The sequence below is a fragment of the Ptychodera flava genome, chromosome 20 (assembly GCF_041260155.1).
Source record: "Ptychodera flava strain L36383 chromosome 20, AS_Pfla_20210202, whole genome shotgun sequence".
NCBI classification, from domain to species: Eukaryota; Metazoa; Hemichordata; class Enteropneusta; family Ptychoderidae; genus Ptychodera; species Ptychodera flava.
This window is the reverse complement of record NC_091947.1, coordinates 16,380,827-16,452,915: the sequence shown is the minus strand read 5'-3', so window position 1 is coordinate 16,452,915 and position 72,089 is coordinate 16,380,827. Positions and strand designations below refer to the sequence as shown.

Here is a 72,089-nt window from a genome sequence, read left to right as displayed (position 1 = left end):
AAGGGGTAATTGGACAGCTTTTCAAATACTGTAAGATAGTAGACGAGCCAAGTCCTTAGTGCTTTTACCCCATAGAAGTTATATCTGTCTTTGGCAAGACTAGCAAAATATCTATCTGGTCTTTTGTAGGGCTTATAGTGTTGGGGTAGACTTGGAGCATTGACTTTTTTCAGTCTGTTCTTTACTACTCTACTTATCTGTTGTTTGACAAGCAATATGGACAGATTTTCTTCAGACTGAGAAGCTGCTTTGCACAATTTGCCAATAACAAGCAATTGTTGTTTACCAGCACTATTTAGTATGTGGGTACTGAAAACCCTTTTGAGCCGATGCTTTCGAGTTGTGTGGGTAGGCATAGTGATCTTTGCATAGGACTTGTACTTGATTAAGTAAATTTTACTTTATTTTCAAACCTGTTCAGTGGTAGGAAACAGCGCCTGGAAATTGATGATGTTGTTTCTGACAACTTTATTAGAAACTTATATAAATCTGAAACAAGTCAGTACATAGTACGATTCCCTTGACCATGCAGCGCCTAAAGGAAAAATAACACAAAATACAATGTAACTACATTCTGTAATATTTCAGAAAGGGTGAATAGTCATAGTATTACAGTGTTTCGTCTACATAGGGTGATGGGGGTTCACCCTCTTTTGGCATGTTGGCACCCTCTAGGATTTGCCAAGGGGTGATAAGCACCTCTGAAATAATGTATAGTCACTCATTGGAAACTTAACATTCCCTCTAGCCAGAGTAGAATTCTCCCTTAATATTCTAGAAAATGGGGCAACCCCCCGTTTATTCCGACCTACATGAAACACTGGTATTATCAATGCAACTTCTTCAGAAAAATACGACTTATGACTTGCCCGAGAACAGCACCACTGAAATACCTAAATATTTGACGTACGGCTGCTAGCCACGGGACATAAGTTACTTCCGGATTAAAGATCGAGCAATGCTGCGATCATTGCCACCGAGTACGAAAACAAAGTAACGAAACACAAACAACTAATATTTTACAAACGGTTATTTAAAGACTTGACCCAGGCAAAGTTGTTAAAGTAAAATTTTCACTATAGTCAATAAATGCAAAACTAGGTCAATCTTCCTTGTGTAAACGCGACGATGCGACCTATGTACTTGTGAACAAATCAGTGCGACGCTATCTTGGATTTTAGCGCGATCGTGGAATCACAACCAACTTTGAAACGGCTAGAGATACGATTAAAAAGTCTTGATATGACAAAAATTATTTTGACCGAATTATAACCGTGACAAATCGTTCAAAAATGTTTTTATTCCGGCACCTTGCAGTCAGGAATGAAAATGACGCAGTGTTAAATTAACCCTAAAATCAGGTTGTACAGGTAGATCAACGACCACAATTTATTCAAGTTCTCGAAAAAGCACTCTAAATAACGCGTAAAAAGACCCAAACAGCACAGCTTTCATGGAAGGAAGATCTTTGGAGTTAATTTTGACTGACAAACTTACCGTCTTATAGCTAATTCTGTGAAGTTATGATCTCGGGAAAATCAGCGTAACGGTCTCAGTCAGTACAGTGGTAGTGACGCTTATTTGAAAGAAAATCTCATTAGCATATGCAAATATACGACCCGCATTCTCGTGTGATAGAGATTGATTTAACAAGTTGTTGTTTTGGGCATGGCTGAGACACTTTAAATGGCTTGCTCAAGGCAGTACAGGCGGTCAGTCATATTAAAAATGAAAGTGAAAGTGAAACTTGATAAGAAGGTATGATTTGTTGACTTCCAAGAATCAAGTCAAATTCATTATCCTGCATAATTGTGGACACATCATGCCAATGTGATAGAGTTTTTTGGGATTCCGGCGTGAAGCCGCAACATCATAAACCAAGTCTTGGCGAGACACTCCTATGGGACTTTGGACACTGCAGAAGTGGTTCTCAGGCTTCAAACACACCTGCCTTCTTCCTTTGAACAGCTTTTCTTGGACAAGAATTGAAACGAGTTTTTAATAATCTCTTTCAATAATTGAAATCGTTCTAATTAAATTCTGATTAATGTATGATCTGAAATGGGTCTATAAGGGATTTAATCTAGTGCCATCCAACTGGCGGTAAATTCTCTTGTTTGGATATTTATAATCAGTTGCCGTCGCTATGCTAATTTGCGCTATAATATATTTTCTTTCGAGTTTCCACCTGTCCACCTGTCGAATTCGGTATCCATTCAAATGAATGCAGAAGATGACAAATGAGGTCACTTTCTGCATTCTAATAATTGCAGACGGTGACGTCAGTTGTATGTTTTTGTACTCAACGACGTAATTGTGCCAACACATACACGGATTTCGAGTTACGTTAGGCCTAAGTGGAATGCGTATGTCTACAATCGAGCATTGTTACTTCTCCGATAATGCAAGAAAAGAGAAACTGCAAGGAAAACGTTGTAGTGTTTCATAGAGACTGTCAAATCAAGTTAAGGCCGTTCGTAGTTATTGTGTTTAATTCTGTCTATCATGTCTCAAGACTCAGAAAAAAGGCCTTCGAAAATATTCAAACTGTTATTGTGTTATGGTGTGGCGATACAGAACTCAAATTTGTCATGAAGGCGTTTACCAAGATCTTGACGATGTTCGATCGGTTATAATATCGATGACACTTGTAGATATATACGGAATGCCAACATGTTACAATAGGCTTAAACAACATTGACGACAAGCCTACCCTGCAATATTCTATAAACAAATATTACGTCATTTGTTTGCTTTGAGCTTTCAGTCACTTTCTTATCGTATTATTTCGTCGATGGAAAATCAAGTGATAGAAGGGCAAGAAATTCAATTACCCTTATTTACCCCAACAAAAATAGATTTCCAATATATTTCGTTTCGCACTGATTGAATATCTCCTGCTTTTTTTCAAATTTAACACATATCTGGTGATTGACATTCAACAGTTTAAAATGAAGTACATTGAACACTTGTTCGATCAAAGATCCGTTCCCAAATAAGATGAATTTTGTTTCATAGCTTATCTTTCTATCAAAATGTGATTGCACTAGCTGTTTTAGTCCTTGCGGTACGGGATACATGCACTGTATCAGTATACATGTTACTGCACGCTCACAGGATACTTAAGAGTTTACAAAACTTTCACTATCGCTTGTTGAAAATTGCGGTCTATTACACGTTCACAACCGGTGTCAACAGCTTTGCTGGTTTGGAAGGGGTGTCGATTCTTGTGTTCGCCGAAATGTGTTTCTGTCAGTGTCACCGCGTAGTCGCAGAGCTGACAAGTAACTCGGTAATGCATGCTATCAATGTATCAGACATCGCCGCATTTGTGCTAAAAGTTCCATCCTTATATCTACTGAAACCACAAAAACCGTGTCGTACATGTCTCTGGCCGATGATAAATACATATACGTGCGTACAAGAAAAACTTTCCACTGTCAGTCTAAATATTTTCGAGGCGATCGCAACGCGCTGATGACTGTAGCTGCATGTACTCAACTATTGTATCGTGTTTCTATGGGTGCATACGCGCAATGGGGATAACGGGCAGGCCGATCTCCGTGTGTACAAATCGCATTGCATCATGGGTACTTTCACGTACCGTGCACAATATCAATTGAAGTATGTTTATTCCTAATTGTATTCGAGTATAGCAAATAAGCGAGCAACTTATAAAGCGCTCTCACCGCTATAGTATTAAACCCACGGTCTCATGTAATTGAAAACTGATTAAGCAAATAAGTAATCGATGATTTTTTTGTGAAAATGAGTGGTGAGGTGAAAAGCGCGTTCAATAACCCTCGCTGGATTACAAGAAGAACCTGTATCTCTACATCAAAGATTTTAAATTTTGTGCTCATGAGACACAGTACGCCCATGCCTGACGTAGATTTAGAAAAAGAACATTTTTGAATCGCCATCTTACCTCAGACATGAAAAACCAACTTAAATTCTGTCCATCACACGCTCCATTCTCCAGGAATTTGCCGGTGCAGGCGGAACTACAGTGACACTGTCCTTTGTGTGATCAGCAGGAAGCCCTAGCCCAAGTGTATCCTACCTTCTGCGTTGCGATGCAGGGTAATGACAATAGGCGATCAGCGAAGAGGATTGTCGTTGAGTCCGATTGACATTTACTTTCGTTTTGTGCGGCGAATGCAGGGTTAAAGCCTGTTACCAAGGAGACAGCGACGACGTATGTAAAACGCCCTCAGTGTTGTTACCTTGATTGTACTTCCAGGTGACAATAATTTCAGAAAAATTATGCATTTCTCAGAACTATACTTTCTTGATTCAAGTAAATGTTCGTTGCTAAACGAAAAAAAATTCCAGCTTGACTTTTCCTTTTATTTGCTTTAGCCGATCTCTAACTCATACCTCTATCCGCCCAAGCAGGGCAAGCTTTGAAAATGTGAACATTTCGGTGTTACATTGTTTAGTATACAAGACACTGACTCTACGGATAAAGAAACGAGAGCGGACATGAAAAAACGTGAATAAGGGATGTTCAATTGATTGGATATCAGATTGGTCATCAGGGTAAGTGATTGGAGATTAGCAATATAATAGTTTATCGTGCCCGATAAGCTAAAATCCCCTGGGGACACCACTTACTTGTACATGTATCTCGTTCCAGGATCGAAATAAGTTGCAGTCGACTAGATATTGATGCACAACAATTTGACACAAGCTAGGTGAAATCGTCCAGGGTCGCAGGCATTAAGCATCGCTAATGTTGAATAACCCTCCGATCTCCCCACATTTCCCCAATTCATTTGACAACGTTATAAATTTTCAGATGTATCACAAGTTGTTGTATCTGCCTGAGTGGATACGAAACAAGAGAGACTGGTTGGGCGTTTATAAGGTGACTTTGTGTATCACTCGAGGAACAGATGTGTTGTTCATAGACGAACGTCAAAGGACTTTGCTCTCCCTGTCATGTTGACGGTGAGTTAGTGGTATTACATGAAATTTCAAAGCTAAATGCGTCAATTACCTACCACGGAGTTGCATGGCGGTAACACATTTTTTTACCTCCCTGGTGGTTGTAAGTTGAACTAGGCATACATGAAAAAATTACACTGAATGCTCTTGAACATTCTTATCGGAACAGAAGTCAATTAGGTAACTATGATGGACGGGGTATATTAAAAGCTCGAAAATCTCGTATATCAGTCATAATTTACTCTTCATACCTTATTTAGTTGACTTCGAGACGCGAATCTTAAAAATGACAGTGCGAGGGGATAACAATTCACCCCCAAAACGACTTTGTTATAGCAGCAACGAAACGGCCAGCGGTTAACTGTCTGTTCTCATGGTCAGCGGAGAAATGGTACTGAGTGAGGTAATTCAGTGGTATGGACATTATGTGAACAGAAGCCCTAGCACTCACAAGTATTTTCAAGAAGAGCTTTTAGAGGTGTGAAAAGCTTAGATGAACCTTCGTGTGAACTTCGGAAAGGCGACGACACGCCCACCTGCAACTTTTACTTGCTGATAACTATCTACAGCGCGCAATATGGCAACTATCAATGTGAGATATAGCACTTAACTCGAAGGCATTACTTAGAGTTGTTGTTTGGGGCGTGGCATAGACACATTAAATTGATTGCTTAAACGCCAAAGTCCCCTACAAAAGGGGGATTATAGTAAGACTATGCAGACGTGAAAAAGCCACGCTACGGGTAAGACGCACTCGATTTGCTCCGAGATTTCCAGAAATTCGACGGGTGAACGGCGTTAATTTCCGTCCAATCTCATACATGACACCTGTCAATGTATAGCGACTGCCTTTATGTCGAAAAAACGTTGAAAAACACTGTTATTTAATACAGAGAACGCATATTTTCACAAAGCGTGGGTCCAGAATGTCCATTTGACCTCTGTTCTAAATGTTAATGTATGCTGCCAATCATGATTACTCAAATTCTAATTGCGGCCTGGGCGATCTTGATCCCTGCCGAGCACAATTAACAAAGCGTACTGACTTATCACTAAAATCACCGTTATGTACCTAAACATAAGTATACACAGCCACATGCAACGTACACGATAAGACACGCAAGAAACGGCATTTTCTTTTGGAGTGATTGGTGGTCTTGAAAAAAACGTTTTGTATGTGTTCCTGTAAAAAGTTGTGAACATTGAGAGTCTTCACACGTCGTTTTGAAGGCAATCAAAATTTCATTTCTTCCTTCCTTCAGGCATCGAAACTGAATCTTTTCACTCACATTTTGAGGAAGTACCTTTGGCATTGTGACAAGTTTGGTCATTGTTTATAGATTACTAGTAGTTTCCTTTTGTTGAAGTTTCTGGATAACATATCGTGAACAGCAAGCAGCGTATATAGTATTCAAATATGCAGGCTCATATAGCATTGCGAATATAAAGAGTCACTCATTCACTCATGAGGGGGTCATTCAAAAACTTGAAAAATACAAGAGGGGGTTGCTCAAATTGTGGAGAGAAAGAAGGGGGTTTTTACTCAATTTTTGGTGCAAAATGAATTGAAACCCTCTCAGATTGCATCATTTCACATATCAGTTTTCTCAAAATTTTCAGTGCGAGAGGGGGACACCCTTTCGCGCTCTCCCCCATGGGGTACGTGTTCTCACAGTTTTACTTAGTAAAATTACAAATTGAAACACCTCTCATATTGCACCAGACTGCACCATTGCACACATCAATTTCTCAATTTTTCACACAAGAGAGAGTACAACTCCTCTGACACTTCCCCCTCAGCGGCCTACGTGTTCTCCCTCTGTACTTTCAAATTCTGCCATTTCATATATCTCAGTGAAAACCTTGTTATGATGACAATCCAAAAATAAACAATACTATATGGTTGGATACTAGTTATAGCGTGAGCTTTTATATGTACATTTGAATCTCAGTTTGCTGGTTTCACCTTTTTCAACTGTCATGAGATAACCGATGATAACCTTGCAGGGTACACCGGGATATGAAAGGTCTTTACTATTGATGTATATTTTGTAAATTTTACAAATACATGCCTTGATATTTAACTTTTCAAAGTGAGGGGTTGAGTCAAAATTTCTGTGTTAGAGGGGGATTACTCAAATTCATCAGGGTTGGCAGGGGGGGTACTCGAAATTTCAAAGTTTCCAATGAAATTCCTCAGATCCCCAGGCCGTAAATAATGGTGGCTCCCTTACAGCATAACAAGCGATGGCGAATCGAGTGTGTGCTATCAAGCGTTTTTATTTTGCAGTGTCTATCTTATCCCAACCCCCATAGTGCGGTATCGAACCCATCAAAACAGTGATGCGTACAATTTGTGTGCTGAGTCTTCAACTTTGTAGTGAAGGAAGTAGTGTCACAGAGAACAGTCATTGCCAATGTGATGCTACCTGTGAGAAAGACAGAAGTTAGCGGTTACCACAGGGACCCAGAAATATGGTTGTTGATTTTTGTATTGTTGTTTATGTTTATATTAGTCGTGTTGTTGTTGTTTACCATTAAAATTCAACGAGCATAACTACTGTGTTGTTGTTGTTTCAAACCAGTACGGTTATAGGGACCGTGTTCAAATGTAATGTAGATATCATAAGAAACAGTATAAGGACACTAACATTGTTTGACGCGAGTACACTCTCTTCAGTTTGTCAGTACTCAAATCGATCGCAACGGAGACCCGAGCATCATTATATTGTCAGGATTTAGTACAAATTTCTATTGGTTACAGTTGACAACTTACAGAGCCGTTATTATTTCTGTCCGAGTTTCAATCTCGGCATTCCCAACTTTTGCATAGCAACCCTTGCTATGTCCATTTTCAGTGACCTTTCCTCAACCTCACAGGCTTTTAATTTATATGCAACATTTTGCTAAGGCCAGGAAGAAAAATAAATTGTTCATCGGAATCGCCGCTTCTACTTTGGCATATTTGGAATTTTTTTTTTTTTTGATTGCGGCAAATTCTTACTTCCGCATTACAAATATTTCTAGTACTGCCGCTGGTGGCGCCCTACACTGTGTCGGGTTTTCGCGGGCACGGGATTCTGAATGAGACTTCATTCGTGTTCCAAAATAAAACGTGATTTTAGATTAGAACCCTACTTAACACAGTTACAAGGTAGAAAAAATAAAATTGCTCACCAAACTTCGCATTAGCAATCATGATCTAGCAATTGAAAAAGGGAGACATACTGTTCCAAAAACCCCAATTACTAAAGATACTGCAGTCAGTGTAACACCAACAGTATTGAAGATGAAACACACTTTTTATTAGTCTGTCAGAAATACAAAGTCCAAGAAAGTACTTTTCAGTAAAATCAATTTCCCAAACGACGATACTGAAAATCAGCTTATTTCTCTGCTAACAAAACAAGAGTTATCTTTTAATGAACAACTTGCAGATTATATTTTTACTTTATGTAAACAAAGAAATACCTAGTTATATTTATTATTAGCTACTATTATTATACTGTAATACTTTATCTTTATTGAAGAAAATTTTAACTTATTTTTGTATCACACTTTTATTGCCACAAATGTGATGTAAATCCTATATTTACAAGCAAGCAATAAAAAAAATATTATTATTATTATTCGTGTTCGGACTTAGTTGACCGCCAACACGTCAAGTTGTTGTTACGTCTGAATTAGGCGAATCACTACGCAAAGTGGGTCGATTTGGCCAGAAATTTGCTCGTTTTGTAAAGGTTAGTACATGTCACATGAGTATTATTTGATGGCTAACATTCGACGTGATGGCCAACAGTTAGTTCCAGAGACGCTATTCAGTGCAGTGTTTGTCCTGATATTACGTTCGGCGATTTGTTCAACAAGATCGTGACAGCAGATGGACGGTGCATCCGATTGAATGAAAATTGCATTGAAAGTATAAAAATTTACGGCAATGACAAAACACATGGTTGCGTCGATGTTAAAGTACGATCTGAATGATGACTATATAACTTCACTCCGATCACAGTACAGTGTTGTTAGACCATTATGTAAAATGTGTATATATAGACAGTGGTAAAGAGGCCAAAACATGGGGCCAAAGTAAAATGAAAAAACTCAGATGCTAGGTCCCACCAGGACAATATTAAAGGACAATACTGAATTGTTGAATTTCAGTGATTTGCTGTACATTTCAGTTTTATTCTGAGAGAATGTTGAACTGCTCAGAATATGTTGTTGAAACACTAACTGTGAATGTAATGGCCTATGTTATTGTTGGGAAATATAGTATTGAATTCAGTTACCAGTATCAGTGTTTCTTGTCTGAGATATTTCAGGTAAAAAGGGAAACAATTATCTTGCCTTGTCTGCATCTGTGCAAAAATGCCACCGCGTTACCTTCGGCATAAAAAAAAATTAAAAAGTTTTCGCTCGCCGCTCCTGGGACTTGGTCAAAAAAATCCGATGAACAAGATTTTTTTTTCTCTGGCCGGCCTAAACAACACGCATTCTCTCTCTCTCTCTCTCTCTCTCTCTCTCTCTCTCTCTCTCCTCTCTCTCTCTCTCTCTCTCTCTCTCTCCTCTCTCTCTCGTACTTAGGGAGACACATAACAATTTAGGGAAACAAATCGGAATGTTAAAGTTTTAGACAAACGCGAATGACATGCAGTGACTTAAAAAATCTTTTCAGATGTTTCAAAAAAAAGTCGTATGAATTAAGAACTATTGCCTTAAGTTAAAACACCTGTGTCTCCCTAGTTTGGTGTTCCTCAGTTATCGCTCATTTTCGATTAGGGCATTTAAGAAAATTATTTACATTTACTTGCATTTGAACAGAGCTAGTAGTATATATTGTAACCCAATATGCCATGTAACGTAACAAATAAACAAACGCATAAACAAACAAATAGACAGACAAACAAAAACAAACGCAATAACAAACAAATAAACAAACAAGGAGCCTGAGTCCCATGTGTTTTACTGTGCTGTTGCAGTGCTTTCCCCCATATAACGTTTTCCAAATTTTATTTCAACCAGCTTTCTGACGATCATAACTTTTCTGACAAACGCATGACAGCAATATACAGTCTACTTACTTTTTAATTTATACTTTCGTACAAAATCAAGCCCTTCAGAAAACCCAGCAACATTGCAAATGACCACACAATTGCATTCTGAATATTTCGTGCCCTGACCAAAAATTGGGTTGACTTCGGCTACACTACCTTCATTTCGTCACAGAAGCGAGACAGACACCTCTCCAAGTCACAACACCGTGTTTGATGTCGGCACTCTCAACTTAAACTCTCTTTATTCTTTATTAATCGAGAACGTGCTCATAAAAGAAAAATACAAGAAAAAGACAAAATATACTGAGAAAAATAGAAAGCGGGACATACTCTCCACACACACAAAAAAACAAGTAAAAAATAAGTTCAAAAAACAATCTGAAAAATGTTGCGCCAAAAGTTGCTGTGTCGAATTAATTCAAAGGATAAAAGTGCTACGATCAGGTGATTTTTGCTTTCCGTCCAACCGACGAAGAAATGAGCATGGGCAATCCGTTGTTCAATGTCATAATGCAATGACTGCACAGTTTCTGATATACTCAATCGGTATTTAATACCTAACAATATTCTAAAGGCGTTATTGTATGAAACTCTTACATCATTGCTACATTTCTCTGTACATGCACTCCAAAGATGAGTAGAGAGCAGCGGAACAATATGCCCGAAAGGCATATTTTGGCTGAACAAGAACAATCATAAAAGTTGAGGAGGCTACAGTTAAATTCATTCGGTAGGGAGTACAAAATGTTACGCGTTATTCACTGCTTAGATATAAATTTAGTTGGAACAGCTTCGCTCGATTATTTCTCGGCAAATATTACGGCATGTGCTCATAGTACTTGTTGGTATCGGCTTCGTTTGTAACTTAGACTCAAAATGTCAAAGTTTCACTAAAGATAGCATTATTGAATACACATTTTACAGGAGAGTATTCTCAACTAATTCCAGTCTAACATTACTACACCGGTCATAAACTGATGCATTATTCAAACACCAGAGTTACATGGTTTGATTTATAATTATCCATTCTTATTTTCAATGAAAATGTAATATCATTGGCATGATCTCCCCTTGTGGTGAAAGGCAGATCAATGCTGCTCTTTATCGTTGGCGGTCTAGCGCCCTCTCTGTTCGATGTTCGAAATATTTCTTTCTGCGAAGGCGTTTCCTGCGAGAAGTGCTGATTTTTCGGTGTTGTTGACGAAATTAAACTGTTGGAATTGAACAGTTCCTGTCTAACAAGGAATTCCCCAGGCAAGTCCATTCAGGGGACAAGATTTCATTCTGTAAGAGTCGTCTAATTATTGAGTAGTATCATAATGAGAGAACAGATCTTGCAAATACTCTGTTCACTGTGGTTTGTCAGTTTCAGCACAACTTGGATATACCTGACATCTTCAAAAGTGTAAAAACGTATGTATTTGATGCAATATCAAAATAAAAGTTTGTCATAAATTGGCAATAGACCAATGTGGACAACTTGGCATCATTGATGAGATGTGAAAGGAAAACAATCTGTCCTTCCTATGATGGAAAAGTAACTCTGAAAATAGTCTGGTTTGTCGCAAAATTCTGCCGCTGGCTGTAATATACTGAATATAGGGTGACCTACATTTGTTAGCACTACACAGCTCGGCAAAATATTGAGTCATGGGCAAGACCGCTGATGCAAGTGAAATTTATTTGGTGATATCCCTAAACGGAATGAAGCAGATATTGCATGAGTACCTAAAATTGTTTGATTAAATAGTTTGAAACTATTCTTGATGTGGTTTACTAAAACCAAATAACAATAACGGTCTACCTTTCTTGCAAAACATGAGCTGGTAAGTATAAATTTTGTCAACTTTTAAGAGTATTAGTAAAGAACTTTGTCAATGACACTTTACACTTTGATATGCTCACACAGGCCAAGTTTTATTTTAAAGCCATAATGTTTCTTGCAATTTATGATAGTGCACAGGAAGTACATGTGTCTTTTAAAAAGCAAGGGTGCCTGCCTTGATGTAACATTACATGTACAAGAATGATATCAGTCAGACTAGTACTCCAACAAACTTATTTGCCATTGCTATGAACGTGCAAAGACACAGATCAAATCAAGAGGTTCTCTATTAAAGTCTGTGGCTACCAATTCGACAGACCTTTCCCAGGTTATCCCATAGTGCATTGCTGTGGCTGCATCTAACAGTCTGCACAAACATTCAAAACAACAAAAAGACACTGATTTTGTATTATACGACAGATTGTTATCCAAGAATGACACACATTGCGATGCCAAAAACGTTATTTTCCTATCCATCAGTGAAAAAATATGGGCAAGGCTGTAAACTGCCAAAGTGTTCTATGAGTAACATACTCTGCATATACCCTTCGGTTAAAATGTTCTATGAGTAATGTATGCTTTATACAGCATAGCGCACTGATTCAAACCTGTAAAGGAGCTATTTCCTTGGCTTGTGAACTGGCTTACCAACATAATTCAATGAAAGAACCTAATATTGAACGAACTACCAAAATACACTGCATGACACATGGATTACTGAATTACGATGAATATGTCTCAGTTAAAACCAATATATAATGCAAAATGCAGGGCAGATGAATATTCCACATTGATGAAGAACATTAGCATAAAATTTCAATGCCGAAACAATGCTCTTTAATATAATTTGCATAAATTAATACTAATCTGCCCCGTATCTTGCACTAATAGAAAACCAAATATTCTGCTCATCATCTATTGAACTCTTTCTTGTCATATAGCACTTCATAAGTCTGCTGTTCCATTATGAATATAATTTGTATTTAAATTAATAAAACACTTCCTAGGGTTATAAACTTCACGGGCACATTAAAACAAAAACAGATTGTGCGTAAATACAATGTACAAATGGAGGGACACAATCCAAAGACTGTAATTTTGAATGATTGTTGAAGATAGTTGTATTTGGAATAGGGTTCAGCTGGTTCTGTTTGACTTTATGTCCTTAAACTATCTTATTTGTCAGCGTTCCGATGCCATCTATTTCACACTCCACAACATCGCCTCTCTGAAACAAAAGCCAAACAAAGGTGTCTGTGAGAAGAGAGTCTTTGAGTCTATTACATTCCACAGATGAGCTGAGCCAAGTAAAAATATTTGTAAAAATCGTCTTCTAAATTCACACAGCAAATTTACGATTTAAAGGTTATAAACAGCAAGCGAGGGTATATGGTTGCAGATATAAGACCTCTGGGGGAAATTAGCATATTTGGCGGGGTTGGGGTGAAAATTAGCATATTTAGCATATTTGGTGGGAACTAATCACACAAATATGCTAATTTTCACCCAAGAGGTCGTATATCCAGAATCAAATACCCGGGTGTACCGTTTACAACCTCATATTCAAAGCCAAGGGTACAGTCATCCACAGAGTATAAAAACACTTTCTCAAGGAAAGAATTAACAATCGATATTTACTTTGGAGATTAATGTAAACTCTTTAATATTGAACCAAAGCCAGTTACAGCATACAATGAGATTTTGAGTGATAGCGAGTGCAACTATGAAGTGGGCTGGTCAAAATCTAGCGGAATAAACGTTGCTAAGGTACGTGGTTTATTGCTATGATATCATAATATCAAATTGAAATTCTGGCATGAAACATTAAAGAGGCATTTTTCTCTAGCTAGGAACTAGTGCCTGTTTCAATGATGCTATATTGTGAATTCAGCATTGCTATTTTCAAATTTCGAGCAATCTGATTGCAGTGTTTGTGCAATCAATACACTGGTATGATATAATCACTGATATTTAATTTCATTATCTTCATGTTAGAGACATCTCCACTAGGACATACAATCTGTTGCTGTTCATCATTTTTCAAGGATTTAATTTTGCAGATTTCATTTATCAGTGATAAAAGCAAAATTAAATCCAAGGGAATAACTTATGGTTTTACAGTTCATTTAAGTTCATTCAACATGTAAAAAATAGCAAAACTGTCCCCATATACATGGAGTGTATGCATGTTCAGTATATAATCTTGCAAAATGAAAATATATTGTTAATGACGCTTTTATTAGATTGAATATGGCTTACATGAGTGTCATTGTACATGTCCCTTTTCCACAAAAACTTGATCAACTGGTCAACCAAATCATCATACTTGATTACAGCATGATGAAATTATAGCTGGCTTGAGGCCTAAATCTGCCACTTCACAATGTTTTTATGACTTTATTTACGTACAAATATAGTATACATGTATCATGTTTTACTATTCACAAACAGATGTCTGCAGGCTTGTTAAAGAAACATGGCTACATGGATGCATTTCTTGCATCCTTGATAATAGCAGTCTGATCTTTTGATTTCAATTTTGATTGGTTTCAATCTTGCTGAAGGATAAACTTTAAAGAAACAAGTTCAGCATTTCTATGGTCCCTGTAGTGGACAGATATGGTTACTCACAGATGTCATATACTGGAAGATCAAAAAATTGTGATACATATTGTAAATATATCACATATGAGATATTCCGGGAAAAGAGCTGCCTCTATGGCATGCATGTTTATCAGAGAACAAACATGACGATTAACATGCTACTGACATTTGCACTGGTTCAGATTTAATCCCCTTTGATGTCAACGGTCACTAGAATAAGAGGTAAACTGGTTTATTTGGGTAGGGATTCAAATGGTTAATTAAGGGGTCAGAGTTCAGCAGTTCATTTCAGGGTCAGTCTACAAACAACTTAGGGACCGTCTCAGATTGTCGCAGAAGTTCAAAAAGCGAAATTTATTCGTTTAGGGGGGGAGGGGGTTTGACCTCCATTCAATTAATGAACTTCACTTTCGCACTTTTATTTTGTGATCACAAGTTTTCGTGTGTTTATTTTAAATTAAAGAAAAACTGCACACTCGTGCCAACAAATTTGTAACTGTTTCCATCTCGTTTGTGCCCCAAACACAATTTACCGATAGGAACATTGTATCCTAAACATTTCATTCATCAAATTATACAAAGACAAAAAGTATCATTTTTTTTTAAATGTGCTATTTATAAGCGTCTGCTCTAACCACTAGATGTCTTTATTCTCACTTGTTATGCACCTGGTCATAGTCGTTTTAATATGATTGAACATGCCTGGGCCCCCTTGTCAAAATTTTTCGCTTATTTACCGCCCCTACCAAGTACAAATTGCGTGTTCACAAAGACAAAGAACAGCACAAGAGATGCAAAAAGGGAAAGTAAAATAAAATGAAACTTTTATAAGGTAAAATGCCCTGTTAGTACTCAAATCTGATCGTTTACTTTAATTGTAATGTGGCAAGGGGAATACGTCTTTAGCAGCTATAGCAAAATGCAACATTGTACTCTCGAGATCTCAGGCAGACATGAACATTTCGCACTTTTGAACTTTCGTTTAGGGGGAGGGGGGAGGGGGTTTTGATCTAAACGAAGAAATTTCGTTTCTTGAACTTCTGCGACATTCTGAGACGGTCCCTTATCACTCTGAGACTGTAAAAGCACACAGTGAACAGAGAGAAATTGAATAACAACATGTTAAAATCATCATACTCATTAACGTCTTACCTTGAGATAGATAGGATTTGGTTTTCTGAAGACCCCTACGCCAGGAGGTGTTCCTGTCAAGATTATGTCTCCAGGCACCAGAGTAACAAACCTACAAAGATGTAAAATCAAGGGCAATACTTGTGGATTTATTGTGCATTTCATGAGTTGACTATATTAACTTTTGTTTTATTTGCTGGTTTTTATCAGGGAAGAAAAAAGTTGCCAACTGATAATATGTTGATGAAAATTTTGCTTCAATTGACCTTTGTAGTATTTTATGTTTAAACTTATGATCTGATTATAATAAGATTTGTTTACTTTCTGAAGGAATTCACAAAGTTTTTCAAACAAACACTTCAATAAATTACTAACATTCTTTGTTTACCTAACCTTTCACCTGGTATATATCAAAATCTGGAAAAGCGTCCCATCCTGCTCATTTTGAAACGCTTGGAGTAAATAAAGTTTTCACTGTCTTGTATTTGTGAAAATCCAAATTTTAATTTTTCTCCACAAAGTTAACACAGGGGATGGCAGCATCTTGAATTCTAAATGACGATAATTATGTATCTCGGGTAGCAACATTTGTGAAATGACGCTTGATTTTTACTCTTGTTTTGAAAGAGAATGGTTGCAAGTTTCCTTGCTCAAAGTGGAGATGAAAATTTGAGTCATTCACTGTTTCCTGGTGTGTGCTTCGTAAGTTTAACCACACTGTACTAAATACTCACTGCTTTGTACACCACAATCGTGCTTTCGCAGATGAAACAGATGGAAACACCTACCTTGATATAAAGGACACCAAGGTCTCCGTTTTAAAGATGAGTTGGTCTGTGTTACTGTTTTGCATGGTCTGACCATTCACTCTACACCGTATACCAAGCTTGTGAGGATCTGAAGGAAAAGAAAAGTTATCAAGCCTTTTAGATACATGTTGAAGGTTGGCATCCAGATTTTCCAAAACATAATATAATAATAATAATATTTATTTATTACACGCACTACACATACGTCTCAGTGCGATTAACATATTTAAAAGAAACAAACAAATACTAAAAACCAGCAAAAGCAATAAAAGAAAAACGAAAATAAACAATGTCAAAATCTGTCAGCACCTGTACCATTCTGGTACAATAAACAAAAGACGGTGATAAAAAATTTAAAAGTTAATTAATTATAAAAATGAAAACAAAAGACGGTGATAAAAAAATTATGAAAGCAGTAGAATAAATTAAAAAGTCCCAGTTAAAAAGTCCCAGTTAAAAAGTCCCAGTTAAAACCATACAGAAGATGATCCTAAAAACTCAATCACCAATAGAACTGATTAAAAAGATGAGTTTTTAAAAGACGTTTAAAACAGTCCACAGATCTGGCGTTGCGAATCACTGGCGGCAGCGAATTCCACAGAGCAGGTGCACAAACAGAGAATGCTCTCTGCCCGTATGCCTTATTAAAGTTTCCATGAGGTGGCACCAACCGCAAAGAGTCAGCTGATCTGAGATCTCTGACCGGGGTGTAAATTTCAAGTAAATCAATTAAATAAAGTGGTGCGAAGCGATGAATGGTTTTATAGGTGGTTAACAAAATTTTGAATTTGATGCGAGCACCAACCGGCAGCCAGTGCAGATCAATGAGAACAGGTGTGATGTGATCGAATTTCCGAGTCCGGGAGACGAGACGAGCCGCAGCATTTTGAAGTGATTGTAGGCGATCCAGCTGAGTCTTATTAACACCATACAGGAGACTATTGCAATAATCAAGCTGAGACGTAATGAATGCATGAACCATCTTTTCAAAACATGGGAAATGATGTGTCCAGATAACCAAATGTTATGGAGCATTGGAAAATTTTAACAGAGAAGCATAAAAAGCATTAAAAAAAAATTTATGAATTTCCTTGGCAAAATATATTAAGGTCCCACATTCAAATATAATGAAGCATTAGTTTATGAAAGACAAAAATCCATTTTAATATTAGCTTGTGAAACATGCCAATGCTTGTGTCACAAGAGGTTCATGTAGCAGTATTGCTTTTTTTTGGCCATGTCCCGCAAAAGATGTAACAGACTGTCCCTTAAGGTAGAAAGTGCCTCGGCATTTTGATCAAATTTTTCCAATTCTTTTCTGGTCTTGGTGTCAGAAAAACTCTATTTTTCTCCATAGATTAACACAGGAATGGCAGCCATTTTGAATTTCAAATACCGGTGATTGTTTCTCCAGTATCAAAATTTGTTGACTGATCCTCAATTTTTACTATTGATTTTGAAAGAGAGTTGTTGAAAAATTCCTTGAGACAGCATTGAGGAAAAATTTAAGTCTTTCACTTTCAAGGCACATACTACCTTAATTGTTACCTGGTAGCTCATCTTTGGTCACTAAAACTGGTCCAATAGGGCAGAACGTATCCATTGTCTTCCCCAGCAACCACTGCCCAGCATTTTTCTGTAACTGCCAATCACGTGCGCTGACGTCATGTCCAACTGTGTAACCAATGACATGGTCCATTGCTTCAGACTCCTACAGAATATGAAACACACATCTGATATTCATATCTCACACACACTTCTCAACCTATCAACACAATGGAATAATCCACTCACCTGATATGGTGACTTTCTTATATTGTTGTGAATACCAAAACAAGTAAATTCTCTGTTTGAAAATACTGCAAAGTGGAAAGAGCAAAACCTTAAAAAACACAACAAATGTAACAAAATTGCAAGTTGCCTTCATTTGATATAATTATTGCTTTTACAATGTTCACATTCATCAGGCATTGAATCTGTGGGTATTGATATGCATTACCACATAGTTCAATGGATGGAATATTACTAGTTGTAACATTGACAGTAGAGTTTCCCTACTGTCTATGATTCTCACAAGTGTTTAATACTGCGAAAAAGAAGCAATGGCTTGATTTGTGACAGAAAATCACTTAAAAAAAACATTTTTTCTTAGAAAAGTCTGTATTGGCTTTTCAAAAAAATCCCTAAAATCCTACATTTATGTAGACACCAACAGAAAATGTATCGTCTGAGGCCTACTCTAATTTTGGGAAACTTCAGCCAATCCAGCCCATTAGATCATAGACCCTCAAGGGTCTATGATTAGATTAAGTAGACCAGGAAGACAACAAACACATACCTATACTTGTCATAGGAAAGCAATTGATGATGAGTTGCCAGACATTCTATATCCTGTAACATTGCATTATCAGACCATTTAAAGACTGTCATAATGAAATACCCTAAAAATTATCAACACAATTTGACAAATGAATTATTTAGTTGGATACACTCTGCATATCATTGAGTGTACACAAAGTTCACCTTGACAAATTTAATTTTGTAATCCTTGTTGAAATCTTCATATAACCATGAAAAAATTTCACATTTTCCATTTTTGTGCTCAAAGCAAGAAATGTTTTTGCTCATTTATCTATAAATGTTTTTGCTCATCGATCTATTTATGTATGTATTTCATTTATTTATTTATTTATTTATTTATTTATTTATTAACAACAGGTTGATTAATTAACAGTCTAATTAATCAAATCAACTGGGGTAAAACATAACTACTTAAAATGCATCAAGGAGATAAAATTAACAAATGATGTGAACAGAAGAAAATTACACATGTCAAAGAAAATGTAAAATTATAATGTTGTTAAATATCTGGATGGTTTATTTATATCAAATTCGATTGTAACTATGTCTATCAGATTGATATAGATATATGCACAGTAGCAGGTCCAGAAAGAGCACTGTGCAATGTCTGACTGCAGAATGATAATTAGCACATGTCTGGGCTGAAAGGTGTAATAGGAGCAGAGGATTAGGAAATGAAATATTGTGAACTGATATTGTCGCCTTCACATAGGTCCGAATGGATAGAATCTAAAACAGGAGTCAACCTGAGTAGGATACATGTACAAACAAGCAACATGGGAGATATTTTATAAACCAAATACTGATTGCCGGGCGAGTGCAATCCAGTCAAAACATGAGACAAAGAACAGTTATATAAATGCTTCCAATTTACATTTTTAATAATACCTTGATATTCTTTCCTGCTTTTCCGATGACAATGACCAATTCAACCTCCCAGTCTATGGCATCAGAAACATCCGGATACAGTATATCATCTCCTGGCCCGATGATGCAACTGGAAAACTTACTGAAGATGACAGGTTCTGTGGGAATCGGGGCTCCTTGCTCTTCGCAGTGGTCTTTATAGTTTTGCCCTACGCATAGTACTTTGTCCGGCCGTGTGACAGGTGCCTGTATCTTAATTCCATCTCTCTTGACTATATTTTTCCCAGATACTGCAGCTCTGCAAAAACGAAAAAAAATTCAATACTGATAAAACAACTGTCCTTCACAATACAAATGGTTGAAAGGTAGGGTTTTATATCCCAGACAGGGAAGGGCTCAATAATAACAGACTTCCTGTCTACATCCTAAAAATACATCAAACACGCACATTTAGGATTCTGTCATATTACAAAAAAACAACTTTTAATGCATAAACAGTTGATCACAAGCCACATTTTTCAACGATACAAAAAAATCTTACAAAATTCACACTTTACTTGAATTATAGACACTTATAAAACACTATTTACCCATTCCATGTCAAAAATTGTTCATTGTTTATGTGTATCTGAAAGTATTGTGGCATTTGTATTAGTCTTACTGCTAAAAATGATAAGTTTTATTGGAGCCCTCTCAAAGAAGTGGCTCCTCTGTGGTAAAAATTGTCTCTGATAAACATTTATTCAGGCAAATTTTCATTACTTTCACTTTGTGCCCCATCGGTTTATTGCCCTATCAGTTTATTGCAATTGTATTACCTGTAAAAGAATAGATGACAGCACTTGGCATTGTGACAGAGGGCCTTTCTTGAAAAATACCTGGAGCAGTACATCAATGTCATGCATACTTGTTTCTCACTGACATTTTTAAAGCAAGGCTAAAAGCTATTTATATAGTTCATTGTAGTAATTTCTGTCATCTTAAATCTGGCGTAAAAAAAAAATATTTTAAATTTATGCCATGATCTCAGCATTTTGGCTGATCAGAAAAATTATTTGCATATTTATAGCCATTTAGACCGTGCGATCAAGATGGCCACTTCAATTTTACCTTGTATTTTAGTGGCTGGAAAGGCTAGAGTGTCAGTTATAAACTTCAATAAAACTATTAAAATATAAAAGGAGTCAACATTCTCTGTGGAATAAAAAAAAACTAGATATTTGGGGTCAAAGGCATTGCAGAGTTATAGCCTGTTGAAACTTCTAAAAAACTGACCAAAAAAGAGGAAGTTAGGGAGTCCTCAGTGTATTAACTATGGTAGAGGTCCCCTAGCTTTTAAAAAATGTTTGAAAAGGGAAAGCCATTTTTTGCTGTTTTTCAGGAAAGTTTGACAAGGCAGTGCTTGCATTCAGAATGCGTGACAGCTATTGTAAATGCATTTTTAGATTCTTTGAGTGTCAAAGAGGTGGCAAAAGTGAGATTAACCAAAAAGACTGCTCTGTGACTTCAAAAGAGGGGTGCAAATATGGCTTGTTTTCAACATTTTTGACAGAATAAGAGTTTTCCTACATAATTTTATGCCAATTTAATCGAATCTTTGAAATGATATATGGACATGGAATTTTTACAGCCTATTAGCAAGGTTACAGACAAGATGACTATGGCACAATTTTCCTGTATTTGATGTCCTTTTTGAAAAATCACATTTTGAAATTTGAAAAAATTTAAATATTTTTTGATATGTAAACCTATGTAAAATCATAAAAACAACTTGTATTTACAAATTCTGCCGTACACATCTTACAATTAATAGTGTCAACATATTTATAACTAATTTGGTAGTATCAAGTACTATCCAATTATTATTAAATTCAAATATGTAAAAAAATATGAAAAATTAAATTTTAATATTTACTAGTGTCATATTTCAAAACCATGGCTGCAAATATACAAGTTTTATGTTATTTGGAGAAAGTATTAAGTAAGGGAGTTATCCTGAAAATTTGAAGTAAATATCTTGATTCTAACACTTGAAACTTGACATTAACTCCTAGAAAAGAATTGGTGCAAAAATAGCCTTTCCAGCCACCTTAAGTCAGGGATATGTAAGATGAAATATATTCAAAATTAGTATTGAGAAAGTTGGACATAATTTTGATTGATTGAACTAAAATTGAATACAACTTTGTATGCATACAGCCTTTTGTGTTGCAAAAACTGGCAAAAGTTCTCTAATATTTTAGCGTATATTCTGATTTGACTAAAGTTATGCACAAACATTTTGCATTTTTGCACATTTAGCCTTAGACCCTCAAAGACATTGTCTTGAAACTCGCAACGCCCTGCCATCCTCACCCACGGCTCGTATCTATCACATTGTCCAGTCTTGGCCAAGTAGTATTCAGTCTTGTCAAACATGCCCAAAAAAGTTCCTGGTGTAAGTGAAGCTTGGCTCTGAGTACTCGGGTCGGCAAAATATTTATACGTTCCGCCTCCAAAATGCTCACATTCTGTCCACAGTCCCTCGTGGGCTAAACGGCTCTGGGACTATTCGCCCCATAGACGAGGGTACATACGCGAGAAAAACCCGCTTACGTACACTCGTCTATGGGGCGAAGTCCCAGAGCTGAATAGCCCACAAGGGACTGTGTTCTATCCAAGAAAGGTGGCTGAAAGCTATATGGTACGCGTGTCGCCCTGCTGGTCACTATAGTAAACGGGATACCATGTACTCTGGGGTTTATATGTGGAGATAGCGTGAGTTCGTTCGGAGCCTGGAGGCTGGTGGGACCATGGTCTGTTGTAACAGCTACACGAGACATGGGAAAGCTCACGTGATGCATAGTTTCTCTTTACAATATTGTATTGTTCGTGGTACGTACATCTGAAAGTCTGAAAGGGTCTCCGGTTACCATCACTTTTGTTGTTCGCTTTAAACGCATATTCAAACTTTTAAAAAAGACACGATCGAATGACAATGAGGACCGCTGACCTGCTTTCTAGGGTTAGGTCTGAGAATGAAAAATCTGTTTTACAAAAATGTCGCTTGCACTTGCAGGTTCCAGTAGCTGAGCTACAGCTTGCAATACATACGGGCAAAATACTAGTGTATGCAAATCCAAGGAAGAGCATTAAAATGTCCTTACGTTTTAGCTGATTCGAGTAGTTCAGCACCGCCCCTAAGAAATCCCGTCATTTCACGGGGAAAAGTGATATCACACGCCGACAAATCGACAACATCGCCGCCTTCGCTCAACTCAACGCCAACTCTGGGGAACACGCCTCCCTCTTCAACAAACTGTACGAGCCGCATATCAAGACCGGAACTTGGTCTAAAATTTCTTGTGAAAGACGAAGCGCCTAGAATAGCTTTCAGGCGATCTCCACGAAGGATTCGGTGAAACCGGCACAGCATAGAATGGCTGTTACCTGTGAAACCTTGACGAGGTTGGACACCCTATTGTCGAGACTGCAAAGATAAATGTGCATCATTCATACTCATATAACCTTTGACCCATGACGGAGTCGCTCATCCAATCAGGCTGCACGAGTGGAGGCGGTTCATCAGGTGACTATTCCATCCGGGGTCACCTGACAGTCGTTCTGTATTTGCCTCACCACTGAGGTGACGTCCACATCCTTTGAGTTTCCTTAAAATTTGAAATTCTCCGAAAGGAATAATCATATTGAGTTGAAGCTGAGGAGAAGCTTCTGGAGATAAAAGAATTAAAAGTGAATATAAGCCTCTCAGGACTAAACAATCTTTATTTAAATGATGCATTTGGTAATTTTAAATGTGGCTCCTTACTAGTAGGCTTTGCAGACGACTCGGATCTGAAGTTGTTTAAGATAATAAGTAGTGTGAATGACTGTTCAATGTTACAATAAGAGATCTATTACTTGTCCACATGGTCTGAGAAATGGAAAATGCACCTTAATTATGCCAAATGTGTAGTACTTTGTCTTTAATTGAAAAGATTGCCAATTGAGAGGGATTATAATATTGATGCTCACAACTTGAAGACTGTTTATAGTTACAGTGACCTAGGCGTGACACTAGACACAATTAAAGTTAACTTCAACTCACGTCGTTTCCATTGTCACTGATGCTCGAAGACTACTTGGCATGCTAAAAGGTTTGGCAAAAAGGTTGTCGGTGGATGCATTGCTCGTGGTTTACAAAACGTTCGTTAGAACTAAACTCGAGTATGCATCAGTGTTTGGAACAGCATCGACAAAGTGTACTCTGCAGACAAACTAGAAGCTGTACAGCGTAACTTTGTTAAATATTTGTGTTATCTTGTAAAAATAGGGTTTGATGATTATTCATATGATGATCTGTGGGTTATGTTTAATTTGTCAATGCTGTCTAAAAGGCGCACTTATTTTGACCTTGTTTTTCTTCACAAATCAATTAATGCCCTTCTTGATTGCCAACCAATTTTAATTTACACATTCCTGCCAGTGGGCGATCAACTAGACAGAAAAGGACATTTCATTAACCTGATGGTAGAGTTAAATTACTGGCAATTCACTTTTTAATCGCATTCCAAAGCTATATAATAGTTTTTATCAATGTCTGCCAATTTTTATATTTCTGTTTCGAGTTTTAAAAGAAAAGCTAAAAGCGTTTGTTTTTTATTTTTTACTTTGTCCTCGTTGTGCATATCATTTGTTATAACTGCTTTCTTGTCCTGTAACATGTTATTTGTTTTTTTACTTAAATCCTCCAGTAAGTGCGGATGCATATGGTTTTTAACTGTATCATAACCGTGTTGGAGTTCGAAATAAATAAATAAATACATCTTTACGAATAAGACTAAATTTTAATTTTATAATGTACATTTTTTTCTTTATGATTAGCTTTCTAAGGCCTTCAGGCTGTAATAGGTAATGATTTCCGTATAGGATTTTCATATTTACTGGACAAATCATAATAACATGTCAGTGCCTATGATACTCGGGCCGTGCCCTTTTTCTTAAACCGAGGTAGAAGCATTTGCAAAGTCCCACTATAATTGTAGTCATTACCCAATTTAATTTGCATTATATTCTTTCAATAATGACAAAGTAACTTTATGTAAATAAATTTCTCTCATGATTTTCCTTTCAAATATATCATTGTTTAACTGATTGTTATTTTTTAGCATTGTGCGAGTTTGTGTCGTGGTTATGTAAAGGTATCTGCTTTCATAATAGTCAGAAACCGTAATAAAATATGATGATTCAACAATGAATTTAGGCAGACTAAACAATTCTTCACGTCCTTTTTTTCTCGTAGTGCCCGCTGATAACATTCAGGCTCACATCGTAGGCTAATTTCTTATCTAGTGAAATTGTGTTCTCTCGGCTTGATCAACAAAGGTACAAACACTGGCATTGAATTGAACTTGGTTCAACTCTGTGATTTGTGAACGTGTGAGTGTGGTGAACGAAATGATTTGTATTCTTTGTTGTGAATATTCTGCTTGCGTAACTATCGTTCTGTCAGACTTGTTTTATTCTCAGAGTTGATTACATTGCATATATAAAGGTATGATTCCAATAAAGGGCTTGTGCCTCGTGTGCTTTTGTTTCACTTTCTCCCACTTTATCTTTCTTCATCCTCCTTTAAATTTTGCTTCACCTCACTTCAACTTCAAGTTACTTCTTTATTTCTGGACTTCGTTATTCAATTTTAGAAAAAGTGTACCCCTCGATATTCCCCACTTTACCATAACTTTACTGAGCTCGAGAAGGGGTCCATGCATTAATCGTGTTCGGTTCACAAGCGAATACAATTTACTCTAGTTTCAGCCATAGAAGCCGAGTCCCTGACAAACCCATGCAGGTAAAATCGACTGAGACCTTTTAACCCTTGTAGCGACCATAATTCAAGACATACTAAGAATTCACCCGAACTGCCCTACAGCATTTCTGTGGAACATGCGCCAGCTTGAACGAGTAACACAATGTATTTATTTTGCAAGGCTGTTAAGCAAAATGGCAGAGATTACTTCTGACATAAAGTTGTTTGCTCAAACACATGGAAAGGTTTGATCTAGTCCTCAGCTACACATCCACCGATATATGGATGCACGAAAAGACGATTCTGGACTACCATGAGAAAGCCCGTTCGTTTATAAAAACTCCAAACTGCGTCGGAAATGAAATAAAATGTGAAAAACAAACGTTAAGGAAATGTGTCACTCTTCTGTTTCACTTGTTGATATTTACAACGAGAAGTCCAGGCTGTTCATTTCCTCCATACTTACCACTGTTACCATGGGATGAACGACGACCTTTTCTCTGACTGACAGGTAAACAGCAAGGACACATGCAGTACACAGCCTCTGGTGTGGCTATAGGCTATAGGCTAGGGTCAGGCCAGGGTGATTGTTTGCTTGACACGCCCGGAGTACATGACATCATAATTAGGCTGTAAATGATTACAGCATGGGTATGGATAGACTGAAAGATCCGTCGCTCAGCTCCAGGGCGCTATCTATGCTTGCCCTAGCTTTCTGTCTAGGGTATCGAAAACGAAAATATTTTCGTTGGGGTAATAAGGTTTAGTTTTATTCGATTTTTGTACCCAAACTCACAGTATATGTCAAACAGTTAAGCCACAGATAAAGTTTATTAATTTTCATGATACTAAATCACCGTCCCGGATTTTATTTTGAAATATATATGGATATGTTAAAATGTCCGTCATCGTTTTCATCTCCAATTACGCGATCCCAGGGAAGATGAAATCATGATTACTTCGATGGATTTTTGCCACTGTTAAACTATCGTCCGGGGAGGGGACAGTGTTTGAAGTAAAAAGGAATGACTTTCGTTTGTATTTGCGTGATTTAAGGGAGCGTTCAGTTATTATGGCCTGGGTGGGCCGGCAAATTATTTTTGTGCATCAGTCAAAATACGTGAAGCCCCTACCCATAGCCCCCAAAATTGATGACCTCACCTGATGCTTGAGTAAGTATTGGTCCAATTTTGAATGATAACGCTGGCCATTGCAGGTGCATAGATACGATATAATATCAGTGGAAAATATATTTTTCCAAGATCTTGCTCTTCTTCCAAAACTCACACTGCGTCTCGGAAGGTTAAAATGTCCTTCATCACTTGTGCTGCTGCCAATTCTATGGATTACAACATCATCATCCTCTTCCTCGGCAAAGTTCTTAGTCTGATATGTCACTGTCACTATCTGTATTTTGAAAATTTCCCGAATAATTTATGATTTTTCTCTAAGTTTCCATGTTTTTCTGTTTTCTCCTGAGTTTTCTCTTTGATTTTGTCTCCTTTGGTTGACAGATTGAGATGAATTAAATATTTTGTTAAGACTAGCCCCTAGTCGCTTGGCTTTTCTCGGCAGCAGTTACTGGCTGGTGCGGGCCATCGCGTTCATCCCAAGATCTATGCGACAGCCTATTTCAAACGTGACAGTCTGGTGTTCTTTTTGATGCATGTATTCAGGGGTTTCATTAAGAGCCGGCAGCCGGCGAAATTGACCGGTTACTCTCACGATTTCGCCGGCTACTTCTTTGGAAAATAATTTTGACTCTCTCATTGCTAAAATATATTTTACCTTTTGAAACGATTCGCTCAAGTATCACAAGCTGTGTAAATAAACTCAACGGCTTTTATGTGAAACAAAGTTTAGTTGACGAGCGACTACTACGATCGCCGTGTAGCACAGTCTATAATCTATACTGCCTGAATAAAAATCGGAATTGCAACGGACGTACATTAAGGTACTTCACTGAGCAATATTGCCAACTTATTTCAAGACTAGTCTTCTTTGTTCAAAATATAGTCATCATTACCTCATTTTATCATTTTTGATTATAGATTATCATATTTAATCTCCAAGCCAAATGTCTTTTATGACATAAACACAAATTGTCCTTGAACACTGTTGACAATACTTTCTGAAAATATTAGAATTTCAAGTGACTGTAAGCTGTGAAAAGTGAATTTTTGGCTCATTTTTCAGGGCTTTCGGCCTTCGGCCGGTAGGGGGGAACACCTCCATGAACACTGTTGACAATTCTTTCTGAAAATACTTGAATTTCAAGTGACTGTGAGCTTTAAAAAGTGAATTTTAGCTGATTTTCCAGGCCTTCCGACCTTCGGCCGGGCGGGGAACACCTCCCTCCCAGACCCTCCCCCACAACCACTTTGTGGTCGTGGCAGCTGCAAGCCGCCTACTTTTTTATTTAAGCCCCCTACTTCAAAACTTAGTGAAACCCCTCTGTATATGCCAACAGACTTTGAGAAAGCCCAGTTTACTTCTCAACAGGCATTGGACCAAACTTACATGGTCATTTCCGTGATCCCTTCTCGGACCACACATCCTGGTATTTTTGTTGATATACGTCTACCAAGTTGATTGAAAACAAGTGAGCTACGGTAAAGGTGCTTCATCAAGGACTCGCACATGCTCCCTAGTGGAATACTCTTGTCACAATACCGTAATGCTACTTGAAGGCTGAGGATACTTACTATTGTATACATACATAATTTATATTTATTTTAAGAGTTCTAATACCTAAGGTATGTTTATGTGTTTCTTCTTTACTGCTAATTGACATAAAAACAAACGTCATTGAAACTTTTCATTTATATTCTAGCCCTTGTGTTTATTAATCCAGATAAGTTTTGTACATCTCTTTCCTGAAAACTGGTCAGATATCAACAGTAGTGCTATGCAAAAGGACAAGGTGAACCTTTTGATGTACGATAAATTCCAGGTTTCAGTTTAACATACAGCTTGCACCTAATCATTGCTTTACCTCAGCCAAAGGTTGATAGGAATTGTTCATTGTTCAATTTGCAAGCAGACAAACCTGTATAGAATTACAAAGACAAGATCTTCATGTGACGGATAATACGTATACTTGTATTCAGATTAACAGTAAAATGACTTCAGAGAATGAAATCGTGCAGAGAATCATTTTTATTTCCCGAGTAGCTATTTTTGACACTGAAACTGCTCTTTGACGGGATGAGTACTTATGAAAATCATGTGACTCCCCCAACTCAACCTCTGTGCTGTTTGAAAATACATGGCCCTCCCTTTGCAGTTTTCAAATTTAAGGTGAAACCCCCCCCCCCGGATTTTGCCGGCCCACCCCACCCCCACAGCCATAATAACTGAACGCTCCCTAATTGTCTACCCTCAAGAGTTCGGAGGATATTTTCATCCTTGCTCGACTACTTGGCCGCGATTCAAACATACATAGAAGTGCCAATCTATATTCAAAGGAAACGGCGACTGCGATAGCGAATTCAATACAAGAGAAGTGCTTTCGAACAGGACATAGAAGTACGACGAGACAAAACACGGAGCTGGAGCTCATTTCCTGGTATTAGTTTGCGTGGATGGACACTATAGCTCTTGAAAGGAAGCCCTGTCGACTCCAAACATCGCCCTGAAACAAATACATGCTGTTCGCCCTGCTAGATAACATTTATTTAACCCTTTTTATCAGAAAAAGCATAATTAGTTCCTCCCCTGTTTGAACAATGATTGCATTTAGTATCATGTGACTGTTATCTTCATATCTTGCGGTTCCTGTGTATAGCAACTCTGGGCAAGCTAACTGAAAGGGTACCGTCTGTTTCTCTTCGTGTTTAATATGTTTGCCATGATTTTGTGCAAAAGATGCATACATACATACATACATACTAGTAATAGTTACGCAGAAGTATACGCTCTATAGCACGAAATGCTCCATCAGCAAAGCGTCTTTTTATGTATGGACGTATACAAACCCACATGCATTGATTGAAAATGGGGAATTTTTTATTAATTATTGATAATGCTATTATCATTAAAGAAAATTAATGAGTTATATTAATTGAACCCTGGACGTTATGCGTCTGCAAAATTACCCTTCAGCTAACTCACCCAGAAAGTTCGAAAGAAAAGTTCGAAGTGTTGCGGCCAGACAACTTTGTAAATAATAAGCTGATACCCAAAGGAAACGGCTAAAATGAGATAGCTTTCAGTCACAATGATGAATTTGTAGGAGCTGTAATACCATGAGCCCAATGGCAATACTGATACACAACTAAAATACACATAAAACGAATATTCGTAACTCGTCATTTCATAGGGATAATCGAGCCTGAACACTGATAGCTGTCAGTTGACGCCTGAACATACTGGTTCTTGGCAGGATTGTTACGGTAGTTTGATAGGCAATACATTTGCTGTGTCTGACATTGATAGTTTCGAGGTTCTATATTGAACCATATATAAAAACATATGTTTTGTATGTGTGTAACTCATATTCGTGCATAACTCATGACAAATAAGTGCACAGCCGTTACGTTCAATACATTACACTGCTTGTGACATTTTCTTTTTCTCTCCAAAAAAAGGAGATAGTCCCAGACTGCACTGCCGGATGAGAGCCCTGTAGAGGTGCAGTCTTGGTAGAGGTGCAGTCTGGGTAACCGAGACTAACTTTGAGATGGTAATAACTCAGGTCAATGTGGTACCTGGTGTGACAAATTGGCATTGCTGTGTTATTTTTCTCCGTCATTCGACTTGAAATTTTTTGCTCGGCATTCATTTTATGGCGGTATTACAACAGATGAATTCTCAATTGAAATCAAACTTACTCCTCTTTCCATAGTTATGTACATAATCTTAGTTGAGTGGAACAACTGGCATGACAAGTAATGGTTGAAAATTCTTGCTAGTTTTTTCATCTACAGGTTGAGATTCATGCCTCTTTATTGTAACTTAATATCCTGTGCGGTTCATGTGAACTGAATGACTTGAAGTTTATATTAAACACAGACTTGCATAAAAAGAGTGTAACAGAGCTTACAAACATGCATTTTACATTTTCACCATTTTCTCAAACATTACACACCGAGCATTGCTAAAATATATACAACTGTCCATATTGGGCATCTTGAAAATGAGTCTTAAAGTTGTGCGTTTATTTTCTTGATGAACTGGTACACTCTCTCTCTCTCTCTCTCTCTCTCTCTCTCTCTCTCTCGCACACACACACACATACACACATATATATAGATAGATCTAGATTTACAATTCTTGAATATATGATTTTGAAACAAAACAATCAAGTAAAACTATCTTTCAATACAGGTTTCAGTGCCTGGCTAACAATATGTTGACCAGCAAAACATTGTAAAGTATCGAAATTTAAAGTCTTTCATTGAGCCACATTATTCTTATAACATGATCAAAGAAATATGACTCTTAAAGAAATTTAAGTTTTACTTGGTGTTACGACATTACAATTAATAGATCTGTGCATGAGGTTATGATACCTGCACTGCCGCATATGCAAATAAGCACCATTAACTTGTATGAAAAGCAAACTCAACAGATCACTCCAAATGTCTCAAATCACCATTCCTTGTATTCTGGTTCTGCCTGTTTCGTTTGACTCAGCGTCCTCAGACTATCTTATTTGTTAGCGTTCCAATGCCATCTATCTCACACTCAACAACATCACCTCTCTGAAAGCAGAATAAATCAGAACACAATCAAAGATTGTTGAATCGAAGCTGGTTGTATTCAATGTGATAATCAAACTATAGTTAGGCATGGTCATTAAAGGTTGGCAACAGTATGTGCCAAAGCTGAAATGAAAACATATCCAATGATCCCAACAATCAATTTGAATTTATAATGCAGGATCAAATGTAGAGTACTGACCTCAAATTGTTTAAAGGTCTTTACAAGACAATTTTGCCACTTCATTGTACACCCAAAAGCACTGCAGTGACTTTTAATTTTGTGTGAAGTACTGTTACTTCTGTTGCAACCTGGTAAGAGTCTGAGAGTACAATATTGAGCAAAGTTCATTTTGATACCATAGGCACTCCTAGTATTTAAACTGTTAAGTTTTATAGGTGACATAAAAATATTGTATCACAACAAGAGAAAATGTCAGATAGTGCAGATGTGAAATTCACACTTCTATTCTGTGCAATTTTTATGCAAGATTGACTGGTGAATAAGGTCATGACCCGACGACAAAATATGAGTATTTTTGAGTTCATTTCTACACAAATGAACAAGCTTATCATTCCGTATGCACATTTCTCCCCCAAACATGCAATGTCAAAATACAAAAAAAGAAACAAATACGTGACTGAGCTTAATGTAACAGGATGTTTTAACTGCAGGGGCTGAGATAAGCATTTACACAACAAAAAACCGACATGACATTATAACTTTTGATATGTGAAAGTTGCTGAAATTGTGCGATAAAAAGATCAATGGAATGGCCAGATGTGAAAGTGAAAGATATATATATATATATATATATATATATATATATATATATATATATATATATATATATATATATATATATATATATATATATATATATATATAATATATATATAAATATACATATATATATATATATATATATATATATATATATATATATATATATATATATATATATATATATATATATATATATATATATATATATATATATATATATATATATATATATAATATATATAAGAATACAGATGTCCTCAATGGAAATTACAATGCTCGGTGTGCGATGTGGAAAGCGGAGCATTATAAAAAACACACAAAATTACTTCAAGTACAAAGTAATAATATCTGTTACTTAAGTTTCATGCATCCTGTAATATTCAGACAGAAGAAGATTGCAGGATGCAAGAAACTTAAGTAACAGATATTATTACTTTGTACTTGAAGTAATTTCTGTTATATATATATATATATATATATATATATATATATATATATATATATATATATATATATATATATATATATATATATATATATATATATGTATGTGTGTGTGTGTGTGTGTGTGTGTGTGTGTGTATTTATTTATTTATTTATTTATTTATTTCTACGCAAATTTTGAATGATAAGAGATAACATTGTGACAGAATTGATTAGGAACTAGGCAAAGGCAGATTGGACACTTTATCCATGATACATCAAGAATTCCTACCTTCAGATAGACTGGATCTGGTTTTCTTGAGAAACCTACACCAGGAGGTGTACCAGTAAAGATGATGTCTCCTGGATAGAGTGTGACAAACCTAGAAAGACATGAGAACAAGTACATCAATTCAGAATTCTACAAGGGGTCTGGAATACTGTACAACATATCATTTGATATGAAGTGTTTATTTGGACAATTTATAGTGATCTTGGCACAGACATATCACCAATCTCAATCAGTCTCTGATTGTTGATGTTGATGGTAGTTGGTGTGGCCTTCAACAGTTATCGCACTCAAAATGCCCTGCATTGAGTATAGAATTAAGGTAGAATACGCCTTTGGGACAGATATTTGAACTCTCAAACTTTTTCAATTCTTCTAAGATCTACCACTTGTGGGGGTTAATTGTGAAGTTCTTTGAGTAAGAAAAACTTTCAACACGAATGGAACTAATTTGCGATAATTGGATTTTCTTTTTTTTTCCAAATTTCTCAAAAATGTTCGGTGCCCCACAGCTGAATGTCGCAATATTATAAATTAATCACAAAAATGAGTGTATAACTTGAAAAGAAAAGCAGTGAGATTACATTTGCAGATTAAACAGACATTACTTCAGCATCCAATTTTCCCAAATTAGTTCCAATGGAGTTATTCGCTATCTTAGACTTTTGAAAATCAAAAATTTTTATTTTCCTCCATAGAGTTGACACAGGAATTGCTGCCATTTTGAATTTCAAATATTGGCAAATCTCGGGAAATTTGTCTCTCTCGTGCTAAAATTTGCACAGTGACGCCCCAATTTTTTATTCTCGATTTTTGAAAGTGACTGGTCGAAAGATTCCTTGTGGAAAATATGAGGGAAAGTTTAAGTCTTTTACTTTCAAGGTGCACATTACCTTAAAAAGCACATGTTTGATCCTACACCAGTGATCTAAATAGAGCTACTTGGTCTCCCTGTTTAAAATTTTGGAAAAGTGCCTGAATTCTTCAGAAGAGAGAGATATATATGTAAAGCAAAATGCAAAGAAAATGTGTCATGTTTTGCTTCTATAATATTTCCAAAAACGTACATGCTATTGATCATGCTCATGGAACATTTTAATTAAATGATGAGACATACCTTGAAATGAAAGACACCAAGGTCTCCGTTTTAAAGATAAGTTGGTCTGTGTTACTGTCTTGCATGGTCTGACCGTTCACCCTACACCGTATCCCAAGCTTGTGAGGATCTGAAAGAAACGATGTATTACAGGCATACTTGAGATTATCAACTTCACATATAGCAGTCGCTTACTTATACACATGCACTAGATATTAATTATTCTAAAACAAAACAATCATAAATTACATCATCTAATGTTTGTGATCATATCTAAACTTTTTTTAATTTTTCGTGCTGTATTTTTATCAACCATTCACAAGGCAAGTCCACTTTTTCCTTGTAATGTCACTCCAATTTGCTGAGAATACAATGTGCACAGAATCATTACACATACATCTGAATCTGAACCTTTCACAGCTCAAACGGGTAAACTTTTACCTTGTATTTCATCTTTGGTAACTATAGCGGGTCCAATTGGACAAAACGTATCCATTGACTTCCCAAGCAGACACTGTCCTGCATTTTTATGCAACTGCCAATCACGTGCACTGACATCATGGCCCACTGTGTAACCAACGACATAGTCCATTGCTTCTGATTCCTACACAGAGTACAAAGACAAAATTTCATCACAGTCCCTGAGTGTGAGTGTGTATATGTGTGGTCAGATACTGTGATTTCATCAAGAATAGAAATCCAAAGCCAACTTGCTGAATTTAGGGATGGACCATTAGATCTTGGGAGGGGGTCGTCAAAAACAGAAGAAAAACATTTTCAAAGCAAACATTAGGAAAGAAAAATCTTCAGACTAGTTTGCAAAATAAAAAAATAAAATCAGTACGCAAAAAAATTGTAAATCTGACAGTTTACTTAGAAAAAAATCAGCACATCATGACTCACTTGGAAAAAAAAAGTTCAAAACTTTACAATGTCCAAAAACAAATATTCACAATCTGATTGTGACCATCCCACATTCCAAGATCAAATGGTCCGTCCCTTACCTATCAGTGCAAAGTAAAAATCTACTTGTTGAGAAAAGTGTCTTCTGTTTACAGTTTATTAAATATTAATGTCTACATGATAAGATATCAATATGAAAAGTATATGGTAAAAATGTGATAAACTGTTTATTCTTTAAAATTCACAAATAAAAGGGCTGAACATGACAAGAACTGTAAATTTTGCTGTAAAGTTCTGTATGGATCGGAGAAGTTTATAAAATCATCACTTATCATATTTTTCTAAAGTTTGTGTAAAGGTCGTCTATTTTCATGATCATCTACAGAATAGACACAGTGCAAGCTTGCATATACTACCAGTAACTTGATATCGGTACAATTTTATTGAGGAAATTTGCTGGTTTATATAATATTAAAACTAAAATCATTTCCTTCTTTCCATCTCTTGCCCAGGAAAATCTGGGAACAAAATTTTCTCTATTATTAGCATGATTGACATGAGTTTCCACATTACTTGTTTACCCCTAGCGTTCTGTAAAATTGGTCCTAAATCACCATTAATAACAATGGGCTTAGAAAAACCATGATTGAAAGGGTAAACATAAAATGACAGCTTTACAAATCGACCACATTATGCATCACAATCACAGCGGAGCATTTTTGTTAGCTTTATCTCTGAGCAAATTTACTACCTGTAGATGTTCACAAGTTTAAAAGGAGAACAAAGCACTAAAATCACAAAAACAGGTAATGTCAACAACCACAAATGCGAGAACCAGGGATTGCAAACTGCCCCTTTACTTTATCATTACTTTATACTTTAGGCCAAGGTAATTAAATTCTTTGTTTTGCGTCCACTCAAATGGGAAAAGGTACGAGTCTAAGCGGCTGAAAAACACACACAAGAAATTAACCCAATGTAATTTGGTTGCAGCAAATAAAAATTGTGACAAAATTTTTAGTCCAGAGAAGCTAAGCGGGTAAGTCCTTAAGTTTCCTATACACTGTGTGTGTTTTTCATGAAAACCGTAAAAACCTAAGCGGGTGGGACGCAAAACAAAGAATTTAATTACTTTGGCCTTATCATTCAGTATCTATTTTATCACACAGTGCGTTCAGAATATTCTCACCTTGATATTCTTTCCTGCTTTTCCGATGACAATGACTAACTCAGCCTCCCAGTCAACGGCATTGGAAACATCTGGATACAGTATATCATCTCCTGGCCCGATGATGCAGCTGGAAAACTTACTGAAGACAACCGGTTCGTCGGGAACTGGTAGTCCCTGCTCTGCACAGTGGTCCTTGTAATTTAACCCAACGCACAGAACTTTGCCTGGGTTTGTAATAGGTTCCTTCAGATCGATTTTATCTCTCGGGATCACATTCCTCCGAGCTAGGGCAGCCCTGCAGGGAAATATCACATCCATGTAATAATATGCAATTACGTACAATAAACCAGACACTTTTCCCGCGCTGTTTTTTTAATCAAGCAATTGCAACTTGGGGAAGTTGAGTAATCCATCTTTAAAAAAATACTAGCTTAAAAGATATCGAACCTAATGCCATCACCCAATGAACAATGTCGGGAACTAGGTAGGTAAATGTATGTGCTGGTGTGACCGATATACACGATCGAATTAAAAAAAAGTTGGCCTTTACGCACACAAAACACATTTGTTGTTAGTGATATATATTTTTCCATATTCAATAATAACTACTAAATGAGTGCAGTGTCAAGTACATGTCAACGGCAGTGCTACACAGTTTATGCATAACAAGGAGGTGAGAAGGGACGTAGAAAGAAGACGCATAGGCACAACTTCACGAGAGCAACAGGCCCTATATTGCTTTGGCAATCACATATCCTTGGCTGGGTCTGGGACAGAGTATATCCTTACTTCTTCGCAGCCTCGAGCAGCTTTGGCCCGCCTCTGAGAAATCCAGTCATTTCACGGGGAAGAGTGATATCGCAAGCCGGCAGATCGACAACGTCGCCGCCTGCACTCAATTCAACGCCAGTTCGTATGAACACACCCCCTTTTTCAACAAACTGCACAAGTCGCATCTCGAGTTCGAGACAGCTAGGTGTCTGAGATAGTGAGTGTAAGAATGATCCTCAACGAAACTTCCAGGGAGAGTCTGAGAAACGTGACAGGGCATAGGGTACAACACCTGTGAAAATTCGAATCCGCTGAAAAGTAGACCAGTTATCGATGTGTGCAGCGTGTATTTATGTACACAGGCCATGCTGAGAATCAGTCACAACCTTTGACCTAACTTCTCGCTCATCCAATAGGCAACCGGTGTGTTGGTGGCTTGTGAGTCAAGTCACCTGACATGACTTTGACACTGTGCCAGGCTGAACGGGACTATGTCGAAGAATTTGAGGTGAGGAAACGACAATGTTCTATTGTGCAACATTTCAGTGACTTCAATAATAATAATTTGTGGACACAACTAAAAGCAAATCATGCCACTTTTGCCTTTGACTTTCTTGTTTTCAATTCGTTCGTTGTGTCACATTTCAGCGCGGCACCACGGCTACGAAGCGAAGTACGAGCGCGAGGTACCGTCACAGTCCCTCACACTCACAGGTCTCAGTGGGCGGTATTCGCGACCGCTCGTCATCTTACTTGCGGGTTCTTACGTATTTTTGCGTCACAGCGCCGTGAAAACAAATACTAATAATGTCATCATTTTACAAGTGGCGTTGCTACAAACTGATGACTGACGTCAGATCGTCGTGGACAAAATACAGACGCCTTGCAATTATGGCATTGTGTATGTACGGCGATTTGACGCCATCATTTTGTGGCTACCACTTGTAATATATATGATGCAAAAATAATTGAAGTCAATATTCAAAGTTTCAATATATATAGATTATATAACTTTTAGTTCTGCCTTTTTCAACCAATTTCTGTAGTATCATTCGCTCTACAGTACCGTCTGTTCAGTCATTCACCTCGCTCACGTGCATTTCACCTGCCATGGTAGTACTACAGAGCTCCATGCACCTACTGACGTCACTCTGTGGTCAAGAATTTCGTTCAGCATAAAGCCAAAGACCTCTGGAGCCACTATCGCTCCAGGGATGGTGCACGGGGCTGACGGGGAGGGACCGTGGTTTATGGTCGCAGACTGCGAGAATTTTCGGTGACTTTGGCCCAGCTTATACCATGGATGTAAAAAAATAGACATCCATAATAGTACGTAAGCTTATATCAAATCTTCGTGGGTGTTTATACCCCATGAACCCAAGATATTAGTAGTACAGACCTCGACCGTAGACGCACGAGCCGTACGTTTATGTCCATGTTCGTGCATGTGGCCTGAAATCTTGCAATGTCACGGCATATAATGTACATTAGTTAACGAAAGTACCGGACAGATATGTTACCCACATGATAATATTATCGTCGCATCTGGTTTGTCACCATCGCAACCACAAACTGCTCGAAACGACTGACGGTGAAGTTCAACAATTTGAATTTGCCGCTTGTGTTCGTTCACCGGTCATCATCTTTAGCATGGAGGAGGTTGAAAGAAAGATTTCTACTTCCATGCTTTTAGCAATGTCAAAGTGGTCTCTGAGCAGCTGGATTATTATTGCTGATCTCACACTCTGTACCTGTTTTTATTTCGGAGCCGATGTAGGTCAGAGCATGGAGGTAATCTTCTTTTATGGCCAGAGTGATATATAACCTTATGTTTACAAACCTATGAAATGACGGCTATAGACTTTATTTTATAGCATATGCGTTTCACAAACCCGAAAAGTGTCAAAATCATTCCTTTTCATAATCAAGCAATCAAGAGTCATCTCGTACTTTATAGTTATGTAGATGTAAGGTATATACCATAGACAGTCGAGTCTTTCTCGACTGTCTATGGTATAATATACTGATTGGGCAAATGATAGGCCTATACCTGAACTTGCCTTGCTATTAAACATTATTAAACACCTACGTATAAACACGGTCCCTCCACAAACCGTGGTATAAACTTACTCTGTGCTCAATGTGTTAGAAAATAAATGTAATATTTTTTGTCAATTTTTGCAACTCTGTGCGCGCTGTGACAGACATTTTCCGTACAGCTTTCAAAATGAATCTAGGTAAGCTCTATGACATCAAAGAATGGTAAATTTTAGAGCTCGAAAATCTGTCCCCGCGCCATATTTTGACATCAACTTACGTATTTAGGCCTAGGCTTACTAGTACCTTTATCGTCATTTTTATCACTTCTTAATATTTAATTGCTTTTGATTAATCAATGGTGTTATATCATTTTATAATCTTACTATTTCATGGATATGTGGTGGGTTTTTTTTGTTTTCGAAGAGCCTAAAGTAAACAAATGTTTACTATTAGTTTATATGACATAAGGTTTATAATATAACGCATATGTAAGCTTACGTCACAATCATTCGTTTTAGGTTTTACCATAAGCTTATGTGACTCGATTGCCGACAGCAAAACAGCAGATTACTGGCAGAGAATTTTTTTAATCAGCATACTTGTTAAAATGAGAAAGCTGAACTTATTTACAGTTGCATTAGATATCTACGTTGGAAACCTTGCAACATGAGAAAGACCGCCGCCGTGTCGACATGTCACATGTTGTCAATCTGAAGAAATTTAAAGTAGAGGGCGCTCAGTTTCAAAATGGCTGCGGCGGACAACAGCAGCGTGGGTACCATTGTCTCCGATAATGCTAGCGCAGACAACGTCTTTGCACCATCTTTGTGCGGTGAAGGCGAATCAAATCAAGAGGAGACAGAGTATGTAGTAGTTGATGACATTAACAGCGTTTCTTCGGCGGAAGGAGACGACCAACAAGCTGAAGAGGGCACTGTCTGTGAGAGTGACCCTGAAGCTCCCGCTGAGCGCGGTTCTGCCAGGGTTGACGAAGAGACGCAGCCTCCAGGACAAGATAACGGCGTCACCTCTGCTCCAAGGCAATACGATGAAACAAGTTCAAGCCGTGAGAAAGCGAAAACGCGAGACTCGGAAGATACGGTAGGAGAATATAAAGGATATTCTCAGAATAATGACTCCGAAGATCGTGATGCAGACAATGAAAATCAATCCTCGAATTACAGTAGTTCTGGAAGTAGCTCTGCAAACGTATTGCCTTCCGTTTCTCAGTGCGACGCGACGGGAGAAACACCAGAGCCAGACCCTGGTAGCCAGTCTATCGCATGCGAAGCTAACGTTTTATCAACAACACAACAAGCTGTCGAGGAGGACAATGTTGTCGTACCAGTAGCAATATCGGAAAACCACTCGGCTCTGGCCATTGCATCTGCAGTCAGCGAAACCCCTGCTACTGATGTGGCAGGGACAATTGAAACAGGCGCTAATGATGTGGTTGGGTCAATGGAAACGGGCTCCCCTGAGGTTTCGAAGACAATGTCAATGGAGACGCTGTCTGATTCAGGAATGGTAGCCACAGTGAGTAATTCATGTGAAACGCCAACAACAGAAACACAAAGTGATAGCAACATTGTCAATGCAGACAATGACAAGACAACATCACCATTAGATGAGGCAGAAGCCATGGACACCACTAGCAATGAGGCTCCAGTGCCAGGAGTTTCGTTCGATGAAGATGGAGAAAATTCAGCAGTTGTCACAGGTGCAATGTCTGATCTTGGTGAGCAGGAAAATCCACCTCAAGCAACATCCCTGACTGTCTCTGAAGAGACCAATCAGCCTGACACACATCCTGAGCAAGAGAATGGTGAGGTCACCACCACCGTATCTTCATCTTTGCAAGAAACGACAACATCTCAAGCCATGGTGACAGACTCTAAAAATCCGACAGTCAAGGCGTAGACAATGCATTGGAATCAACAAACAGTTACGACAATATAACCTCACATTCACAACCGGAGAGTGACTCTGTTGCCAGGACAGAAAGTGAATCTGCAGATGTCAATTCACCTGCAAGTGTGAGTGAAAACAGTGTAGAGGTTCGAGTTCCCCTGTCAAGACATGCAGCAAACAAAAGAGCAAAGCAAAATGCCATGAATCGCATTCTTGCAGCAAAACAAGCATGGCGAAATAAAGAACGGGAAGAGGTAGAAAGTGCCGAGTCAAAGCAGTCTACAGAAAGTAGCATGCAAGCAGACAGAACAAATGGCAGTGATGGCAGTATTGACACTGACCTCCTTAGCAGTAGTAATACTCAGGATGGTCAGCTGGACACTGGTGAAAATATGCAAAAAGAATGTGGCAGTGAAGCCATAGCAGAGACTAGGCCAGACCCAAATCACTCTGAAGTAAGTGAGAATGAATCAAGTGCTCCTGCCAGTTTGCAAAATGGACCAATAGCAACGTTGAGAAAGAGAAGAGGTGTAACTCGACCAACAGACAGACAAACTAGGAAGAGAAGAAAGCAGAATCAAGAACCAGACCGTGCAAGTCAATCTAAAGAAAGCTACACTTGTGAAAAGACAAAGGAGTCAACTTTGGAAATGGCCACGTCCACAACATCTGGCAAATGGATTACAGTGACTTTGGGAACGCCAGTGAAAAACGTAGAAAGAGTTGCTCTTAATACAGCTGACACAGAAGGGAGCAACAAATTTGCAAACAGCAAATCCCCTGTCCAACACCAACAGGAGGCACTAGATAATCATGACATGGATGATTTGGATCCAATTATGTACCTTGTCCGTTCAGCTTTTCCCAAGGAATTCCCACCAGAGATTGAGAAGATAGTTCATGCGTTCAGACTCTTTGATGATGGAAAACCGGTAGACTTTGTCTACAGGGAAGTTGAAGGAACTAAGAGGGATGTGGTCAGGAAATGGAGGGGGAAGTACACATTAGCCAAGAAAAAACTAAAGAGAGAGCAGACAGTAGACAAAGCTGAAAAGAAAAGAACTGACAAAGGTAAAACTCATAAAATTGCACCAGGTAGAAAAGACACGTCTTCAGTCATGTCAACAGAAGCTTCAGTAGCACCAGTAGTTCATCAGAGTCGCAAAGTGATTGCAACACCTAGAGGTGGTATGAGGCTAAGAGGGAAAGCTAGCGGAACTCAAGTCAGCGATGTCATGACTGGGCCACCAAGTCGTGTGAACACTCGGAAGAGAAGATTGCCAAATGAAAATGATTCAACCCAAGTCAGTGGAAAGAAGCCCAGAGAAGAGGGAAGATCTGCATCACCTCACAGTGCAGCAGATGTGCAGAACGGAAGATGGGCTGCAAATACGTCTGGCAAAGAGCTGCTTGATAGCCAGGACATGACTAGCAAGACATTTCATGCACAGGGAAGGAAAACAAACAACCCAAAGCCTGTCACCAGAAGCACAAGATCCAATGCCAGGTTACAAAGTTCACTGCCCTCGAGGGCATCTACTGAAGTGAGCACCGGGCTCTCATCTCAGATAAAAGCAGCCAGCAATGATGATGAACACAGCGGCGAGTCAGTCAGTAAACGCGACCAGGCTCTTATCTTGCTAATGGATGGGAATTCTGTAAAACAAGTTGCAGAGAAAGTTGGCTTAAGAGCATCCACTGTTAACACTCTGTCCAATCTCCTGAAAACAGAATCAGTGTCAAAAACAGAGCGGATGAAAGAGAGGTACTGCCATGCTGAACCGCGAATCCACCTGAAAAACTGTCAACCCACAGGGACTCATGCCAGCATCAAGTCCGCTGCCTCTGCTTCAAGACGTCCCAGACACGTTAGAGGGCTCTCTGCAAAGTTAGTAAAAATACATTATCATTTAAAAAGGATATAGCTGTAACATTTGGTGTGTTTTTTTCAATACTTTTGTTATGTGAAATACTCTATCCCCAAATTCATATCAAAATGTCCAGTTTTCAACTTATCAACACAGCCAGTACAGTATATGCATTAGTTCAATTGTCTTATTGTTGGCAATTGAATTTCAGTGGAAATGGAAAGTGGCCATCAATAACATTGCATAACGCACACTCAGTGCATTGTGTTGAAACGGTTTGTATTTCAATTTAGATGTAAGAGCGTAGAAGCATGAACACACAAAAGTGTTCTGTAGAACAAACTAATTAAACCATACAAGTTACAGCTATCGTCCCTTCATATACAAAATTCAGTCTTTGAACAACCAGTCAAAGCTACACATAAATGCAGTGTTTCTCAATGCAAACATAAAGCAGTGTTTTCCAAGGAAAGTCAAGAGCCCATGCACTATTAGGGTCTAATTTGGAGGGATAGTGCCATGTGTCTCAAACCTTTATGCAGATTGCCAATGCCATGACATCCCTTGTAACATGATACTTACAACGCTTACAGGCAAGCCTTGCCACTTCGATGCCTGGTATGCATCTTTTTTACACACACTAAACGTTTTCATATCATTAACAGGAAGGAACCTAATGACTGGTCTGGTCGTAAAGACATTAATTTGCACCCAGCCAGGTGATAGTAATCTGTCTCAAGGCTTACATGTATGTGTTAGATATATTTCGGTGTCAGTTTTCTGTTAATTGTTTATCCTGTACAAACAATCCAGTCATTAGGTTCCTTCCTGTTAATGATATGAAAACGTTTAGGGTGTGTAAAAAAACATGCATACCAGGCATCGAAGTGGCAAGGCTTGCCTGTAAGTATTGTATGATTTTAAATCAGAGTACATCATGCAGCAGAGGTATTGTCTGAGACACATAGTGTCTCAGACAATACCGAAGAATGGGGTGTACATGTAGAAGGATATAAATCAAAGGATTTTGTAAATAACCTCATTATACACCTTGTAAGACCAATTTTACCAAAAATATCAAAATAGGATACCCATCACACACTGCATAGAGATCACAAGCAGACTGGAAATGCCTTGAGTGCATTAAAGCTCACAAAACTTCAAACTGCAGCACAGCAGAAGTGCACATGGTAGAAATTGTAGTTCAGCAGCCATAAGTTCACTAAAATTTTGAGGTTTTGGACTGACCATTTTTCACTGCGTGAAGTACTCAATGTTTAGATGTATAATCAGTGATCGAAATAATCGGTGGCAATGGTGGCATTTGCCACCAAAAACTGTCAATCTGCCACCAAAATTTTTTTCTGGTGGTATTTTTCTGCCACTAAATTTGGGTCATCTTGTCATCGATCCTACAGCTTGAATGAATGAACACTAGTCTGCAAGGAACAGTGTTGTCTGACGGCGGAAAAACTCATTAGCCAAAAAAAACCCCAAACTAATTGCGACATTTTGGCATTAATGAAAACTCAGCGTGAATCCAAACTTGTGATTGGCTAATCTCCATATCGATGACATGACAGCAGCTTCTGTACACTGGACATGTTGTTGCCCTCTGTGATAGCCGCATATGCAGTCATACGACACAAGATAAAAGCATGTTGTGACATTTTGAAAACAAAGCCAAACTGCAGCCTGCATGAATTAAATAACAATAAATACTTGCAATTCATTAGCCAGTACAGGGCTCAAAAATTCCTATCGCCCAACGCCCGTGGCTAGTGAATTTGGTTCGGGCAAGTAAAATCAATATGCTTCCCGTCCGATGGGCAAGTGCACCAGCGGTTGAATTAACTAATTACTAAGCTCTGGACAATTCAAGCTTGAAAACGTATTTCATTAGGTCTGTACACGCCTACAATCATTGTAAGTCCTTCAACTCTCAAAAGTTTTTTCTGAAAACCCTTGAAAATCCGCCAGACATCGCAAAATAATCGTTCTTGCTGTTGTAAAACACAAAAAGTCGTAAAAATACAGTTTTGCGACATGTTCTCTCCGACGACACGGAGTGAACTCACTGTTTTGTATGTGTGCCGTAAAGTGGTATGCTCTTGACAGTGGTTGCCATTCTCTTTGTGCAAGTGCAGCATGAGTCATATGACAGTCGATTGGCTTCACGCGATAATGTAATTGCACCCTGTGCTTGGTAAATGGATGTAAACTTATTCGAAGCCACGCTTACTGTTCAACGTAAATCAACACCCAGATGAAAAAGTACAAGTTTACATCGTAGTCGAAACGGGCTCAGTCAACCAAGGAGGCCACATATTGCAGCTACGTAGTGCGTGAGATGCAGACAGTTTCAAATTACATGACCTTGGTTGTTAGGGATCGGCTCTCACTTACAGAAAACAAAAAAGCACTGAAGAGTAACGAAAACGAAACTTTAATCTGCTCTCTTGACGAATACATTTATCAAAATAAAACTTTGAAAGACGGCTGTGCTCAGTGAGTAAACATGTAAACAAAAAGGGTTGCAGATGTACATGTGCGTATGCATTGGCAGATAAACACTAGCAGAGCAGTTGTTTGTGATCTCAGCTTGATAATAAAGAGCAGCAGCCAGCTATGCACATTGTAAATCACACAATCTTATTACTCTTATGCGAAGATTTTAATTTGGATTAGGTTGTGGAAAAATTCCAATTCAAAGATGTTTTCTAGATGGCCAAATCTACAGAAAAAAACTAAAGTATTCTCACATTAATGTAGTTCATGTTTGAATCTGTTTTTTCCCTCTTTAATTCACTTCATATGGCCAAACTCTTGCTTTCTGTTCAAATTACTAGTACAGTTATTAGAAATTCAGGCAAGTAATTTTTCCTGTCAGGCAAGTAAAAATGAAATTCACGTGTCCCACGGTTGGTAAGTTTGAATTTTTTTTTCGAGGCCTGCAGTATGGGTTGATTTTTTGTGACATGTACTCACCATATTTTCAAGAATTTATAAATTAGAATAAGTATGTGGCAATGACAAAATGTTGTATTATACCGATCACAAACTGCCACCAGATTTTTCATAATTGCCACCTGATTTTAAATCCGGTGGCAAACTTTTACCACAAGAAATAAAAAAGTATTTCTATCCCTTTTGTGAAAAATGTAAAATCTTTTTTTTCCCCATGAATCTGATTTTGTTGTCCAAGTGGAAAAGACTTGTCATTATTTGACTGTCTGAAGTGAAACACGCGTTTCTTGGACTCAAATAGTATGTATTCAGTCTGTATCAACAATCTTTGCCTGATTGCTTTGATATGTAGTGCAGACATTTCAAGGATTATTGCACTCATCATTGTAACTGATTTGTCACCGGTAAATTGGCATGAATTTGAGCATGAGTTACAGAGCCGTGAAAATTCATCCCTGAACAGCAGAGCAATTTGTGGTTTTACTTTCCCTTGAAGATCATTCAAGCAAATGCAGGTTGTTGATGAACAACCTTTGGACGCTGTTCTTTTCCAGTAGACTAGAATGTCCACTGTGTTCAGGGTTTTCACAAAGGAGGGTCACCTTAACCTTTAAGGGGAGAACCATTCGATTTCTGGGGGGGGGGGTATGGAGGACGTTGGTATGGGAGCAAATTTTCTTTTCCTGTCAGAGTGACAGCAATTTTTTTTTCTACTGTCAGACCTGCATCAATTTTTGTTTTCCAAATGGAGTAGCAGTGCAAATTTTTTTTAATTGGTCATCATGTTTGTAATGTGTTGTATATAACGGAGTCATCATTATTTACGGCCTGAAACTCCAAAATTTCGAGTGCCCCCCCCCCCCTCCTCGCCAACCATGATGAATTTGAGTAACGTCCCTCTCTAACTTTGAAATTTTGACTGATCCCCCCCACTTAGAAAAGTTAAATACCAATACATGTTATTGTAATATTTACAAAATACAGCAACAGTAAAGACCTTTCAATCCTGATGTACTCTGCTAGACTATCATAGTTATCTCATGATGGTTCAAAAAAGGTGAACCCATCAACATGAAATTCAAAGTCACAATAAAATAAAGATATTAAAGCTCACGCAGTATCTAACCATATACTATATTGTTTAATTTGGATGGGTATTATGACAGGGTTTTCACTAGGATATCTGACAGGGCAGAATTTGAAAGTACTGGGCGAGAACATGCGAGAGGCTTAGGGTGAAGCGTCACAGGGGCTTTCCCCTATCTTGCATTTGTTTACTAAGTGAAACTGTTAGAATACCCAAGGGGGAGAGCACGAGAGGGGGTTCCCCCTCTCGTATATAAAATTTTGAGAAATTGATATGTTTAATGGTGCAATCTGAGAGGAGTTTCAGTTTATTTTGCACTCGGTAAAACTGTTTGACATTGACATTGAACACTGATATTTTTTACATTTTTGCGTGATCAGTGTTTGAGTCACAATATTCAACAACCAAACAATGACAATACAATTTGTGAAAAACAGTTCTGTTTGCCAGAGACTGAAAACAAATGAGTATACAGGAACGGAAATTCTGTGACCTTCTTGTGTCATTTCTCCAGCTGCCAGCTTCTAATGAAAAGCCTGAATATTGTATGTTTAACTGTCAAAATGGTCATTGAACTGAGGTAAATTAAAACATGTTTCTGTGATAATAAAGGATTAATTCACAGCAGTTCAGTTTTGTCCTAAATCCTATGAAAATTTTGAGAAATTGATGTGCGCCACGGTGCAGTGTAGTGCAATCCGAGAGGTATTTTCAATTTGTCTTTTACCAGTAAAACTGTTAGGACACCCAAGGGGGAGAGCACGAAAATTTTGAGAAATGGATGTGTGCAATGGTGCAATCTGAGATGTGATTTAATTTATTTCGCACAAAAAATTGAGTAACCCCAACCCCCCTTCTTCCTCTCCACATTTTGAAGTTTTCAATTTTTTTAGTGACCCCCCTCCCCCTCACATTCCTCCGAATACATGGCGAGACACCGGTGAATCGATAGAGCTTTGACCCTGGTCTTGTGATCTCCGTCCCTGGTAAACCAGTTTGTTGATTGAGTGATTCGTCTTAACGGTGTCTTAACACTAGTTTATTGAACTCCTGTCTTGTGTTTTAAATTTTCACAATTTACAGAAGTCAAATAGTCCCCTTTAGATAGTGCCTTTGCCATTGAGATATTGCAACAGAAATCCTGAAATATAATTTCTTGGGTCAGAAAAGGGAAGGAAGACATTGAGTGTATTGAGATGTACTTGATTAAGTAGACGTATGCAGTGCCTGCTTACATCATAACTTCTGGGGAAAAACATAAGAATTGCTTGCAGTAAAAACATTTGCATCGCCTATGACGGCGCGCCGGCAAAGAATACATGAGAATAAGTTTCCAAATTTGCTAATTTCTGGTGCATTGTGACAATTTTTTTTTCACTTCTGTCTGTTATGACAATTTTTTTTTCTCAGGCCATGACAGAATCAATTTTTTTTTCTTCTATCTCACCTGATGACAATTTTTTTTTTCTCAAAATCCTCCATACCCCCCAGAAATCAAATGGTTCTCCCCTAAGCGCCACAGTCAATTTTTGTCACCTTTAGAAAATATACTCCAGTCAATTTTTTTTTCAGATTTTGGTCAAAATTTTGATAACAAACCGTAGCCAATGAAATGTGATGTCCATTTGGTCCAAAATTATAAAAAAATTACAGAAAAATTCATAGAAATTGGTAAAAATGTTGCACTAAAATTTTGGTGGGAACAATTACAGCACTCAGAGGGTTAAGCAACGGATCATCCTGTAATCTATTTTCCACCTAACCTATATGAGCTGAAAATATTCATAAATAGGCATTTCCTATCAAATCCATTTAAAGTCTTTCCTACAGCAATGAACAACAATTGTGTACAGTAGCTTGATTAGTGTATTGAAGATTTAAGAATATTTTGCTCCACCTCAAAAGTTTAATCCCTGGGAAAATTATGCAAGCATGTGTGTCGGAATTTTATATCCACCTTGTCAAATTTCTGTTCTTGAAATTTTGGGAAATACATTTGTTTCACTAATTGGACCTTAAGGAGATGTAATGTATGTGAGTACATGTATATAGTGAAGGAATTATTACAATTTCACGAACCAGTTGCACCGAAATCAACCGATAGGTTCATGATTAATATTTGGGGCAGCAAGTTGACATTGACAATTTAACTCTTTGTTTCATTTTAAAGTTGTGGTCAGTTAACCAATTGTTCAGAGATGAACCTGATAAAAAAAAACCTCCCTCTTTTAATGTCTCTGGTGGAAAACCAATGAATAGTTAGTGTATGTTGGCAATGTTGTTATCAACAATACTTCTCAACTCTGTAGGTGATTTATTCTGCAGACACGCTAATCATTAACTGTATAAACTCTGCAAGGCTGATCTAAAAAAAATTTGATAGGGGCTAAGCTGCTAGCCAAACAGACAGATAGTCGTCCACACAAAGCGTATCGTAATCCATGCCACTCGGCGGATGCCTTTCACAGTGTAAGACTTCTTCAACTGAAGTCCGAGAAATCAGTTACTCATTTCATACAACAAACAAACAGAAGGAGAGACCTCCCTTCAAGCTGGTCATTGAAATGTAAGTACTTACTAGTATCAGCTTTCTGTTTTGGTAAGGAAGAGGTACACACTTTACTAAATCTTCTATTTAGAAATATCTCTGTGTAGGATTTTTACTGTAATTTTACAAACAGCTATTTAATGGAATACAGCCATGGTAAAGTTTCATCATTTTTGGCACCGTAAAAATGTCCATGCACATTGTATTGTTGATTGAGGAAGGAGAAGGGGGACCATCTGGTACATTTATCGGTTGAAAGAGTGTGGCATTGCATTTCTCTTTCCGTATCCCTCCCCGTCACACTGAACATTTTGTAGAATGGAGGAAGAATTTTTGACAAGCCCATTCATGTATCAATACTGATAGGATTGCAAAAGGAACTAAATCAGTAGATGCTCAGTAGTGAGTGTTTCCTTAACCCAAAATATACGCTTTTGTAGAAACACAAGTAGAATTCATTGTATATTACGGTAGTTAAGTGGCAGACATCTGCAGTCATATCTGACAAAAACTGTCACTTTTTGTACAGGAGGAGCCTGAGAATAATTTGTTTTTCCAGAATGATGTTTGTCAAATTGAAGTTTTCATGCATAGTACATGAAGGATCATGGTAGAATTTTTGATAGGAATGGTCAGATACATTGATAACATCTTGTAGCAGGTGCTCGATGTATCACAAGCCAGGGCGTACATATGACACTATTTGTGCAAAGCAACAGATGGTCACTAAAATTGCAACATCAAATTTGCCCAAGTGCGGGCTGGCCGGTCGTTTTATTTGGTTTTTTTGTTAAAAGATATACAGCATTTCCACCATACAGATAACCAATGCACTATTAAGGTGGTTGGAAAGGCTATTTTTGCACCAATTCTTTTTTCAGAGTTAATGTCAAATTTCAAGTGTTAGAATCAAGATATTAGTTCAAATTTTCAGGATAACTCCCTTAGTTAATATTTTCTCCAAAGATATAAAAATTGTATATTTGCAGCGTGAATTTGAAATATGACACCAGTAAATATTAAAATTTAATTTTTCATATTTTTTTTACATATTTGAATTTTATAATAATTGGATTGTATTAATAGTACCAAATTAGTTATAAATATGTTGACACTATTTATTGTAAGATTTGTACGGCAGGATTTGTAAATAAAATTTGTTTTTATGATTTTACATGGGTTTATATATCAAAAAATTATTAAAAATTCTTTCAAATTTCAAAATGTGATTTTTCAAAAAGTACTTCAAATACAGGAAAATTGTGCCGTACAAATCTTATCTGTAACCTTGTTAATAGGCTGTAAAAATTCCATGTCCATATCTCATTTCAAAGTTGGATTAAATTGGTATAAAATTATGTAGGAAAACTGTTATTCTGTCAAAAATGTTGAAAACAAGCCATATTTGCACCCCTCTTTTGAAGTCATAGAGCAGTTTATTGGTTAATCTCACTTTTGACACCTCTTTGACACTCAAAGAATCTAAAACTGCATTTACAATAGCAGTCACTCAGTCTGAATGCCAGCACCGCCTTGTCAAACTTTCCTGAAAAACAGCAAATAATGACTTTCCCTTTTCAAACATTTTATTAAAAGCTAGGGGACCTCTACCATAGTTAATACACTAAGGACTCTAGGGGACCTCTACCATAGTTAATACACTAAGGACTCCCCAACTTCTTCTTATTTGGTCAGTTTTTCAGAAGTTTTAACAGGCTATAACTCTGCAATGCCTTTGTGCCCAAATGTCTAGTTTTTTTTTATTCCACAGAGAATGTTGACTACTTTTATATTTTAATAGTTTTGATGAAATTTATAACTGACGCTCTAGCCTTTCCAACCACCTTAAATGTATGAAAGAGATAAGACAATTTATTCAGAAACACACACATTGAGCAGCTACGGCAGGTTGTGTACATGTAAGGTACTAGGTGAACGGTGGTTGTGGCAGTGACCAGGTGAACAAGCAGAAATATTGATAAAATAATCGGTGATAAGACTACTGAAAATCTTTACCCTTTGCATGGAAGAACCACATGTTATCATGTCTCATGAATTTCGACAGATCAAAGTATTTGATATCAATATGCAAGGCTTTCAAATTACCAATTATTAAAAAAAAGACTTTTCTCTCATTTCCAATGTGACATAGAATAATGATGTGAAATTTATAAGGATTACTCGTTGCAATATCTATGCACTTTTTTCACAAACAGATGAAACAGTATAATGAAATTGATGTAAAATGTAAAATAACACTTTACCATGTATTTTAGTTGTAGACTGATGAATTTCAGTTACAAATATTGCAATAGTGACTTGATATTCCTGAGAAAATTATTTCTTTTCCAGTAAGCTACCCCAAATGGACATGAGTCACTTTATCTAATAGATGATATACATATACTTGTGCAAATAAAATTTATGTGTTACTCCACTTATTTGGGCTCGATAGTATTCAAAAAAGCGAGACCAACTTTGAAATTTAAAGGGGCAGATCATTTATCAGCTTTGTCTAAATGCAAACTAGATAAAAGTTATATGGAAAACAAAGGGCTAACACCATGTGGTAAGTACTCAATGTCAACAAGAGCTAATCCGAAAACCAGGGATTGAGAACTGCCCCTCTAAGGTAATACAGGAGCACTGAAAAGATAATGAGACATGTCCATCCATAATGGAGCACTTTGCGGGTGTGACTTGCACACAAAAGATTTTTTACTTTAAATCTTTAATAGCGAGATTGACTACTTGTTGTGATCATGGACATGAAGAAAATGAAGCTGCTAATGGCAATGAAAACCAACTCAACATTTGTTCTTCAGAGTAATAAATTAAATAATGCATGATAAGGAGGGCAATATCTGATTTGTTGCATGCCTGTAGGCTGGCGCTCCAGGCAGGAATATTGACAATGCCCTGGCCTTCATACTTGGCATCACCATTAATTTTCCCTTGAGAAGGCAACAAATCATAAACCAAATCATGTTTAACAAACATAAAGTCATGTGTGACAAAATGCTACTTTGAATTTTCCAGGACACCTTGTACGATAGTGGGCACAACCAACTGTGCTGATGCATCATGGGATGGCATACTACTGATCACAGACAAACTCTCCAGTCTCACCGGAAGCCTTGCATTCCTCAAGAAACCTCTTGAGGCACTCAAAGAGGTAGGCATAATTTTTGATGATTTTTACAACACATCTGTGTACAATATTTTGAAGTGGTTTGTCTGTATACATGTATATGTACCTTCTGTTTTCTGTAAATTTTACATAAATCATATCTAGTACATTACCCTCACGGCAGCAGATAACCTTCAGTTGTTCAAAAGATACAAAATACCATTTGCTTGAGAATCTACACATCTGTTCATCTAATTCACTGTTTTGTGTAACAGTGAAACATACACTATACAGGGAATGAACCAAACTCCGAACTTGCAAGAGAACTGCAAGCAGCCCACATGATATCATAATGATCATGTCACAATCACTCCAATGTTGCAAACCTCTGGCCTCTCTATGGCAGTGGCTGGACATGTTACTACAAGCGTAGCATTGTGGAGAAAAAGTAAATCACTGACTACGCCAGACTGCAATTTGTCCTTCAAAAGCATGTGGTATTTTGCCATTATTACATGAACAAACTGTCTCAAAGAGAACTTTTGATATTGATAATCAGATTATTTAGAAAATGTACAGGAAAAGATAGAGAAAAATGTGATGACTGAAGGTAAAGGTTGATATCAATTAAAAACAAAAACGAAAACAAACAAGTGTGACAGAAAGCTCTTATGCAACAAGTAAAAGATAAATCAGACATTCCTGTTTAACAGGGTTGTTTTACCATTTGTTACAGGTTGATGCAGCTGTTGAGAAGGATGTTGTTGTAGCACCACTTGGTGGCAATGCTGCCAAGAGAGTGGTGTTTGCACCCACAGGCCCCTTGAACCGTGACTACGATGATGTGAGGAGGTTTGGTGATGCAGCAGGCAAGGGCGTTAAGAGGTGGGTTCTGTTATGTTACAGTAATACTGTCATCACTCTGATCAGTAAAACAGGGAATGCACCCAGGCCTACATTAGTAGCCTGAGCTTTCCTCATATTTTTCCCTTTCCACAATTAAGGTAGAATGCGACTCTGAAACATATTCGGATTCTCAGACTTCTACACTTCTTTTCTGATCCACCACTTTTGGGGGTTCATTTTAAAGTGCTTGGTGTAAGTAAACTTTTCACAGGCTTAGTTTTTTCGAAATTAGAGAAAATTGTATTTTTCTCAATAGAGTTAACACAGGATTGGTGGCCATTTGAATATAAGATATCGGTAAATCTTGAGTTATTTGTATCTCTAGTTCCAAAATTTTGCACGGTGACCCCTGATTTTTATTGGACTTTCTATTGGATTTTGAAGAGAGTGGTTGAAAGATTCCTTAAGGAAAGTGTGAGCAAAAGTTTTGAGTCTTTCACTGTTGAGGCGCATGCTACCTTAAGCATCCCTGGCTTACACTAGAGTCGAAGATCTGTCTCACCGAAGACATTTTCTTGGCGGCCAAGAATGGCCACCACTTCATCGATCCAAGTACATGTACACCCAGACTATGGAGAGTTTCTGGAACAGAGCAAAGGCCAAGCTGAAGAGGATGAATGGTGTGTAGAAGGAGATGCTACCAGGTTACCTAGATGAATACATGTGGTGAAAGCGGTATGGTAGAACAGATGAAGTGGCAGTTCGCAATATGATGAAGAATATTGCAGAGCAGCATTCACTGCATTAATTGAAAAGAGATGTACAAAATCAAACCAAATGGCCCTTTTCAGGACCATTTTTCAATCCTCCAAAAAGAGATATACAAGTAAAACCTATCTAAACCGAACCCTTCAGGCACTGAGAAAATTCTTTTGTTTTGGAGATGTGTTTGGTTTATAGAGGTCCTTATAACATAGAGTTCTATTGGAATGGGACTTGGAAAAGGGTTTTTAGACAGATTTCCACTTTAAACAGGGTTCGGTTTAGACAGGTTTCACTGTATCATTAATGACAACAACATGCTTATTCAGCCCCTTACACCCATGGACCACCCCTAAAAATAATGGTAGAGTCCACAGGGTAGCTCCATGGCATGATACATGTACTTGACAAGGTTTGTCCTTACTGGGCTGTGTAGTTGTGAATAAGCCTACAGTAAGTATTCTTTTTCTGCATTTGGCATCCTGCTCTTGTTCTTCTCTTCAGAGGTTTGAAAGCAGGCTGCAAGTCTCTACTGTTGGTGGTGCCTGGCAACAAAACATTCCATGAAGCACGTCTTGTTGCAGCCCTTGGTGCTCTTCATTCTTTGTATGTGGTAAGCATGCTGTCCTAGTTCAAACACTTCATTTAGACCTGGCAAGCACAAAGGTGTGACTTCCATTCTCAAATAACAGTTTGACTTTACCTCTGGTTATGACAAAAAGGCACAATGCAAGATCATGTGTCTACTCTTTCTCTATGTTACATTGATTATGCTTTTATTTCTGTCAAAAGACAATGCATATGCATGCAAAATATTCAGATGACTCAAAGCCTGCCTTTGTTTTCACTATGACCACACGCAAGTTCCTATGATAAGGAAAGTGGGATAGAAAACCCAAACTTTTGTATCTAGGTAAAGTACATGTAAGGACAGCTTTCATAACGAAGTGATCAGGGAACAAATGTATGGAGTTATGGAGTGAAAATAAAGCAGCCGTTTTGTCTGATGTCATACCATTTGTGATGCTATGAATCTTACATGACAGTAGTCAATATACATTCAACATAATTTTATTATTTTGTATTTGATATTTATTAAAAAGATGCTGAAGGCTATGTAGTCAGCCATAAGTGCTAATCTTCTCAAGGACCCTCTAAACATAGCAGTACAAACATTGAAAATCAGCGAAAAAAAGTAAAATAATTGGTAACAAAAGTTGAAAACAATAAAAACTGTGTTATGATAATACTTTCTCCATGGTGAAGATTATCTGAACGATAAACTGTATACACAGAAACTTTTTGGTCAGCACTCTCTCTCCTGAGGTACATTGTGTAGGACACTATGTACAAAAATCTTTATCTAATGTTGTACAATATTATCATTGTTGTCATGCAGTTACATGTTGGCTACATGTACATGTTGGTTGAGTTCAGTATATTTCAAGTTGAGTGTATTCAAAGTGAAGCTGACATGCAATTTTATAGAGTATGTGTTACTAATGTGAAACTCCAGAATTAATTCCTGGCAATTTGATTGGTCCAATATGCATTCCTAGCTTATTTGCATTCATTAACATAATAACACTGATGTGCATCGATGAGGGAAGTTTAATGACTCTATGAATGGTATTTCTATGACAGCCCCTGGAAGTCAGAGAGGCTGCGGTAGACAGGGCCAGCAAAGCTGAGAAGCTGGGAATATGGGCTGAGGATGAAGAACAGACTACCAGATTATGCAAACTTGTTGAAGCTATGGAAAGTGGACGGTAAGCAACTCATTGTTATTTAATGTCTTCCATAATCTATTTGAATGTAGCATTTCTTTAGTGATTCCTCTTGAATAATCTGTCATAGTTCTAAGAATCTTGATCTTTGTACTTTCTATCTTGAAAGAGATTAGGAAACTGTCTTGGTAAGTAACTCCCAACTTCCACGATTCAACATTAAACATTTCTTGGTCAAGTCATTCAAAACAGCATACACAAGTTGCGTTAATGTGAAAGGAGTGTTGTCTTGGTCCTGTTCAGTTAAAAAACAAACATGCAGGGATGAGCAGTTCGTTTTTTGATCCACCAGTCCATGGACTGGTAGCTAAAACAGATCACAAGCCAAGCCCATTAGCCCTCAAGTCTATATGTGAGCTACCTGCTTAATAATTCACCAATCTTTTCAGCTAGTAGAAGCAAAGCACCATCAGCCCGGTACTAAAAACTACAAGCCTATGAGCTCCATTCAGTAGATTTGCTCATCCCAATAATTCAATAGAGATCAGAGACACAAAGTGCCACTTTTGTTTCCAGGTATATCAATAAAAATATTCAGTGAAGTCAGAAAATATCAAAGTCTGCCATATTTCAGAAAAGTGAAATTGGTCACCCTTTGAGAGCCTAAGTCAATTTTTTTGCCTTGACAAAATATACCCCAGTCAAGTTCTTTCAGATTTTTGCCAAAATTTTGATAAAAACTGTAATTAATGAAATGTGATGACCATTTGGTTCAAAATTATCAAAAAGTACAGAAGAATTCATAAAAATTGGTACAATGTTGCACTAAAATTTTGGTAGGAAAAAATTACAGCCCTCAAAGGGTTAAGCAAAGCAGGAACATTAGCATGGCATGCATTTTGTACAGAGATCAACAATCAGTTCCTAAGGTTGTGTCACGCATCATTAACGTAATGGAATCTGTTGTATTCTGTGCAGGTTGGTAGCTCGCGATATCGGTGGATCTGATCCAGAACGCATGGCACCTGTGAAAGTTGAAGAATACGTCAAGGAACTTTTCAAGGGGTCTTCTGTTAATGTAGGTTCAAGTATTTTTTTCCTGAATTTTCATTCAAAATGAAAAGATGTAAAACATGTCATATTCAAAATGACTTTGGTACTTTGAAACTGATGAAGTTGTGCCTGTATTGAACATCAAAGTACGTACAGGTGTGTGGATGGGTATTGTATTTGCTTGGTACAGCGGTAGGAAGTTCAAAGTGGATACTTTGTGAATGAAAATCGTAATGCAGTATTTCATAGGTACATGTTAAATATGTAGGTCTACAAATAATATGGCATTAGTTACCTTATCAATCTTACAATTTAGGGATTTTCTAACACAGTCACTTTTGTTTAATGAGTTCTTTGTTTTCACTTGCTGTGTGCACTCTAATCAGTCGTGAATTGATTTCGCTTCGAGTTATGTGTTCATGAGTGTGCACTGGAAAAAATTCAGATGTTAAGATGGTAGGCTCCAAAGTTTCATATTAACGTAACTATTACTCTTAGAATATGTGTTTTGATTACACGCCAGATATTTCATTTGCTTTCACTTAATACACTGATTTAAGTCTGGTGTGTCTTCCTTAACAACAGATCAGTGTCATCTCTGATCCGAACGTTTTGGACAAGGATTATCCCCTGCATGCGGCGGTGGACAGGTGTGCTCGTCGAGTTGATCGTCATCGCGGACGAATCATTGAAATGGAATATAAAGGGGAAGGAAACCCTGATACAACACTCCTTCTAGTCGGCAAGGTTTGTACTGACCTGTCTTACTTGGTATCATAGAAATACTGTATGATGAGACCTGTCTGTCTGTATAGTCCACTTTGGGACTGATTGTTTGAGCCACAAGTTACATGTACCCATGAACTATCTTTCTATTATCTGTTATGTATTCCTCTCTGTGAAGTCTTTGATCACTCTTTCCCTACATGTACAGTACAGAGTTCCAAGTATGCCATAGAAAAACAATGGGATTTGGTCTGACTGCAGAAGGCACTAAGTCATCTGTTCAGTCCTCAGAGTTTTCCTTTAAAGGTCTGGTGAAATGGTCCCGTTCGTGTGACTGAATATCTTCCAGGGGGTCAATACTATTACACTCGCAACAGAATTGCAACCTAAAAGTACGCGCAAGTGTTAATTTTTTTGATATTTCTATGCGCGGCTTTCATGGGGTCATTTTGCGACACTCAGGTCACGCCCATAGCGGGGATAATAGTTGGCCGTCTGTGACGTCACAGGTGTGTTCATTTACATCGAATAGCGGTCCAACGCCGCCTTATCTCTGCCCGGTATCCGCTAACAAAACAGGCTCCAGTGTTCGCGCTGCCAATTTGCCACGTTCGCCAATGCGAATCGAAATCCGAAGTGGCGAAAAAAATCGATCCTAATTCGCCACAGCGGCGAAACTGATTTTGTTTAAAAAATATGGTAAATAAAGAAAAAACGTTGGTTTTTTAGTCATTTGTTTAATCTGCGCTTCTCTCTCGGCGATTCGCAAAAACTGTGTCTACTTCCGTATTATTGCGTTCTTTCCGTCGTACGTATTTGCAATCGAGCCAAGTCTCGCGAGAGATTTGACGTCATCTAGTCTAGTGTACAGCATGCATAAATGGCTCTCGAGAGAATTGAAACTTAGACACACGCAATCGAGCCCTCGCGATAAATTTGACGTCATTTTGTCTGCATGTACAGCGGGCATAGGAACGCTCGCTCGCGAGAATTGAAACTTTTGCTATACATAGCAGACATACGCATTTTAATCGAGGCAACAAGGATCGGTGTTGCAGTTGATTTACATTGCGGTCTCGATGTTCTGTGTTGTGCATTTTAATCACGTCTTCAACATTCCATGTTGCGGCCGATTTGCATCGCGGTCCTCGTGGCCCGGTATTCCCCGTTGTTCTTCAATTGCCATCCCAACGACGCGTTCCGTGTTGCTGTCGATTTGTATCATGAAGGACTCTATCTCCATGATTTGTATCACGATCTCTACGTTCCGTATTGTTGTTCGTTTTAATGGTAGTCTATTCAGTGTTGCTGTTCATGCAGCTGATTTGTAGTTATAGTGCATTTTAATCACGGTCCCATTTACGTTTTAAGTTACTGTCGATTTGCATTGCGTTCCCATCGTTCCGTGTTGTAGACAAGTGCATTTTAATGGCAGTCACAACGTTCAGTGTTGGTGTTCATGCTGTTGATTTGCATTGCGGTCCCAACCTTCTGTGTAGCGAGTAGCGAGGCAGGCTCAGCCGAGGGACCGTGGCCGATCGTACGAACCAGCAGAGACAAGCACATTATGGTTCAAACACTCAACACTTGACGGAACTTGAAAAAGTTTACAGTTGAGCCGTTCATGTTCTTGCCGCTGTCACAGCACCAAAAGAACAACGTTCTCCCATAGTGAAGGAGGACACTGTCCTGATCATGTAAGCGGAAACCCTAGAAGTTACCCCCGTAGGGAGCTTACGGAGGTGTGAAATACTTTAATTCCCGTTATGAGATACGGCGTCGGGCAAACTTCGGAAAGCCGAAAAAAGTCGACTGGAGAGGCTCGGGGGACACGCCCACATTGCATTTTTCTTTTGCCATATTTCATAATCACGCGCGCTAAACGAAAAAAGAAATGAATGTAACTGTTTTATAGACCATCAACTGTATTTCTGTGATTTTGCAACATGGGCATTTCACCAGACCTTTAAGGAAGAACGCACCTCGGGGACAGACATTCGGACTCTCAAACTTTTACAGTTCTCTTCTGATATACCACATGTGGGGGTTCATTTTAAAGCTCTTGGTGAAAGAAAACTTTTCACCGGCTTAGTTTTTTGAAATTTGAAAATTTTCATTTTTCGCCATAGAGTTAACACAGAGATGGCGGCCATTTTGAATTTCTAATATCGGTAAATCTTGGGTTATTTCTTTCTCTAGTACCAAAATTTGCACGGTGACCCCCTATTTTTATTCTTGATTTTGAAAGAGAATGATTGAAAGATTCCTTGAGGAAAGTTAGAGCAAAAGTTTAAGTCTTTCACTTTCGAGGTGCATATTACCTTAAGATTGTATGCACCTTCAAAGTGAAAGAGCGAAACTACATGTGATGCTGCTCTGTAGCTCATTGACTGTTTGGAAATGATTTAATAATGACAGTGATATTCAGCCAACCAATACGCTACAGTCTTCAGAGATGCTGCACTTTACCCTAAAATTTGTGGGTTTTTTATCAATTTTACAAGTCACAGACTCAAGAGTATGCTGTTTAACTCATGAACATTTTACATACAAATGTATTACATGAATTGGTGCAGCACAGATGCAAGAAAACTGTAAGAAATTCTGAAATTTACTCAGAGAATTCAACAGTCTTTTACAGCTGGCTCTTGTATCTGTTCTTTTGTGGTACTTTCTAAAATAAAGTGTTGATTTTGCGTTCGTGACTCAGAAAGTTAAAGTCCATTTGTCAGAAATCAAGGTGAAATATTCAATCTAGCTGTACACATGATGCTTCATACACGTACTGTGATGTATAAAGACAGACATAACCTATCACTGCAAGTGAGCCTGTTTGTCATATTTTTCTCTTTTTACCAATGAAGTGTTGTAATTTATGTACATTATAAAGATTGTGTCTTTTCCCACTTTTACAGGGAGTGACTTACGACACCGGTGGTGCTGACATCAAACATGGCGGATCCATGAAGGGAATGCACAGGTATGAGAGTCAATATTGACAGGGCAAAAAGTTGACAGCCAGCCGGTACTACTTTGGAACTTTTCTCCGCTTCGTGCACAACACTATGAGATGTGCCAACCAATGTTTTTTGTATCCTTGCATCAACACAAGCAATAGCCCAGCAAATTTTTGTTTTCATTCAAATTCAATGAATATTTATGCATGTGTAACAAAATTTTGCATAAATTCTAACTGAAATTCTGTCAATAGTCATCCTTTATGGTAAAATGCACATTGGGGACAGATATTCAGACTCGGATTTTTGCAATGTTTGATAATCTACCACTTCTGTTGGCTCAGTTTGCAGCTTGTGAAGTATATAAAATTGTCAAAATTGAAAAGTTTGCTTTTCCCTATATAGTTAACACATGAATGGCAACCAATTTGAATTTCAGAATCAGTAAATTTACGGTAATTTGTTTCGATAATACCAAAACATTGCACGTTTTGAGCAAAAGTTTTAAGTCTTTCAATTTCACGGCGCATTTTATCATAAACAATAGCATAACATGTCATAGATATACAGGCTGCATGTAGCAGCATGTAAAATGATATTAAAGGGGGGTGGTCGTCAGAGCCCTGCTCAAAGGTTGCCAGGGACCCCTACAACCGATGTCAATACTTATCTCGGGTACGTTGGCGATTGATGAAAGTTAAACCATGCTTGTTAAAAATGAATATCATAAAATTTATATGTTGCAGCTATGTTGAAGTGATGCATATAGATATCATGCATGAAATACATTGTTTATAAACAAGAGAGTCTCACACGCGCAGTTCCGATGACCACCCCCCCCCCACCCCCCTTTTTAAGGCTTGTTTCAGGAATCATCCGTGAACTTGCAGGACAAAATATATCTCAAGTATAAAAAGTTACAGCTACTTTAACTTGCATGTATCCACCGGACACAAAACACAATACTTTTGTTCAACCTTTGGACGACAAAAATCATGAAATGATTGGCAGTTGATGTGTCACTTTTGCAGAGACAAGTGTGGTGCTGCGGCAGTGGCAGGGTTCTTCCAAATACTGGCATTGCTCCAACCCAAAAATATCAAAGTGATTGGTGTCCTGACACTGGTGAGGAACAGTGTTGGAGCAGGTGAGGTGCTCACAAATACAGAGACGTCACTCACAATGGTGACAAGGGTTGTACGGATGAATTCATGGCATGAATGTTTTGAGTAAAATCAGTCAGTAGTAATCTAGTTTCTTGTTTGGCAGAAAAGCTCTGTGACCAAACCTTAATATTGGTCATTTTCCTAAATTGTGTGTAGCTGCATCTGATGGGTTCACTGACTGTAACTTGCCCAATGTTTTCCCTTGTTTATGATTTGAGGTCAAGTACATTTTGTTGTTCAACTCTTCAAGTTGTTTCAAATGTATAGTGTCCACTTTTCACCAGAGCCTGCCGTAATGTCAAATGTTGTCATTAATTATTGAATTTTTAGTCCAGTGTGATTTACAAATTTTGCACTTTGCATGAGTGTTGTCAGAGCAGTGGATATCTCCTTCTCTTTTCTGGCAAGTAATTTAAGTTATCACAATATCATTATTGACCATGTCCTTGCTTGACTTTGATTTTCAGATTCCTATGTTGCCGATGAGATTATCACATCTCGTGCAGGTGTACGTGTTAGAATTGGCAACACAGACGCTGAGGGGCGTATGGCCATGGCCGACCCACTGTGCAAGATGAAGGATCTTGTAAGTATCTCTATCCGATAGCTCAATAAGCTTTAAGCATGCATACATTAGCCAAACTTTAGTAACACCAGCTTGTGTGCATAATTTGTCAGCAAGTAGTACTTTGAAACCATACTACTTGGCAGTTGTCTTGGCAACCTCTGGTGTCGACAGAGGACACAGAAGCTTAACCTACCAGTACTCGTGTTTCCTGACTGTTTTGCATGCTTTGAATACACAAACCAAAGTGTTGCTGTCGAGTTTGTGCCTTCTGGCATATAACCTAGAGTTTGTGTATGTACTATGCCTGAAAAATTTTACAAGGTTTATTGCACACTGAATGTTACATGATGTACTATACTGTGATGCGTAAAAGAGTTTATCATAGGGGTTACGTCATAAACTGTTCAATTCGTTCTATCCCACTTCACAAGTTTCTGTTCCTTGTGTTCTAACAGTGGTTCCAAAGCATCAGTAATGTTCTATGCTATCAGGCATTATTCATTTTGATGTATCTCACTCCCACAGGCACTGACTGAAGTCAATCCCCACTTGTACACCATAGCTACATTGACTGGTCACGCCATCAGGGCTATGGGACCAAACTACTCTGTAAGTAACTGGATCAAGGAAATTCTTAGTTCTATCAGGCCACCAACTATTTTCCCTTATTTTCACACAAGCAAGCTGTCCATGAAAATTTTACCATACGGTATTGTTGGTTCTGTACTGCCTGAGAGTGTTGACCTTTGACCTCATATTCCAGCATTACTTTGTCTACTTTCTCTCTCAAATTCTCAGCTGTGACGGAATGAAAAGGTCCTAAAAGTGAGGCTAAATCCAAGCTTTGTTTCAAGTTTGCATCAAGATATGAAGTTTTTATGATCTCCCTTGGCTGCTCATCATCATGATGGTCAATACTTACTTAGCCACTGTAACGGCAGGTGACTGTTGAAGTGATTTCAGATTTCAAGAACTACTGTCCATGATGGTATCAGCTGTGTCTGAATGTGCAAAATGTGTGTTTTTCCATTCTCAGATTGTCCTTGATAATGGTCCTGCAAGGAAAACCAAACATGCACAGGAGCTCCAAACAGGTAGGTTGACATGTACTTACCTCTCGAGTACAAAATTAAACTGGGACTGTGGGTATAAAAGGGACTTAACATCATGAGAGTTTGATATGTAATTTGCATGGAAGGTTTAACAGCATGAAAGGGAGCTCCTGAAAATGTCCCCTTGAGCTGAATAGAGGACTATCATCAGAAAATTCTGTATGTAACAACCTTATGAATATCTACTGAAGTATTTTGGTGTAAAAAAAAAAGATGATTCGGTTTGTGAAATCAAATAAATTGATCAAATATTTTGCCTGTTGCACAAACTCTTGCCAGGTAAATATGTCACTTTGTTTAATCAATGTGCATACATAGAGTTTTGTTTCTTGCTATTCGAAGGATTATGGTATAAAAACTAATTTTATCTGTCAAGGCAGACCGTGCAAAGACAAGAAATCGTAAAGCATGATATGAATGGCAGCAGTATTAATTGTCATGTACGCTAGATCTTATTGGACAGTTCTGTGGGCCTGAAACTGACCATTCTCTTTGTGAGAGTTGTAATACACATCAGACCTGAACACAGGTATAGTTTTTGTCAACGTAAGACCGATATTATACATTGTTGGCGTGAGTGGGTTAGGATGCAATGTGCTTCAGTCCACAGACATTCTATGGCGTGTATGTGCAGTCTATGATCTATGACTGTGAGTACCTTCTCAACAACACACACCAGCATTTTTATTCATCCGGTGACAAATATGAATGTATGATACCGACACTGCACACAACATATCCGTCAGGACACAAGTGTTATCGTATTATTTTGGAAGGGAGGAGCTCGGTAGCTGTCTATTCTTGACATCACAAGCATAAATTGTTGTGTTTCTTAGGCAGTATGCAGACTTCTTAAAAAGTGGATGTTGACATTTACATTTCTCATTTCAGTTGGGGAAGACTTTGGAGATCCCTTTGAAATATCTAGTATTCGCCGAGAGGTACGTGTATGGCTGCTTCAAGATGATGTTAATGATCTGAGTACTTTCAAGAGATACCAACTTCATATGAAAGTGTTAATGTGTAACTACACTGCAGCTCCGCAAACTGTTTACCTTTCACAATGCATGTTGTATTTGTATTATTCTTTGCTGAGTTGGAAGGTAGATTCAAAATTACAGACTAACTTCACACTTCACTTACTTTTCACATCGCCCTGTTCATGCCATGGAATTGTGACATACATCTTTCTTATTAAATTCTAAATAAAATGTAAATCCTTGGAGATTCATTTGGAAATCTAAACTGTTGCTTTAATGAATGTTTTTCCTTTCATTACAAGGATTTTGAATTTCACTCTGGACCATCCGAATATGAAGACATATTGCAGTCCAACAACGCTCCGTCAACTATGACAGCAAGAGGTCACCAGTCTCCTGCTGCCTTCCTAATCATGGTTTCCGGATTGGACAAGGTAAAAGGTCACAGGTCAAATATGTGGTTGAAATGTCAAAGGTCCAAAATTAAATTTTGCAACTTTTTTTTGTCTTGCTATCACAGAACGAACCATCGCAAGAACCTCACTATCTCAAAAAACCTGCCCCTCCTGCTTTTTTGCCCACAAATGCATTTTGTCCATGTATTACTTAGACCAGAAGGAACGCTTCCCCATAATAATTGTAACCATGTACATTCAACTCTTTGTTCTTTCATGAATTTTCATGATTACTTGAGACCGAGTTTTAACAGGCAGTTTTTCCCACAATAGTGACTTACACCCATCTTAGTTAGCAAGCTCCAACATGACACAAGACCATTCACTTCCAGTTTCATTACTGAAGAAGATAGTTCAGATGGAAAATATAGTGCAGACCTTTAAGTTTTGATACCTGCATGTCTGCTTGTTTGGTTTGAACTGTAGTTTGATGTATGTGTAACGGTAATTGCCGACTTGAATCAAAATGCAGACTGTTGTGAAAGATAGTCGTAGCATTTTGTGGTAATATAAGGTGTTATGAGGCCTGTGGAAATCATAGCAATGAGTTTGAATTTCTACCAAAAGACCACTGAGGGCGCTATTTTCATCACTAACCCCAAATTTCTGTGGACTTGCCTACTGAAAAAATTCATCAGTAGTCAAGCTGAAATTGACCTAACACCTGTCAAGAGAATTCGTGCCCCTGATTTTTTTTAAATATGAAAATTTAGCATAATGCTACTGTGGTGGCCCATGGGAAATTAATTTGTTGTCTTGTGTCACATATCGTAGTGACCTATGACACATTTTGGTGACCTATGATATGCCCTACTGACCTACAGCACATCTTTTGATCTTCTTTCAGCATGGCGTTGACTCTGACAAACCTCTCCAATACTCCCATCTGGATATCGCTGGATCAAGTGGTCCCTTCCCAGGAATTCCAACAGGAGCTCCAATTGTGGCTCTGGCAGCAAAGCATCTCTTGTCCAGGATTTAAAGTCCGATGGAAATACTGGAATCAAATCATAGTTCTGGTGGGCAAATATTTCCTGCCCAGTCTAGAGTATCATAATCGTGATTTTTCTTACCATAATGATCACATACACTTTATTCAAACGATCATTACACTTAAAAAAACACGCACAGATTTAGTTAAGGACAGAGAAAAATTATGAAGAAAAATTAAGAAAAAAAATTATGAAGAGTCTTTAAAAAATAATAAAGGATCATGTATTCAAGAAATTAATCCCTGGTGAACTGTGGAAATGCTTTGATTGCTTTCTTTCAGATAATGTGCACGTGAATATGCTACATTATCCAATGGCCAAACGTGAATGGTGTTCACAGATTGTCTTCACATGGTATGATACCATGATGTTTTATCCATCATGTACTCTACACATCATGTTGGTAGTGATTTTCGAGGAATGGTGTGGAAATTTATGGGTTTTTTGTCTCCCAATGAAGGATTTGATAGAAACAGGTGCTGAAATTCATATTAAGATCCACCAATTACTGTAAGGATCTTTGTTACCTCAATTTCATCAAGATGGCTTTCTCAAATGTCATGCCTTGTTGGTTTCATTGTAGTTGGATGATAGATACGTGTTTTCTGTAAAAGCAAATACTGTGTCAGTATTGTCAGTATTCATTTGAATTCTTTTTGTTTATGCAAAAAGGTTTCTTGTCCCACCGTAGTGCTACCTCAGTCAACAAAGTATTATCATGAAGTTCCCTCTTTTTCGTTAATAATGTCTACTCATTCCAGTGGACCATTTTAGCAGTCCTCAGTTACAACTCGTAGGTTTTCCTCAACCTTTTGACTACCCTGAAATGTCAGAAATTTACCGCACCATGATATATTACTCTGTAAGTCCCAGGAAGATCCTATACATGGTCACTGTATGTTTTGCACAGCAATTTGACTCCATTGTGATAGTCAAGGGGTTTTTGTGGAAACAAATTTTTCCCTCTTTGGAAAAGTGCAGTTGTTGTTCGTAATCTTGTTCAGAAGTATTCTGCATTACAAACATGAAAATAAAACACAGAGATATCAGCCACTTCTTTTGTCTGTTTCTTTCATTTCTCTCACTCTTCAGTCAAGTCAGAGTCTGGCATTGATATAGTATTCAACATCAGGACTTGTCATTTAGCCTGTAACAATTTCCCCCTTGATTTCCCACAACCACCTGTGCCATTTTGGCCTTTCGACACACCGATCTGTAGAGGCATTAAGTTCCACAAAGACAACTTTCATACTGGAAAGGCAGACTGCCCACAGCTCTTATTACAGGGAAACAGTCGTTGGAACTGCATGTGAGCAAGTTTTTTTTTACAAACAATGTATTTCGTGGATGATATCTAGATGCACGTCATCATCATAGCTGCAACATTTAAATTATACCATGTATAGATTATGATAGACATGTTTTACCTTTTATCAATCACCATCGTACCTTGGATACAGTGTTTACATTGGTCGTATGGATCCCATACAACCTTTGAGTGTAGTTCGGATGACTGTATCCCTTTAAATTTACTGTGCGGTGGAATCAGACCTAACTTCTTGGTAAAGTTGAAGTCTCTAGCTGAAACGCAGTGCTCAACTAGCTCAGTGAAATACACAGCTGCAGAGATCAACGTACAAGTAATAAACAGAATCTTGAATTTGATGCATACTTCCATAGTCAGCTAATATACATCAAATAAAACTGGTGCAATGTGATCACATTTATGACAAATCGGCTTATGAGGTAAATGCGATGCGGCATTTTGAAGAGATTGTAGACCCTTAAGCGTACATTGGTTTATTCTCTACAAGAGACTACAAAAATCTAGCCCAATTGTTACGAGTACATAGATACATTTCTCATCAGTGTCCTTAGCCATCTATGTATAACAAGGAGTAGCCATTCCTACAAAGATCGAGTGTTGACATGGTCGCACATAGCACCATTAGATTACCAACCGAGAAGGAACGATATCACCGTCATTGGTCCGTGGGCTAGATTGGTTGCGGAAGGCTTTATTAACTGTGACAAACAATTGACAACTCGTTTCGTCACCCTTCAGAATGAGTATTTCTTGCTGTCATTCAGTCATGTACATCAATATATTACTCAACAGTAAAAGTACACAAAGCTACCATTACGGGACTGATTGTCAATGGTGCATGCATAGACAGCTGAGTGCCAGTGGCCACTCCCCGTCTATGGTATTGGTGTATGCCTCTCCTTGAGTAGTACTTAGACTTCAATAATCATTGGATGATTTGAAATCAAGATACACTGTAAGAGAAGTTCAGTAACAGTGTATATGTGTGTGTGTATGTATATATATATATCTGTGTCTGTGTGTCTGTATTTACACATAGGCCTACCAGTTGCGAAAATATTCACACACTGACAGACATCACACATACGTACATTCAAAAGACTATGAGCACAGATCAAATGCGTAAAAAATGAACGGGCCGCTTATGTATTGTCGTACCACTTGTTCAGATATGCATAGTTCCTTTCAGTTGTATACAGTGGCTAAAGTGTGTACCGGACTCGTATGCTTTAGGAAGTGTCTAGGCCATAGCCGTATATCTATGACTACTTCATGCGCCAATAGGGGCTATTAATAATTGAAACATCAACATAGTGTGAGAGGGGTATCGGAGTATTTTATAAACGCTCTTTTTATTGTCATGCGCAAATTCGCAAGAACTATGCAAAGATTACGCCATGATAACCACGTTTTCCACATGATATGGTCGTTGTTCGAGAATCTATCAGCACTTAAAATTTTAAAAAGTTATGACGTTGAGGGGGTTCAAAACATAGCTTCTTGGTCTAATTTTCGCACTTCAAAACTTTCTTTGGGTGTGGATTAAAGTAACCAGCTTGGCTTGCGTCTTTTTGTCTAATAATTAATGTATGTAGAGAAACTTTTGGCTTGCGCTTTATACATGAATGCTCCACATAAAACAGCATACATAGGTTAGTGAGATTCTTCTTCAGACATCTATTATCAATATGGACTACCAATCAGTCAAAGGAATGAAGTTCTCTTGGTCAGGTTTTTTGATTAATGGCAGTGTACATATACCTATAAAAGGGCACTGAACTAAGAAGACTGACAATGAGCCACAAAGCCCAAGTAATCTTAGATACGCCAGACTGACATTAGTGCTGACGACGGAAGTGTCAGTTATCCGACTTCTAAAAAAACTTAATACACTACTCGTTCAACATTATCTTCCATGCTAAATGATATTACCAAAACTAAAAAAAATCATTATACGGCTGAAAGATGCATTTTAGTTCAAATGAAGGTTATATTCAACCAATTTATTTCCAACTAACCGATGTGTATTATGCTGAACGAGCATGGCAAGTTCGCTTTGAAAACTACCTGATCATCAACATGCATACTTTCTGATGAAAGATCCGTCTACCCCTAAAGAGCGCCCTAGAAGGACGGATCTTTTAGTCTACTAAAAATCATACAGCTTTAGGAAAATAGCTTCCACAAGAAAGCCAGTGATTAAAGCTGGCGCTTCCGTATATATACGCCATGAACATGCACTGGCGACGGTCGAAAAACCATTGTCGGCTATTATTTTCATGTATTCTCGGGCGGACGCCTTCTGGGTACGAGCTCTGTCATCGTCGGTGAAATTTACATAGTGCAACCCAAATCTCTTCGTGTAACCAGATGAAAATGCGAAGGTATCCATCAGAGACCAGGCCGTGTAAATCTTAACATCAACTTTGTCGATGATAATGGCTACAAGAGAAGAGAAAAGAATGGAGTTATTCGGTCTTTGCGTCACGATTACGCCACGGTACTTTTGGTCCAATCGAACGATTGTAACACGATTGGAACTAATTTGGGATAATTGGATGATGAAGTAATGTCTATTTGATCTGCTAATGTAAGCTCATCTGCTTTTCTTTTTAAGTTACACACTTGTTTTTATGAGTAATTTTTAATATCGCAACATTCAGCTATAGGACACCTAACATTTTTGAGAAATTTGAAAAATATGAAAATCCAATTATCCCAAATTAGAGTTCCAATCGTGTTTTGTTTAATTGATTGATCAATGTATGATAGACTCATCTGTAGCAAAAGTAAATTGGCAAACGCCTCTCTTGCAATCTATGCCGATGAATATTTTAATAGCTATGTGTGGTTTTCTGCTTGTCCGTCTGTCTACTGTATCGCCTTAGCCTCGACGGGATGGTCCGATGTCAGTCCTCAATCCCTTGGTTCTCGCATTGATGGATATTGACATTGACTGTCTATATGGTTTTACTCCTTTGTTCTCATTGAAAGTTGTTCACAGTCAGTCAATTTGCTCAGAGATAAAGCTGATGAAGAGCCTGTCCCTTTAAAAACCTATCATGAGCTTGTTCAGCGTCAGAGGACCAGCTGAGCCTCAGCCCTGAACTACATCTCTTCCGACAGGTACGGCATACAGGTATGGTTTCTCCAAATGAACTACATAACCTTTTTGCGAGGATACCGATTGAATCTTGCACATCAGACAGACAGACAGAATGTATCTAGCCATTTATCTATCTATTATATTTATCTATCTTTTCAATTATCTGTCTATCTGGATGATTGTCCGCTCTCTTCTGTCTCACTGCCTCTTTGTCTTCCCTATCATTTATCTATTGTCGTAATGCAGCCGATGTAGATAATGTATAAACTAAGTATCACTTATTCTCTAAAACTGACTTGGCCAGTCGTTGACCGTAAGGAAAATATTCGGCCCGTGTATTGTAACATGCCTGATTTGCTATTTTTCACGGTGCTTACCTTTCAGGACCTCGTTGATGTAACTTTTGTAGTATTTTATTCTTTCTTCATCATTCAGTTCGTCAATATCTTCAGTTGAGTATCCATTCTCAATGATGTATATAGGTGGATCATTGTATTCGTCCTTTATCCACGCCAATAAACGCCGCATACCCCAAGGTACGACAGACATACCGATCGCGGTCTTCGGCCACTTGTCGTCAACGAAACGCTTTACACCACAGTCCTTGTCCCAGCTGGGCGGGTTGAGTTCGTCACTAGTGTAATTATTAACCAACTGTGAAGTGTAGTGGTTAATTCCAAAGAAATCACTAGTTCCCTTGATGTATTCGATTTCTTCACTTGCAAACTCCGGGAGTCTTGATTCAGGAAAACCTTGTTGTTCGCTGAGATCGGCAATTCTGGTCTTCATGACATCCGGGTAATCGCCGAGAAAGATAGGGTGAGCGTGCCAGCCAAGCTGGAACTGCATAGCACGTTCTGAAGCTTCTAGGTCTGCCGGGTCGCTCTTGTTCTCAGGCTCGAACCAGTCGCTATTAAAAGTGATACCAACGAGGCCATTCTGAGATGAACGAAATTCATCGTTGTAGACATGCCATGCTCGTGCGTGTGACTTAATTAATCACGTTGTGGGAGACGATGTAAGTCTTGTCACCATTGGCTTTATGCCCCGGCGCGTGGGTGCCATACTCATAACCAAATTGTGACATTATCCACGGTTCGTTGACTGTGATCCAGTATTTGACGCGGTCGCCAAACCTTTCATAGCAAAATCTAGCATAATCACCGAAATCATCGACGATTTCTTTCCCAAGCCATCCGCCATATCTGTCCACAAGAGCTTGTGGCAGGTCCCAGTGGTATAATGTCACGTACGGTTCGATGCCAGCTTTGACCAAAGTGTCGATTAAATTATTGTAGTAATCAACTCCAGCTTCATTGATATAGCCTGCTGTACCATTGGGCAAAGCTCGAGCCCAGCTGATCGAGAATCTATAGTTTTTCAGGTTCAAATTTTCCATGAGTTCAATATCTTTCTGCCAATTGTGGTAACTATCGCACGCAACGTCACCTGTACCTCCATCAGCAATGTTACCAGCTTCATGGCAAAACACATCCCAGATATTTTCGCCCTTGCCGTCTGCGTTCCATCCGCCCTCGATTTGATAAGATGAGGTTGCCGTGCTCCAGGAAAACTCGTCGGGAAACGACTCAAACAAGAAGGCGTCCCTTTCGGGATCATTGAAAACGTCTGGGTAGACGAGTACTGGATCTGAGTCTTGTGCCGACACCGACAGTGCGCAAGTCGTCATCAGGACGGCGAAAATGAATGCAGCAGTGCTTCGCGCAGACATCTTGAGGGTTGTGCTCGTACAAACAGGGGACAGTCAATGAAGATGTTCGCGAACCAACTTTGTTTGCAAACGGTTCCGTATTTTCTCGGTGGACGGGGACGAGAGCAACTATTTTATGCCAGTTGGCGGTGGAGATTTTTGCTCGTATTTCACATGCACAGTTGGCGATAGTTACCAATTGAAGTTTATTGTGAACAGAGGGCACCTCTTTTGTGTCAGTGGTTATAACATTTCCCTCTTTATTTTCACGGTAGGCACCTTGGAAAAATGAACATCGGGCAGACATCATTGGATGCGGGTACATATATGTCTATAGGATAAGCAGCGGGACTTGTTTAAAGTCATCGACCGCGATCCCACAGGACGTATACCAGTTGCAAATGTAAAGCGGTGTATATGGCTACGTCATAGGCGTAATGAACTATTATCCAGAAAGTCGTATTCCTGACAGCTACGTCAGTATGCAAATAGGTCAAGTTGACATCATAACAGACA

At 38.1% G+C, this 72,089-nt stretch overlaps 4 protein-coding genes and 1 pseudogene across 4 annotated transcripts; 2 read left to right on the top strand and 3 right to left on the bottom strand.

Annotated features, from left to right (window-relative positions):
- Window positions 1–11,237: 11,237 nt before the first annotated feature.
- LOC139120168 (oxaloacetate tautomerase fahd2, mitochondrial-like) lies at window positions 11,238–23,109 on the bottom strand. Its single transcript, XM_070684328.1, has 6 exons — window positions 22,751–23,109; window positions 19,626–19,902; window positions 17,925–18,087; window positions 16,356–16,464; window positions 15,589–15,679; window positions 11,238–13,060 (listed from the first exon to the last, which is right to left on the bottom strand). The coding sequence occupies exons 1-6, from the start codon at window positions 23,017–23,019 to the stop codon at window positions 12,998–13,000; spliced, it is 972 nt and encodes a 323-aa protein (XP_070540429.1). The 5' UTR covers window positions 23,020–23,109; the 3' UTR covers window positions 11,238–12,997.
- A 7,425-nt stretch (window positions 23,110–30,534) lies between these two features.
- LOC139120167 (oxaloacetate tautomerase fahd2, mitochondrial-like) lies at window positions 30,535–36,891 on the bottom strand. Its single transcript, XM_070684327.1, has 6 exons — window positions 36,553–36,891; window positions 35,782–36,058; window positions 34,131–34,293; window positions 33,711–33,819; window positions 32,597–32,687; window positions 30,535–31,097 (listed from the first exon to the last, which is right to left on the bottom strand). Exons 1-6 carry the CDS (start codon window positions 36,717–36,719, stop codon window positions 31,035–31,037), a joined length of 870 nt encoding a protein of 289 aa, XP_070540428.1. The 5' UTR covers window positions 36,720–36,891; the 3' UTR covers window positions 30,535–31,034.
- A 2,416-nt stretch (window positions 36,892–39,307) lies between these two features.
- On the top strand, window positions 39,308–66,482 carry LOC139120166 (uncharacterized). Its single transcript, XM_070684326.1, has 15 exons — window positions 39,308–42,373; window positions 51,995–52,130; window positions 52,822–52,970; window positions 54,198–54,306; window positions 55,338–55,462; window positions 56,399–56,498; window positions 57,059–57,220; window positions 60,115–60,179; window positions 61,188–61,303; window positions 61,790–61,908; window positions 62,416–62,499; window positions 62,927–62,984; window positions 63,894–63,943; window positions 64,285–64,416; window positions 65,285–66,482. Exons 1-15 carry the CDS (start codon window positions 40,686–40,688, stop codon window positions 65,417–65,419), a joined length of 3,228 nt encoding a protein of 1,075 aa, XP_070540427.1. The 5' UTR covers window positions 39,308–40,685; the 3' UTR covers window positions 65,420–66,482.
- LOC139120739 (brain acid soluble protein 1-like) lies at window positions 39,322–40,494 on the top strand. The gene has a single exon (XM_070685278.1). The coding sequence runs from the start codon at window positions 39,322–39,324 to the stop codon at window positions 40,492–40,494; it is 1,173 nt and encodes a 390-aa protein (XP_070541379.1).
- A 2,299-nt stretch (window positions 66,483–68,781) lies between the features above and the next one.
- LOC139120736 (cytosolic beta-glucosidase-like) lies at window positions 68,782–71,594 on the bottom strand (annotated as a pseudogene).
- Window positions 71,595–72,089: the final 495 nt, after the last annotated feature.

Excerpts from the sequence above, each read along its gene's own strand:
- LOC139120739 (XM_070685278.1), top strand. The coding sequence starts at position 39,322 with ATGGCTGCGGCGGACAACAGCAGCGTGGGTACCATTGTCTCCGATAAT.
- LOC139120167 (XM_070684327.1), bottom strand. The coding sequence starts at position 36,719 with ATGCGACTTGTGCAGTTTGTTGAAAAAGGGGGTGTGTTCATACGAACT. Across the intron at positions 33,820-34,130 it reads TACCAAAGATGAAATACAAG|ATCCTCACAAGCTTGGGATA; the intron begins GTAAAAGTTTAC and ends CGTTTCTTTCAG. Across the intron at positions 32,688-33,710 it reads TTGGTGTCTTTCATTTCAAG|GTTTGTCACACTCTATCCAG; the intron begins GTATGTCTCATC and ends ATGTCTTTCTAG.
- LOC139120168 (XM_070684328.1), bottom strand. The coding sequence starts at position 23,019 with ATGCTGTGCCGGTTTCACCGAATCCTTCGTGGAGATCGCCTGAAAGCT. Across the intron at positions 18,088-19,625 it reads AAGCAGGAAAGAATATCAAG|GAGTCTGAAGCAATGGACCA; the intron begins GTATTATTAAAA and ends CATATTCTGTAG. Across the intron at positions 16,465-17,924 it reads GACCAAAGATGAGCTACCAG|ATCCTCACAAGCTTGGTATA; the intron begins GTAACAATTAAG and ends CTTTTCCTTCAG.
- LOC139120166 (XM_070684326.1), top strand. The coding sequence starts at position 40,686 with ATGAATCGCATTCTTGCAGCAAAACAAGCATGGCGAAATAAAGAACGG. Across the intron at positions 55,463-56,398 it reads GAAGCTATGGAAAGTGGACG|GTTGGTAGCTCGCGATATCG; the intron begins GTAAGCAACTCA and ends TATTCTGTGCAG. Across the intron at positions 56,499-57,058 it reads TCAAGGGGTCTTCTGTTAAT|ATCAGTGTCATCTCTGATCC; the intron begins GTAGGTTCAAGT and ends CCTTAACAACAG.